The following is a 72,089-nucleotide window of genomic DNA, read 5'->3' on the forward strand; positions in this document are numbered from 1 at the left end:
AAAAGGTTCGGGAAATTCATAGCATGGATAGTCCTCTCTTTCCCTTATGAATTGTCCGTTGTGAGTAAGAGGGTATTGGTCCATTGGGATTGCTTTCTTTTGGGTGCGAGCGTTCCTACGTGCCTTAGACCTTTCTTGGGCTCGCTTAAGATCTTCCCAAGTCGGTTCAAAACCAAGTCCGAAAGTATCTAACTTAGGGAGGCAAGGTAATTCCATTTGTTTTGGTATCTCCTTTTTCTTTCCTAGAGTCATTCCAGGAATGTGTCCTTGTCTTTTGAGAGTAGCATTTACCGTCATATTGGAGAGGGGGTCATGATAAAGAAAGGTCCTTTCGTCCTCCTCGATTAAAAAGACCTCTTAATTAAAGCCCCATAAGTCTTCATCATCCTCATCGTGCTCCACATTGATGATCGGATTTTTAACAAATTTAATTCTCATTGGTGAAGCATCGATTGTGATGGGGATTCCTCCAACTATGGATTTTACCTGTTGGTGAAGGGACTAAGGGACGGCCTTGAGGTCATGAAGCCAAGGGCGTCCCAACAGTAAGTTGAAGGAAGCCGTAATATCTACCACTTGGAAGGTAGTGTCATGAACTATCGCTCCCGCCGTTACATTCATGGTGATTTTTCCAAGAGCTTGGCGACCAGTATTGTCATAGGCTCTTATTCCTTGTGTTGACAGGATTAAGTCTTCATCTCTTATGCCTAACATCCTCGCAGTTCTGAGTGGACAGACATTAATTGCCGATCTGTTGTCTACAAGAGTCATTAGGACGTTCATCCTCTTGCAGACTACTGTGAGGTTTAGTGCCTTGTAATGCTTGTCACCTTCAAGAGGTAAATCGTTGTCAGAAAAGGTGATCAAGTTGATAGGACTAGGGAAATCACTCGTAAGGAAGTTAGCCAACCCCTCAGGAGTGGTGTCAGAATCTATCCCTATCTTATCCAAGGCATTCATTACCGCCAACCTATGTTCCCGAGATGTACCTAGAAGTTTCCATACGTTCATTTTGACCTTGGTCTTCTTGAATTGTTTTATAATATCATTGTCCTCTATAATAGGTATGGGAACTTGTTGCACGGTAGGAATATGTTGTGTAAAGAAGGGAGGTTGCATTCTCCTAGATCTTGTGAGGACGTCTATTGGGGAATCTTCTTCATCCCAAAAATCATTTATTGAATATGACATTGAAAGTGGAGGTTCTTCCATGTCCTTAAGATAGACGTCTTCATCATCGTTATCCCAAAGCCCATTAATGCTTATATCTTGTTCTTGTGGGATTTGAACTAGCTTCTTATCATCAATCATCTTCTAGATTAAATCTTTGAATTTAAAACAATTTTCAATGGTATGTCCCCCTGATTGATGGTATAGACAGTAGAACCAATTTGTCCTCTTTAGTGATTGAAATCGTCTTAGTTCGAGAGGTTTGACCTTACCACTCTCAGAGAGAATTATTAACATTTTAGCATAGGAAGTCCCAATTAGAGTATAGAGTTTATTACTCTTCTTGGGTGTGTCAATTACTTAGAGAGGGGATGATTTCTTCTTCATAGGTGGAACTTTAGCATACTTGCTTTGAAGCTCCTTTCCTTGTTTCTTAACTAATTCAATAGCTTCACGTAACAAGACTATTCCCTCCCACATTGACCATATAAGAATCCGTACTTCTTCCTTGGTTGCAAGTTCTTGTTCAAAAGGGAAATCATCCATGGCGTCGAAAAAGGTTTCCTCCTCTTCTTCGATAGCATGAATTTCTTTAGCAGGTTTGACGAGAGATGAGGGGTCAACATGGTTTTCCTCATCAGATATAGCCAAGGAATCGGAGAGAGGTGCATTGTTAATACTTGGCTTCTTATTTGCAGGGGGAATGGTAGTTTATTGTTATCAATCAAATCTTGGATAGCTTCCTTAAGCTTCCAACAATTCTCAGTGAGATGACCCCTACCTTGGTGATATTTGCAGTGTGCATTGGGGTTCCAGTTAGCTTTCCTCTTTTTAACTGGTGGGTCCCCAAATGGTCTAATAGGAGTTATAAGACCTTTTTCATTCATTCGATCGAATGCGGTGTCATAACTCATACCAATAAGAATAAAGTTCCTCCTAAATGGTTTCTTTTATCCTTAGTTGTTCATAGCAAGGACTTCACTCAAATTAAAGGTGCTAACATTATTTGAGTGGGTGGTTTTGGAAGAAGAAGGATTGTCGTTCTTCTTGCCTTTCCATCCACTGTTGGAGTTATTATTAGCAGCTTTTTGTTTAGCAAGGTCATCTTCAATGTTAATCCCAATATCATAGACAGCCTTGAAGGTAAGAAGGTTGTTTTTATACTTAAGATGCTTGGAGTACTTTTCTTGGAGGTTCTACATAAACAACCTCACAGATTCTTTTTCACTCGATACTTCAATCATCCAAGCAGAGGTTTCTCTCCATTTATTGAAGAAAGAAGTGAAACCTTCATTCTCTTTTTGCTTAAGTATTTCAAGTTCCCTATGATCAGTTTCCACTTGAATATTGCATTTATACCTATCAGTGAAAGCGTTTACAATTGATTCCCAAGTAGAAGTTTTCTCTTTGTTAAGGGAGAAGAACCACTGTTGGCAAACGGTTTCAAGAAATTAGGAAAATAAAGAATGAAATACTTTTCTATCAATACCCTTAATATTCATTATTGTTTTAAAAGCTCTTAAATGAAAGTAAGGGTTATCAGCTTCCTTGAATTTTGGATGTCGTTGGCATTGAACTTCTGCGGAAAAAGCTCCTTGTCCACCGAGACCCCTTGTGAACTAATGCCCTAGAACCTGTAATCATTGGATATCTTGCTCAAGCTTTCTTGCGTAAGCTCCATTTGTTGTTGCTTCACAAGGTCATTAATTTGGAGGGTTAAGATCTTTAGCAGTTCAGTAACACCATCCATTTGCTTCTTGAGCTCATTAACTTCTTATTGACTTGCCATTATCTTCTTGTAGGGAATATATTTCAAGCATTACGCAAAACATGAACCCCACTGTGATCATACACTAAATCATGGTGGCGTCCAAAGGGAAGGAAGCTAGAGCAAAAGAGTCGCCAACAAGTTTTAGGAACTTGTAAACCGTTCACAGGGTGAATGTTACACCCCTTAACACTAGTAGAAAAATAGCAAAGGGCACCGGTTCAAACCCGGCTTAAGGCACCGGTTTGAACCCATGCCTATGTGGGGGGTGCCAATTACCCCCCTTTTTGGCACCGGTTCAAAACCAGTGCCATAAACCGGTTTTGGCACCGGTTAACCGGTGCCTTAAATAGTTTTGCGAAATATTATTTTTTAGTGGAAGCTCTTTTAGGCACCGGTTAACCGGTGCCTTTTGGGTGTTTTTTTTTCTTGCAATAATAATAAAAATAATATACAAACAAACATCAGAAATACGAACCAAACAAAAATAAATGGTAAGATACGGAGTCTTGAAATTGTTATATTCAACATCAAAACAATGGTAAATCACATTATATTCAAGTAAATTGTTATTGTACAATACAAAAAAAAACAATTAAAAAATTACAATGAATTATAATGAAATTCAACTTAGAAATTGAAATTGTAAAACAATAATAAAAAAAAAAATTACAACATCAAAACAATATTCCAAAAAAAAAAGTCTTGAATCCTTGTTGCATGAATTAACACCTGCATCAATTAAAACCCAGAAATTATTAAAACTAAAAAAAAAAATACGAGAAACAATAACCCAGAAAACTCATGCATGAAAGAGAAAGAGAAAATCAATCCAGAAAACCCAGGTAACCACACAAACAATGAATTATAATGACAAAATCAATTAACCCAGAATCAAACCCAACAATCAATTAAACCAAGCAAACCCAGAAAATCAATTAACCCCAAAACTTTCGAAAATCAGTTAAACCCAGAAATTTCAAAAAATCAATTAAGTGCAAAAAATGACAAAATCAATTAACCCAAATAATTCCAAGATCAATTACACCAATCAATTTTGAACAATATTACAACAATTAAACCCAAAAAAATTAAGGCATATAACATAAATAATTAAACCCAGAAACCCTTACCCCGAATAATTAAACCCAGAAACATGCACTAACCTCAAATTTGACATAAAAATAAGTGGACTTGGTGGCGGCGGTGGTTAGTGGTGTCGGTGGTGGTGGGAAGAAGACAGAAGAGAGGTCGGAGACCGAGACAGAAGAGGACGGAGAGGACAGAGAGCGGAGAGAGGACAAAGAAGAAAGGTCGGAGAGAGAAGGAGGGGAGGAGAGGAATGCCGGCGCTGATCAAGATCAGAGGAGAGAGAAGGAGAAGCAGATCGAGCTCAGAGGAGAGAGAATAAGGAGAGAGAAGGAGGTAGGTTAGCTTATATTAGGGTTTATATTTAAAGGAAATGCCGGTTTTTTTTTTTTTTTTTTGGAGCACCGGTTCAAACCGGTGGCCTTTTTATTTTTGGCACCGGTTTGAGCTAAACCGGTGCTATTGTTCTTGGTCTAAATCCCCGCCCAATTGTAGGCTGGTTTTTGGCACCGGTTTGGCCAAAACTGGTGCAAATTGGGGGTTGGCTTTTTGTATTTTTCTACTAGTGTAACGATCCAAGAGATTGTTAACTCCAATAGGTCTTGAACCATGACAGGAAATTCGGGGATGAAGGTACAAATTCAACCTAAAAGAGATTGAACCTGCCCTAATAATAGGCCTCTACTTTATTCTTTTCGTATTCATGTGCGCTTTCTGACTAACATGCAATCAATAGGTTAACCCTAAACCTGTTTAATCTATGTTGGTTGAATATTAAAGTACAAATAAATTTATTATTAGCATCACTTGAATTATAATCAAATTAACCCTAAAAAAGATTATTAATTATCTTATTAAGCGTGATTACAAGTACAAATTCCTTTTAAACATGCATAAAAGGCATGATCAAGCAATAACAATAAATATAAACAAGAAACATAATAATAATCATCATAATAATAATCATCATAATAATAATCATCATAAATCATAAAAATAATCAAAATCATGTTAAACCATAATAATAGCAAGATCCTAGGCATGATACTAACAAGATCAATAACAAACCCTAGCATGTCACTAAACATCAAAGATCAAATATTTAGCCCTAACATGATACTAACATGAATATTAGGAAAGAAAATAAAAGACATCATAGAAATCATAATTGACATTATATTCTTTACCCTACACATGATACTAGGAACTTATTGTTGTCACCCTACATCATACTAAGAAAAGCATCCCAACATTATACTAGGAATCAAAATGACAACCTATACATGAATTCTATATCATAATATCAATAAAACAATTAAAGCACTTACTTTGATGCCTCGTATCTCTTTCTAATAACAAAATACACGCATTAGTAACTTCAAGGAAAATATGGAATCAAAGAATTAAATTAAATACTTGAAATAGAGAATCTAAAGAAAGTTTAGAGTAGAGATTTGGGACCAAACCCTCAGAAATCAAACCTTTCACGTCTAGGGCGAAGGCAACTTTCAATTATGTTAGGTGTGTCTAGATCTTGTGAATGAGGAATTTTGTATTTGAGAAAAGGCTAGTTTAGAAAAGAGAGAGAGAAAGAATATCAAGAATTTCTTGATGAGAGTTGGCGATTGAAAACGGAGGTTTTAGGAGGCTATTTATAACGAAAATCAGCCGGATTATGATAAAAAAGAATTAGAGTTTCGAAAAGAATAAAACACGATGTTGTCGCCAAACACGCCCCTGTCACCAAACGATATAGCCTGTCGCCAAGCGACAGACGTGTCGCCGCGACGCCAGGCCTTTCTCCAGGCGACAGCCTGTAGTGCGGCGCTGCAATTAGTTTTTTCCACGCGTTTTTCATATTTTTATAAAATTTAAGCATACGAGGGGTAAAACTGTATTTTTCTGAAAAAACACTTTTTTTATTCAAAATTAAACTCTTAAAACTCAATTATCATTGCTAATCACATTAGGATTCAAAAGAACCTTCTAGAAGATTCTAGAGGACTAAAATCAATCCTAATTTCATCAGGAATGACAAATCATAATAGGCCCTCCTCTAGATCATTGGGCCGCATATAAAAATCAAACCGGGCCGAGTTTAGTAATTTGGCCATAACTTCCTCATTATTCATCGGAATTGGGCTTATAATATATCATTGGAAAGCTCTTTTCAAACCTGATCCAACTACACCATTATTGGACCCTTTCCATGGACCAAACTAAACTGGATTGGCTATTTTCATAAAATACGTTTTCAAAAACAGAGAGAAAGAAGAGAATCAAAAACCAACCGCAACACCAGGCTTTCCACACTTTTACTTCATTCGATTATGATTCAACGTGAAAGGTATTCATCACCGGGTTTGGTTTTGGGGAGACACAAATGGGTGTCTAGAGAAGCCCCCACTTTGACTGATTTTGGAGAAACTCAAGTTTTGAAAACAAAAGTCAAAGTATCGATAAGGACGGAGAATGATTCCAAACGTTCTGCGATCCTAAATCACTCTTGTAACGCCAATACCTACAAACAAGCGTTAGTTAAACAGATAAGAGAGTTAAGAAACGTGTATCTTGCACCGTCGAGCACACGTCTCTAAAGTAATTGTTTTGTGTTGCATTTGCTGTTATGACAACCTTCCACAAGCTAGGGAACGCTGTCTTGCTGTTTTGATGTTGATATGTACATGCGTCTTTGAACAAAGAATTTTGACGATCTTCCTCAAGCTAGGGGATACCGCCTGAAGACTGTTACGCCTGTAACCGCCTCCAATTCGTCGATGATAGTCTTTTGCAAGCTAGAGAACCCTATCAAAGATTGCTTCGCCTGAAACGACCTTTAGGCGCTTTATGACCATTTTCTGTAAGCCAGGGAATATGATCGAAGATTGCTTTGCCTGAAGTTATCCTCATTTATTGCGGTAATACTCTGAAGAGTATCACCGAATACCAACGCCTGTCGATCCTTTAAGTTCGCTTGAACTTTGCTTTTGCTATGCCAGTGCGGTCAGCGCTTTTGCTGGTTGTGAACCAGTAAGTCGGTGCTTTTGATTTGTGAACTAGTATGTCGGTGCTTCTATTGTTAATGAACCATTATGTCGATGCCTTTGCACTGAGTCAATGTTTAGGCACTTTAAGCTAAGTGAGACGATCATTTATCAGGTCGATCACTTATTACGATTGTAACCGAGCCGATTACTAAATCATGTCAAATTGCTTATAGGGGCTAACTGGCATACCAAGGAACCCAAAATTGTTGTACGAGATCGAAATAACCATTCTGAGAGGCTTCGAGCTCTGTCGCCGCTGTAACGTCTCTGGCGCCGCGTTTTGCCCTGTCGATAGACGCTGCACTCTGTCGCTCGACGATAAAGCTGTCGTGCGACACTGCAGTCAGGATTTTCGTATAAATCCCCTTTCTTCCTCGTGTTGCTGTTACTGCTTCATTTTTTGAGTTCGTCGCGAAAAAACTTCGAATTGTTCATTCTCGCTCGTTTCTCAACCAAATTCGCTCAAATTTGTTGCAAATTAAAGCTTTGTTCATCTAGTTTGCTGATCTATGTATGTTTTTTCCCAACTCACTCAAATTTTGATGAATTTCGTTCATGTTTGTTCACGAATTTCTTGAAAATTCAAAACTTATATTGCTCAATTTGCTCTGATTGTCAAATTTTATTGCCATGAAATTGCTTGATTATGTTTATATATTGCCTTGGGAGTATTTTGAGTCTTGATTGACTCAATTTGATGAAGAGACGAATGATTCACCATTGTTGAACCTCTTAAGGTCGGGAAAACAATGTGGCTCATTCTTGATGTTTTTGCTAGCAATTCTTGTTCAATTTGTCACAATAATTTTCATAATATTGCAAGAAATTGTTTGGTTGCTTGAAAAATTCCATATATGCTTGAATTTAAATTGTGCTCTGTTTTAGTACTATGTACTCTGTTTTTTTTTTTTTTTGCGAACATAGTAACATGCGGCTAAGCAAACCTTATATACTATAGAATCTTATTTTTTTTCAATTCTACACAATGTAGTATGGCTAGACAACGAGATTTCAATTCCTGGTCCCGAGACACACGACGGGAGCTTGAGCCTGTTCAGGAGGACTCTGACCCGTCCACTGCTCTTAGTCCCTTCCCCGAGTGGGACGAGCGGACATTGTTCTTTGCCCCTGACTACCAAATTTTAGAGAGAGTGCGCCACGGGATCACTGGCGGTAAGACGCGCTGCCACGGTTCGGGCAGTAACACCCTGGGCAAACTGTACGACAAGTATTTGAGCGGCAATGAGGGGCTGCGCCTTCTTTGGGAGTCTTGTGGGTTGACAACCCTATTTTGGGCCATGCAGGCCATGTACTCTTCTGACGCGAGCCACCACGTGGTTCGCGCTTTGGTGGAGTTCTTCTGTTACACCACCATCACTTTTCACTTTCCTTGGGGTGAGATGACTGTCACCCCAGCCGACTTCAGTATTATCTCGAAACTTGAGTTTAGTTCGATCACGCTGCCGTTCGATAGTTCCATCAGCGTTTTCTCTCCTGAGGTCAACAAGTTGTTGGGTCCGATTGCTATTCGGGCCCGTGCTGAGGTTGAGCCATCCCGATTTAGCTCCAGGTGAAAGGAATGGTGACCTTCGAACAAGTGTATTATTCTGATAGCGGGTTCAGAATTATTAGAAAGCTAATATATTCAGTAAGGTCAAGTGATCGAAATGCCTTGGTGGAGGCCGCTTCCGATTAGTAATATTAATATAATTAATATTACAGCTTAATCTTGACTAAACCCTTCGGGTCACACCCAAGCAAAATATACGAACCGACTCAACGAATTAATTCGGAAGAAATTAATTCATCGCCCGAGTGTTAAATATTTAGACGTCGGTAAGTCGAGCTTGGAGCGTCGAAACCGATCGTCGAAAGTCGAGTAAAAAATAATAAAAAGACGAGACGCGCAAAATAATAATAAATCGACGATATTCCCAAAATACCCCTAGCATCGGAGTGCCCCGAGCATCCGAATGCTAGGGGCAAAAATGTCCAAGCATAGGTGGCTAGCAAGCGCACCAAGCCGAGCCTAGCATGGCTGGCTAGGTGCGTGCTAGGGCACCGTGCTAGCAGCCACGCACAACAGCAGCTAGTAGCCGCGTGCACGTGGTGCGTGCAGCAGCTAGCTGCCGCAAGCTAGGCGTGCGAGCAGCGCACGCACTAGCAGCCACGCTCAGCAGCAAGCTCGCACCAAGTGCGTGGCTTGCGCGCATAGCAGCAGCCCGCGTCTTGGTGCAGGGCTGAGCTCGGGCTGGGCTCGTGGCTGGGCTCGTGGCTGGGCCATAGGGCCAGTCACTATGGGGAAGCTTGAGGAATATGGGAGCAAGTGGGTAAGGACATGTGGCACAAGGAGAGTATTTAGTGGGGAGCAAGTATGGTCCCCTACTCTCCATGTGGTCCTCACCAACCCATTTCACATGGTAATGTCACTTGTAGATTTATTATTAGTTTGCAATTTTAATTTAATTTAGCTTTAAATTAATTTGTGGAATTTCATGATCCCACATTGATGGGATAGAAATTCCCACTCATACTTTCCTCTATAAATACCAACCTTGGGATTTGGAGTAAAGTGCTTGAGTGGGAGTTAGAAAGAGCATTCCATATTTTGGAAAAACTCTTAAACTCCATTAACACTTGGGTTTTGGTCAGACCTTGCTAACTCCAAGGTAGAGGACCTAAAAAGTCGTGTTCGTCCTTTGTGGGTGGATACTGTTGGAGGCACGGCATTTGCGGTGCTCAAGGCTTTCAAGTAAGAGCCCGTTTTGAGAGGGCGAAGCTCGCTTCAAAGGTATGATTCGTTCTTCCTTTTCTTGTGCTTATTTATTTATGCTTTATGGTTTTATTAATTACGAGTGGTTCCTTGGGTCGGGGTTGTTTCTGCGGTGAGTCGGACTCACCAAACCCCAACAGCGGTATCGGAGCCCCGCTCATTTATTTTTATAATCATGTTTTTCAAGGTTTATTTTGGCTTTTTAGTCTGGTTTAAGTTGCTAATTAGATTAGTAGCTCGGTTTTATTTATTTTAATCCCGTTTTTAATGTCGAATTTGGCCCAGATTCCAGATTTTCGCCCAAAAATAGTGAATTTTGGGTGGAAAAGGTGTTCTGGAAAGGTTTTTATCCCAATGGACCTGTGATTTTAGCCAAATTCTGACCAGAAATGCCTTTTTCGAGGGATTTTTCGTTTTTGACGAAAAGTTTTAAGTCTTTTCTAACCTTGAAATTAATGGCATAACTTGTGGATTATGTGGTTGATTATTTGCATTATTTTCTGCATTTTTAAGTCCCCTTAAAGCACACTTACTTGGTAGTATTTGATGCTTAAAGGTTGATTTATTTTCACATAATTGCAAACTAATTGCTTTTTAGTGTGAAAATTTTTGTTTTGAGGCTTCCTAAGTGTTAAAGATTCAATCTTTATTTGTGATAAGTGATTGAAACTTTAAAAACCACTAAAATTCCATGTTATTTTGTGTTAAACTTTGTTGTTTTAATCATTTTGAGTTGATTGGAAACATAAAGTTTCAATTTTTGTGATAGAAATTTGGTTATCTTCATGTTGGAAGATATAATTTTCAAGGATTCACAAAATTTAGATGTTGGAATTTTCATTTGAACATTAAATTTCATATTTTTCCAACTTCCCCTTACTTAGTCAAATTCTCAAGTTTAATTTAAATTGATTAAATTAAAAGTGAGAAATTGCCTCAACTTTGTTATTGCACCAAGCTAAACCAATTTAATTAATAATGGTTCTTGAAATTATTTTGGTTATTTGCACTTTGAAATTTTATTAAGTTGGACTTGTTTAAAATTTTTATTTTTTGCTCATTAAGTTAGTTCTAAAATTAATTTAGAATTAATTAATTATGTCTCGCGAAATGGGATCAAATCCCGAGGCCATGGCACGCAAAACGAGGCAAAGAACCACCCTTGGCTAGCCGCCCTGCTAGCAACCCGCTTGTGGCTGCCAAGGTGGCTGCCCCGCCTTGCGTGCGGCCACACGCGCGGCAGCAGCACACGGCCGCAACAGCCACACACCAGCAGCTATGGTTGTGCGTGCGCGTGCGTGTGGCAGTGGCAACAACCATGGCTGCTTGCCGCGGGCCGTGTGTGCGGAGTTTTTTTTGTGTGTGCATATGCTTGGTGCGGTGAGGTGAATAGCCGTAGTATGCTTGGTTTGCATGAGCCGCGATTATTCGAGTTTCCTTGGCAAAACGCTTAAAGCGAAAGCCACTTGAAATGCGGTTGGCTTAATATTGCTTATTTTGCCGTTTTATTTATTTAAATTAATTTTGTTTATTTTAATTAAAATTTTGGGAGGCTAGGCCTCGGTTTTGAGCGGCATTGGCAAAATTTTATTTTGACAAGTTTGGGTGCTACCGACTTAATTAATTGGATTAATTAAGGGAAATGCGGAATTTAGTGGGATCTTCAATTAATTAATGACGTCAAATTACATAATCGGTTAAACAACTTTGACTAGTTTTAATTAGGCGTGTTAATCGAATTAACCACCTAGATTAGTTACTAGTGCGCGCGTTGTTTAAATGCATTTTACTTGTTTGATATTGTAAATTGCATGGGCCATTCAAAAATGGTGAATGGATGAATGGAATATATATTCTCTCTCACAGGTTTTATGAAATGGCAACTAGTGGGACCCGATTAGGATAGAAAATACGGACTACGTGCCGTTATGTATTTTTGTAAATCTAAATACGGTCTACGCACCGTTAAGTATTTTTGTACCTTAATATTTAGATTATTCCTAGTCGTAGACACTAGTATTTGCATAGTTTGGTTAAGTCTTGAAGACGGCGTAACTTGGAAGACAAAGCCTTGAATTGCAAATGAAGACCTTTTGAAGATTTGAAGAATTCAAGGGGTCATGCTAGTTGCCAATATGCATCTATAATTTCGCTTTATATTTTATGCTTATATATACATGTGAATTATTCGTTAGATGCATGTTTAGGTTTTCTTTTATGTTGCGATGATTAGTTAAGTTCACTTAAATCAACCAACATAGAAATCCTAGGTCCCTAATAATATTGAGTCAAACTTGCCTTTCCAAAACAACACTTACCAACCGAACGAGGGTGATGGTAGGCTACGCCAAAGCGAGGTGCCATCACTTCCCCAAGGCTCATAAGGCACACCGGGTGTGCATGTTGGTTTTGGTTTAACTCATCGGTATGAGTGAGGAGTCCTCACATACCGTGGCAAAAGAGATACATCGTCGAAGATGCATTAGATGCGACGATTGTCTAACCAAGAGTGGCTTAGAGCCATTACCAAGGCAATACTTACCCTAGAAGATTGAGTGTTAAGACAAGCCAAAGCATGCTTAACCACTCTTTGTTTCTTCGGATCTTGGAATCGCCTTATTTTCACAAAATAGGGACAATTTTACGTATAAATAAGACGCTAAATAAGTATTGAAAATCTGCATGAATAAAATTCAATCTTATTTAAGTAATTTTGAATGGTTTTTCATTAAAATTCTTTCAATTGTAGAATCATGTCTTCAACTAATGACAACGACCTTATGTACCCGGAACTTCCCGAAAAGTTACCATTTTTGCTTAATTTAGTGAACTTTAAGGAATGGGAAGATAAACTCTAAAAGACACTCAGAAATTGCTACCTAGAGCATATCTTGGACACTCCGATCCCCAGTTTCTACTCGAAAGGGATCATGAGTGATGAAGCTCATGAAGAATGGAGCATGGATTGCAAGAGAGTTTCGAAACTCATGGCAAACTCCATCCCGGTTCAATGGAAAGAGATTTTCTCCGGCTATTTTCCGGACATGATGCTCAAAGCTCTTGAGGATGTAGTCAATTTGAGGGTCACCAAAAGTGCTAGGGGCAATTATGATGGTCACGTGGAGGATGTGACTAGGTCACTCTCCAAAATGAGGATCAAGCCACCGCAAGATGGTTGTCTCTCGAAAGAAAGACAAGAGGTGTGGGGAAAAGTCTATAATGCGAGACTTAGGCCCGGAATGCCACTTCAAGCTCATGTAATTAACATGACAAGGCTATTCAACCATCTGAAGCTAATTGGCAAACCAGTGGAAGACAAGCAAGCGGCTCACATGCTTCTTAGCTCTCTTCACTCGGGATATGTGGGGCTTAAAATGCGTCTCACTGCCAATAGGGATACACTGTCCTTAAGGGAAGTCATCCAAGAGTGAAAGACCTATTCTTGCAAGAAGGCTAACTTTGCCCTTAGACCAAGGAAGAAGGAGTTCAAAGACAAGAGGAAGATGCGCTGCTTCTATTGTGGTAACCCCGGACACTACAAAAGAGAATGCAGCAAGTAACTGGATGATGAGGCAAAAGGAAAAGTAACCTCAACCTTAGGTATCATCTTAAAAACTTGAATATAAGCAATTTTAAAAGGTATTAGATACCGGAAAATTGACTCACAATACACTCCTTTTTCAGGAACCAAGTGAGCGGTGCTTTTTCATGTGGAAATGAGTACACAAGTAGAATAAAGGTGATCTATCCAAGAAAACTTGTAATCTTATGTTTTGTCTAAATAAGTAGAACTTATTTAGTTTTATGCACCATACTTTTGATGTATTTCCGACGTTGGACGTCGTTTTCATCAACCAAGACTTTTATTTTGATGTCTTGAATATATTAATGGAATGACACTTTCACGTGTTTTTAGACAAAATGTTTGATACCAATGCAAAGAAAGCTAAGACTACACCGTCTAGTCAAACTTACTTGTGGCATTGTCGTCTTGGCTACATTAACATCAAACGCATCAAGAAGCTTCTTCAAGAAGGTATTCTTGACTCGTTTGATTTAGAATCCTTTGAGAATTGCGAAGGATGTTTATTAGGAAAGATGATAAAGCAACCATTCTCCAAGTTGGGAGAAAGGGCCGGTGACTTGTTGGGACTAATACACACCGATGTATGTGGGCCAATGAGTACACCCGCAAGGAGTGGTTATCGGTATTTCATAACCTTCACGGACGACTATAGTAGATATGGTTATGTCTATCTAATGTCGCACAAATCTGAATCGTTTGATAAATTCAAGGAATTTCAGAACGAAGTTGAAAACCAACTCGGCAAGAAAATCAAAGCGCTTCGATCGGATCGAGGTGGCGAATATTTGAGCCAAGAATTCGATGACCATCTGAAAGAACATGGAATACTTTCAGAGTTGACACCTCCGGGAACTCCTCAATGGAATGAAGTATCTGAAAGGAGGAATCGAACCCTGTTAGACATGGTCCGATCGACTATGGGTCTTAGTGAACTTCCAATCTCTTTATGGGGACATGCACTTTTAACTGCGGCACTTACACTGAATCGTGCTCCGTCAAAGGCAGTGGAAAAGACTCCATATGAATTATGGACAAATAAACCTCCAAGTTTGTCTTTTCTCAAGATTTGGGGATGCAGAGCATATGTCAAGAAACTCATTTCTGACAAACTTCATCCGAAATCTAACAAGGTTTAATTTGTGGGTTATCCAAAAGAAACCAAAGGGTATTACTTCTACAACAAATCCGAGAACAAAGTGTTTGTTGCTCGTGATGGTGTCTTTTTGGAGATGGAGCATCTCTCCAAAATGACAAGTGGGAGGAAAATCGAACTCGACAAAGTTCGAGAGGACGAGCAACAAGGACAAGTTGACAATCAAAGTGCTCACGAAGCATCTGTTGACATTGGTCAAATTCAAAATATGCAAAGTCAAACCGACAATGCAAATGCTCAGTCCATTACCCTACGTAGGTCAACTCGGCCAAGATCTCAACCTGACATATATCTTGGTGTTGTATTAACCGAAGATCAGGACATCCTAGTAGTGGATGGATGAGCCGGCAACCTACAAGCAAGCTACGACGAGCCCCGACTCTGCAAAATGGCAAGAGGCTATGAAATCCGAAATGGACTCCATGTTTGAAAATCAAGTATGGGACTTGGTTGATTTACCCGTAGGTTACACACCTATCGGATGTAAATGGATTTTCAAGATGAAAACCGACAAAGATGGAAATGTATTCATTTACAAATCAAGGTTGGTAGCAAAAGGTTACAGGCAAATTCACGGCGTTGATTATGATGACATTGGTCAAATTCAAAATATGCAAAGTCAAACCGACAATGCAAATGCTCTGTCCATTACCCTACGTAGGTCAACTCGGCCAAGATCTCAACCTGACATATATCTTGGTGTTGTATTAATCGAAGATCAGGACATCCTAGTAGTGGATGGATGAGCCGGCAACCTACAAGCAAGCTACGACGAGCCCCGACTCTGCAAAATGGCAAGAGGCTATGAAATCCGAAATGGACTCCATGTTTGAAAATCAAGTATGGGACTTGGTTGATTTACCCGTAGGTTACACACCTATCGGATGTAAATGGATTTTCAAGATGAAAACCGACAAAGATGGAAATGTATTCATTTACAAATCAAGGTTGGTAGCAAAAGGTTACAGGCAAATTCACGGCGTTGATTATGATGAAACCTTTTCTCCAGTATCTATTCTTAAGTCCGTTCAAATTCTTCTACCGATTGCTGCATATTACAATTATGAAATATGGCAGATGGACGTCAAAACCGCCTTCCTCAATGGAATTTTGGAAGAAACTGTGTACATGACACAGCCTGAAGGTTTTGTCGACCAGAACAATCCTAAGAAGGTATGCAAGCTTAAGAAGTCCATTTATGGATTAAAGCAAGCAAGCAGAAGTTGGAATCTGCGATTTGATGAAGCCATCAGTAAGTTTGGTTTTATCAAGAATCCAGATGAGTCTTGTGTTTACAAGAAGTTCAGTGGGAGTGACATCGCCTTCCTAGTCTTATATGTCGATGAGATTTTGCTCATTGGAAATAGCATTCCGTTGTTAGAGTCTGTAAAGGCTTGGCTCGGGAAATGTTTTTCAATGAAAGACTTGGGAGAGGCTCAGTACATACTAGGCATCAAGATCTATAGGGATAGATCAAAGAGGATGATAGGAATGAGTCAAAGTACTTACATCAATCAGGTACTAGCTCGATTCCAAATGGAAGGAGCCAAGAGAGGGCACCTACCCATGTCACATGGCATAACCTTAAGCAAGAAGCAGTGTCCAAAGACACCTGACGAGCGAGAAAGGATGATTCGTATTCCATATGCTTCGCTTATTGGATCGATCATGTATGCCATGTACTAGGCCGGATGTATCGTATGCCTTGAGTGCTACGAGCCGATACCAATCAGACCCGGGAGAGGCGCATTGGACTGCGTCCAAGAATATTCTGAAGTACCTGAAAAGGAACAAGGATAAATTCCTGGTCTATGGCGGTAAAGATGAATTGGTTGTTGAGGGATATACCGACGCAAGCTTCCAGACAGACAGAGACGACTCCAAGTCACAATCCGGATACATATTCTGTCTCAATGGAGGAGCGTTTAGTTGGAAGAGTGCAAAGCAAAGCACAACTGCTGATTCTACAACTGAAGCCGAGTACTTGGCAGCGTTTGAGGCAGCCAAGGAGGCAGTTTGGATTCGCAAGTTCATTGATGAACTTGGTGTTGTACCCTCCATCAAGGGTCCAATAGACCTCCATTGTGACAACAATGGAGCTATTGCTCAGGCTAGAGAGCCACGAGAACATCAAAAGGTCAAACATGTCAAGAGGCGATTTCACATGATTCAAGAATGGAAGACAGAGGGTGAAATCAGAATTTGCAAAGGGGGAACGGATGACAATGTAGCCAATCCACTTACTAAACCCTTGTCTCAAGTGAACCACAACAAACACATTGAGGCAATGGGAATCAAGCATGTCGCGAACTGGCTTTGATTTCCATATTATAGTGTTTTAATTAAATTTTGGACAATGTTAATGTAAAGCACTATGATGAACCATTCAGTTTTTGGAGTAATTAAAATTTTTCATGCAATTTAATTCACTCCGTCTCTATTTAATTATGGTTTAGAATTAAATAATGAGTCCATTCGATTTTAATAAATATTCAAAATAGGGTATCAAGTCAATGGCTTGGATAAAGAAACACCTATTACATTGAATATTTTAATAGAAAATTATCCCTAATCAAGGTCATATTTTTCTGGACGATTAATGACCATTAGAAATTAGTGTGTAGTATGATTTATAGCACCGTTTCTTGTGCTATGAGGATATAAATCGTTTGCACCGGTATTGGTTTAGAACTATACTGGATCGACCTATGAGAATACTTTAAGAGATTTAAAAATCGTCATAAGTATTTTTCTCATTATTACTATCGGAACTCTTTTCCTTGACCATGAGTAGTGGGAGGTCTCTTGTTTGAGTACTAGTCCGGTTTGGTATCCGCCAAACGTCTGCCGTAACTAGGGATTATAACAACAGATATCGGGCGGCTAGGTCCTCTTAGTAAGAGAAGCTACATTACAAGACTGGAAATGTCCCCCCTACTAACAATAGGGAACATGTCTTGTTGTTTACAAGGCCTCTCGAAGAGAGAGACTGTGAAAATGCATGGCCATGCTCAGATGGATTTTAGAAATCATATGCTTATTGACAGTCAAACTCGGATTTCGAGAAACACTTCTGGACGTAACAGAGAAGACGAGTAATCTTACTCTGTATTTCATGAAGAGACATGAAGAGACATAGGAAAGGGGCTATACACTAAATGCACACTTGTCCGGAAGGACAAGTGGGAGATTGAAAGGAATGGTGACCTTCGAACAAATGTATTATTCTGATAGCGGGTTCAGAATTATTAGAAAGCTAATATATTCAGTAAGGTCAAGTGATCGGAATGCCTGGGTGGAGGCCGCTTCCGATCAGTAATATTAATATAATTAATATTACAACTTAATCTTGGCTGAACCCTTCAGGTCACACCCAAGCAAAATATACGAACCGACTCGACGAATTAATTTGGAAGAAATTAATTCGTCTCCCGAGTGTTAAATATTTAGACGTCGGTAATTCGAGCTTGGAGCATCAAAACCGATCGTCGAAAGTCGAGTAAAAAATAATAAAAAGACGAGACGCGCAAAATAATAATAAATTGACCATATTCCAAAAATACCCCTAGCATCGGAGTGCCCCGAGCATCCGAATGCTAGAGGCAAAAATGTCCAAGCATAGGTGGCTAGCAAGCGCACCAAGCCGAGCCTAGCATGGCTGGATAGGTGCGTGCTGGCGCACCGTGCTAGCAGCCACGCACAGCAGCAGCTAGCAGCCGCGTGCACGTGGTGCGTGCAGCAGCTAGCTGCCACAAGCTAGGCGTGCTAGCAGCGCACGCACTAGCAGGCACGCTCAGCAGCAAGCCCGCACCAAGTGCGTGGCTTGCGCACACAACAGAAGCTCGCATCTTGGTGCAGGGCTGGGCTCGTGGCTGGTCCATAGGGCCGGTCACTGTGGGGAAGCTTCAGGAATATGGGAGCAAGTGGGTAAGGACATGTGGCACAAGGAGAGTATTGAGTGGGGAGCAAGTATGGTCCCCTACTCTCCATGTGGTCCTCACCAACCCATTTCACATGGTAATGCCACTTGTAGATTTATTATTAGTTTGCAATTTTAATTTAATTTAGCTTTAAATTAATTTGTGGAATTTCATGATCCCACATTGATGGGATAGAAATTCCCACTCATACTTTCCTCTATAAAAACCAACCTTGGGTTTTGGAGTAAAGTGCTTGAGTGGGAGTTAGAAAGAGCATTCCATATTTTGGAAAAACTCTTAAATTTCATTAACACTTGGGTTTTGGTCAGACCTTGCTAACTCCAAGGTAGCGGACCTAAAAAGTCGTGTTCGTCCTTTGTGGGTGGATACCGTTGGAGGCACGACATTTGCGGTGCTCAAGGCTTTCAAGTAAGAGCCCGTTTTGAGAGGACGAAGCTCGCTTCAAGGGTATGATTTGTTCTTCCTTTTCTTGTGCTTATTTATTTATGCTTTATGGTTTTATTAATAACGAGTGGTTCCTTGGGTCGGGTTTGTTTTCGCGGTGAGTCGGACTCACCAAACCCCAACACCAGGTGAATTCGCCAGTCGACTCTGGCGATTGCTTTCGAGGACGATGCGACCACCCGAGAGCAGCGGGTGCGCATCTTTGCTCTTATTTGCTGTCAGGGACGTTTTCCCCTGACAAGGTGTAGACACCCATTTGTGTCTCCCCAAAACCGAACCTAGTGATGAGTACCTTTAACGTCAAAACATAATCGAATGAAGTGAAAGTGTGGAAAGTCTAGTGTTGCGATTAGTTTTTTATTCTTTTCTTTCTCTCTGTTTTTGAAAACCTATTTTAAGAAAACAGCCAATCCAGTTTAGTTTGGTCCATGGCAAGGGACCAATAATGGTGTAGTTGGGTCGGGTTCGGAAAGAGCTTTCCAACAATATATTATAAGCCCAATTCTAATGAATAATGAGGAGGTTATAGCCAAATTACTAAACTGGGCCCGGTTTGATCTTTATATGCGGCCCAATGATCTAGAGGAGGGCCTATTATTGATTTATCATTCCTAATGCAATAAGGATTGATTATAGTCTTCTAGAGTCTTCTAGAAGGTTCTTTTGAATCCTAATTTGATTAGAATTGATAAATTGACTTTTAAGAGTTTTAATTATAATAAAAGAAGTGTTTTAAGGAAAATACAGTTTTACCCTCTCGTACGCTTAAATTTTATCAAAATAAGAAAACGCGTGGAAAATTGATTGCAGCGCCATACGACATGTCTGTCGCCTGGCAACAGACCTGGCTTCTGGCGACAGGCGTGTTTGGCGAAAGCGTCGTGTTTTATTCTTTTCGAAACTTTGATTTGTTTATTATCATATCAGGCTGATTTTCTCTATAAATAGCCTCCTAAAACCTCTGTTTTCAATATCCAACCCTCATCAAGAGAATCTTGATTCTCTATCTCTTTCTCTCTTTTCTAAATTAGCCTTTGTTCATACAAAATTACGAATTCACAAGATCTAGACACAATTAGCCAAATTCAAAGTAGGCTTTGCCCTAGATGTGAAAGGTTTAATTTCTGAGGGTTTGGTCCCAAATCTCTATTTCAATTATTTAATTTAATTGTTTATTATTTTCCTTGAAGTTACTAACGTCTGTATTTGGTTATTAGAAAAAGGTACGAGGCATCCAAGTAAGTACTTTAATTGTTTGCATTTATATTATGATATAGAAATCATGTCTAGGTTCCTATTATGATTCCTAGTATCATGTTAGGATGCTTGATGTTTTGAATGACAACAATGATTCCTAGTATTATGTTTAGGGAAAAGGTTATTGTTAGTTGAGACGATTAATACAAGAGGGGGGTGAATTGTATTGAGTTCCTAATGACTACTTTTGCGGAATAATTAAAGAATGCATATAGGAACTTGCAAGGACACACAGATTTTACGAGGAAACCTTCCAGGGCCCAACTGGAAGTAAAACCTCGACCCTACCTTAAGGATTTCAAACACAAACCACTTCACTTTAATAGGGCAAACACCAAGTTACAACCTATTAAACACATACCTTTATTCACAAGTTCCACACTTGCTACTCGATAGGACCCTATCCTACCCAATCTAAGCACCACACTTAGATTCACTCGTACTGCCAAAGTACAAAACTCTCAGCTTCACACTAGAAGCTTACACAATCTATATGCGATGTAAAAGTAACAAACTCATCCAAATAACCCAACCAATACAAATGTATGACAGTACACCTAGTATATGATAGGCAGTCTATGCATGAAATCCGAAACTAATATGACAAGTTCGAAGCTTGGTAAACTTACTCTATTAATGCTCAGTGATTTCTCCACGCATAAACTCACTAAAAACCTTAAACCATTTCAATCTTTACTATTTATACAAGTATGACTTGTATAGCAAGTAGGTTTTCTAAAAAGATAAATAAGTTAACTTAACTTATCTTTAAAACACAGTTTTATGTAAATCATATTTGAATAAAATCTTTTTAGAAAAATAAAATAGAAAGATATTGTTAAAAAGAATCATATCTTTTAACAAATAGATTTTAAGAAATAAAACATTTTAGAAAATATTTTCTAAAATCTATCTTTTATATTTTCCTTAGGAAAAATGTAAACTAATAATCCCACCTTTAGTCGGTCTTCCACAAACAATCCCACCTTTTGAAATTCCAGAAATAATCCCACCTTTTGCCCCTATCTTCAATTAACAATCCTTTACCGGTTGGATTGTTTTGATAACCTGTGTTCATAGGTTATAAGACACGTGTCAGGTTTTAATAGGTTTAACCTAATTTTTTTTAAAAAAAAAAACAAACTAATAAAAATAATAATAATAAAAAAAAAAAACCAAAACCAAAACCCCCAGCCCAGCCACCGTATCCCTTCCCCATCCCGCCACCGCATCCCCTCCACATCCCCGCCCTTGCTTTCCCCGGCAACCCAACCTACCCCTCCAAGGCGCCGGAACCCCACCCCTGAAGCCCGAAATCAGCAGCTGCAGCCGCCTAGCTTCCCCAAAAACCCAACCCAATCCGCCGCCCAGAACCCCTCTTTCTCCTTCTCCTGCTCTTTCTCTCTTCTCTTTGGTATGTTTCCCTCTCCTCTAAATTCATCAATTTATTCCCTTTCAATTCGATTTTTAGATGATTGAAATAATAATTTGTGTTTAATTTCAAACCAAAAATCGAATTGGAGACGATGGGTGACGTTTTTCGGGGCTGGGGTGGAGTATTTCGTGGCTGGGGATTGAGTTTCAGCTTTTCAGGGGGCTGGGTGGGGTTTTTCGTGGCAGTGGGTGGAGTTTTCGTGGTGGGGGTTGGGTTTCGGTGGTGGTTATTAGATTTTCCGGCGTAGTCGGTGAGTTTCGTGGTGGCTTGGTGGGTGGGGGTGGCGGTAAGGAGTGAGTGTTGGGTGGTGGTTGGACTGGTGGCTTGAGAAGGAGTATAGTTTTAAAAAATAAAAAAAAAATACCTGCTTAACAAGTTGTAGGTCAATGGGATCGTTAGTGGAAGATGAGGGTCAAAAGTGGGATTGTTTCTGGAATTTCAAAAGATGGGATTGTTTATGGAAGACCGACTAAAGGTGGGATTATTAGATTACATTTTTCCTATCAATTTCCTTATTAATTTATTTACCAAGAAAACTTGCCACGCTTCTAATAAATCTCGTGCATTAACCTACTTAACATATTAACAATAACCTAGAAGATAAAAACCTCAGCTAAATTAAATTGTTGCGCCGCGCTTCTAAACAGGTAGGTTACTTGGGCTCCACGCAGACTAAGTTCCTTCAGGGACCTTAGCTTGCTGACTTCAAGTTCCTATTAGGGAACGTTCCTATTAAGGAACTTAGTTCTTGTTAGAGAACTTAGTTCTTGTTAGATATAGACTAGAAAGGGTTAGAAAGAGGACATAATGAGCTAGGTCTCATGAAACTCCAAAATTTTCTTGTAGTCCTCCTTTGTTTGTTGTGCAGAAGCCTCCAGGTTGTCTTCAAGACTCTTGAGTTTCTGTTGGAACTCCTCCTTTTGTTCCTTTAGAGCCTTGTCCTGTTCTTTCAGAAACTTCTTTTGCTCTTGAAATTCCTTGTCCTGATTCTGCACTAGCTTCTTGAGCTCTTTTAATTCCTTTCCCTGCTCTTGCACAATCTTTTCCAGGGTTAACATTTGAAGTCTTCCAGCAAAATCCTTCATTTGTTTCTCAACCCTTTCCATCCTATCCACCAGTTCAGCAACTTGCCCATCGAGGATACCTTCCTTAACATCCAACTCTAGAGGTTGTTCCATGCTTGTCTGAGGAACATAACTAGCAGATATCCTCCTATTTTTCCTTACAGGCTGCTCAGACACTTCTTTCTCTTTCCTTTTCCCTGTCATTTTTTCTTTCTTTTTCTCTCCCTTCTCCATTCTTTGAATTTTTCCTTTTACTACCTCCAAACTCAGTCCAGCCAGTGTTTCCTCATTTAGTACATTCTCCGGCTTCTCATCCAGAGCACCATACCTACCCTTCAGAATTACTCCAGCACTTTCAAACACAGTTGACAAAATAGCTCCATAGCCCACTTTTGTCCTACTTGGAACACAATGTGCTAAGTGCTGATACATCAATGCAGGAAAATTTACTTTAATTTTCTTAGACAAATAGAATATTATAGCCATATCCATCAAGCATGCTTCCCCCTTCTTTGCACTTCTAGGCAAGATGGTTTTCTTAAATAAATTGAACAACAGCTTGTTCAACGAGCTTAAATCATTGTGACTCATTATCTTCTTCCCCCTTTTACCACCAAGAGCTTCAACAATGTCACCAGTCAAGTATTTTCCTACTTTAACACTAGCTTTACCCTTAATGTAAGTTTCATACCCCTCCGTTGGAGTTTTCATAATTTTACCTAGGGTTTCAACATTCAATTCAATTTTGACACCATCGACTTCACTAGAAATTACCCCCAATTTTGCTTGAAAATTTTGACAGAACTCAGTCATAGCAATTGGATACAAATAGTTGGCAGAAACTTTTGATAACAAATATTCCCAGCCTTGGAACTTAATAAAATCAATAAACTCTAAGAACCTAGCTTTCCTACACCAATCTAGATCAATACGATGACCTAAAACATACCTCCCTGCTTGTGATTCAAGTTCAGCTAGCTTGATCAGTCACATCCTCTTCTTCATCTTCCTTTTCTGATTCTTCTTTTTCTGAATTGTTGTGATCTTCTTTGTCTTCCTCTCCCTCATTCATCTCTCCTCCTTCTTCGTCATCCTCTTTAGTTTCTTCTGATTATTTCCCTTGAGCAAACTCGTCAACCTCTTCTATTTGCTCCTCAAGTGACTTCTCTTTTTGTTTCTTCTCTTTCCACTCTTTCAATCTTTGAAGAACACTTGAAACGGATGACTCTTCTTGGTCATTCTTACTTTCCACTTCTTTAGGTTTAGATGATGAGGTTATAGGAATTTCAGGGGTTTTGGTTGAAGTTGAAGAAGGTTTGTAGTTCACCATGGCTAATGGAGATGTTTCTTCTTGAATGGTGTTTTCGGATCTTTGAGAGTTTTCTGATGAGACGATTTCAGCAATGATGACCATGGTTATCTAGAAAAGGTTTTAAGCTTAGAAGGGTAATTACTGAAAAGGGGTTAAATTGATTTGACATTGAGGTGAAAGAGGTGGGTGAAATTTTGCTTTTATAATTAATGAAGCGGTGTAAGGGATTTTAAGAGATTTCACTATTCAGTCATTAATTGAACAAATTCAATTAATTTTTCAAATTTTAAATTAACAGGATGAATTTGCCAAAATCATGTTCTTTCTAAATTAATTTAATTTCAAAAAAAAAAAAAAACTTTCTGAAAATAAAACCACACAATTGGAACACACTTTCTACACATGTGCAATGTACATAATTAATAACTTACACAGTTAAGCGTTTTAATGAACTTATCTATAGCAATTTACAACGGTGACACTTCAGCTATGTTTAGCACACCAAGATTGTGCTAAATGCTCTTTTAGCTCTATTTACATTATTTTGACTTTGCCATATCTTGGAACTTCAGAAGCAATCAATTCAGCTTGATCATCCCAAGTTCTAATCTTAATTTCTCAAATCTTTCTCTGCTCAAGGGCTTGGTTAGAATATCTGCAATTTGATTTTCAGTATGACAAAATTCTAACTTAATATTCCCTTGCTCCACATTATCTTTTTAAAAGTGATGCCTAATGTGGATATGTTTTACCTTTGAGTGTTGAACTGGATCCTTAGAAATACATATAGCACAGGCATTATCACAGTAAATAGGCACACATTAAAAAACAATACCAAAATCTCTAACATGTTGCTTTATCCAAAGTACTTCTGAACAACATGCTACTACTGCCACGTACTCATCCTCAGCTGTAGACATTGCAACTGTGTTTGCTTCTTGGAACCCCAAGAAACTAAACAAGGTCCTAAAAACTATACCATACCTGAAGTGCTTTTTCTATATACCAAATCACCTGCATAGTCAGCATCAGTAAAGCCTTTTAAATCAAAGAAGTCAGTTCTAGGATATAAGAGACTCAAATCATCAGTTCCTTTCAGGTATCTAAGGATTCTCTTTACTGCTTTCAAGTGAGACTCCTTTGGGTTTGCTTGGAACCTGGCACACAAACCTACACTAAAAGATATGTCAGGTCTACTAGCTGTTAGATAAAGTAAAGAACCTATCATACCTCTATACATAGATTGATCAACACAAGTTCCAGTTGGATCTTCATCCAATCTGGTTGCTATACCCATTGGAGTGTTATTAGTCTTAGCATTATCTAGCTTGTACTTCTTGATCTGTTCATTGATATATTTTTGTTGATGGATCATGATTCCTTCTTCAGTTTTCTTGATTTGCAATCCAAGGGAGAAGTTTAATTCGCACATCATGCTCATTTAAAATTCTCCACTCAGAAGGTCAGCAAAAATACTTGCACAAAGATTCATTAGTTGCACAAAAAAAAAATATCATCAACATAAATTTGTACAACTAATATGTAAGTTCCATTTGATTTTAAAAACAAAGTTTTATCTATTTTACCACGTTTAAAACCATTTTGCAATAGGAACTTAGACAATCTTTCATACCATGCTCTAAGAGCTTGCTTCATCCCATAAAGAGCTTTGTCAAGCTTGTAGACATGGTTTGGGAACTCTGGATTTTCAAATCCAGGAGGTTGTTCCACATAGACTTCTTCATTTAAAAATCCATTTAGAAATGCACATTTAACATCCATCTGGAACAATGTGAATCCCATATAAGCAGCAAAAGCAATAAGTAAACGAATAGCCTCTAACCTGGCCACTGGTGCAAATGTTTCTTCATAGTCTATTCCTTCTTGTTGATTGAAACCTTGAACAACAAGTCTTGCTTTATTCCTGACAATAATACCATGCTCATCTAGCGTGTTCCTAAACACCCACTTTGGACCTATAGTCTTCTTATCCTTGGATCTAGGTTCACTAGTAGAAAATATCAAAAAGGCACCCCCTAATTGGCACCGGTTCAGTCCAAACCGGTGCCAAAAATGGCCTACAAAATTGGTGGGAAACTGAACCAGAGTAAAAGGCACCGGTTCACTTCAAACCGGTGCCAAAAACAAATAGGCCACCGGTTTGAACCGGTGCCTTTTGAACCGGAGCCATTAAAAAAAAAAAAAAAAACAAAACAAAAATAAAACACGGTTCTTTTAAACCCACCCCAACCCTAAAATCTTTCTCTCTCCTATCATCCTCTTTCTCTTTCTCTCTCCTCTCATCTCCTCCTCCTCAAACTGATCTCCTTCTCGATCCTCAAACTGATTTTTCTCTTTATTTTTTCGATCTTCTTCTTCTCCTTCTAATTCTCTTTAATTTTTCGATCTTCTTCTCCCTCACAATCACGAATAACACATGCAACATCTCGATTTTCTGGGTTTTTGAAGACCACATGCAACATCTCAATTTTTTGGGTTTTTGAAGACCACATGCAACACCGATTTGTGAGGGAATTTATGGGTTTTATTTTAATTTTCTGGGTTTTTGTTTTAATTTATTTTTTAATCGGTTTTTTTAAAATTTTAATCGATTAAAATTCTTTTTTTTTTTTCTGGGTTGTTGTTAGATCAATTTCAATCAAATTTCTGGGTTATTGTTTTGATTTTAATCGAATTTTTGGGTTTTTTTTTTTAAATTTTAAATCGGATTTTTTTCGATTTCAATTATTTTTTGTTTCTGGGTTTTTCGAACACCAATTTTAATTTTTTTCGAATTCTAATTTTTTTGCATTGGTTTTTTCTGGGTTTATTCATTGATTTTTTTCTGGGTTTATTCATTGATTTTTTCTGGGTTTATTCATTGATTTTTTCTGGGTTTATTCATTAATTTTTTTCTGGATTTTTTCTGGGTTTGTTCATTGATTTTTTCTGGGTTTATTCATTGGTCGTTTCTGGGTTTATTCATTGGTTTTTTTTTTTTTTCTGGGTTTTTGCATTAGTTTTTTCTGGGTTTATTCTAATTTTAATTTTTGCATTGCTTTTTTTTTATTTTAATTTTTTTTTCTGGGTAACACCGATTTCAATTTTTTTTTCGTTTTCTGGGTTTCTGGGTTTGAATTTTTTTTCAATTTTTGGGATTAAATTTCTGGGCTTTTTCTTTCGAAGTTTAATTATATTAATCGATTTTTGTTTTAATTGGTGCAGGTATGTTATTTAGATCTGAAATCGAAGAAGCAAGATACAAGCAAGAATGAATGAGTTTTTTTTTTTTTTTTTGAATTTATATTGTAATTTTTTTTAAAATTTATATTGTAATTTATTTTAATATGCTGTAATCAAAGTTTTTTTTTGTTGTAATTTTTTTTTTTATCATATATTGCAAATTTTTGATTCTTGTTGATATGTTGCAATTTTCGATTCTTGTTGATATATTCCAAATTTTCGATTCTTGTTCATATTTCGCAAATTGGCTGGAAAAAACAAAAAAAAAAATATATATATATATTTTTGGGCATTTTTGGCACCGGTTAACCGGTGCCAAAAACAACAAAATAATTTTTGTTGGCCATTTTTTGGCACCGGTTAACCGGTGCCATTTCCAATTTTTGGCACCGGTTTGAACCGGTGCCTTATTAAACCACTTTTGGCACCCCTCACATAGGCAGCGGTTCAAACCGGTGCCTTAGACCGGGTTTGAACCGCTGCCAAATGCCTTTTTTCACCTAGTGGTTCCAGATGCCAAACTTTATTTCTTTCAAACTCATTTAATTCAGCTTGCATAGCATTAATCCATTCTGCATCAGTTAAAGCTTCAACATAGTTCTTAGGTTCCATAGAAGAGAGGAATGCATAGAATGCATAGAATTATCTAAGATGAGATCTAGTCTGAGTTCCTTTTGTAATATCACTCTTGATTGCATCCATAGGATGTGATTTCTGATATTTCCATCGCTTTGGTATAAAGTCCTTGACTGGATACAACCTTTCCTGATTATTGTTGACTGGTTCTTCTATAGGAACTTAGTCTTGAGTCTCATTTGGAACTTCAAAAGGATATTCCTCAATCTGATCTTGATTTTGTTCTTGAGGTGGAGTTCCTGGTGTATTCTCCATTTCAGGTTTTATATTTGATTCTGGATTCGTTTCTTCTACATTTTCAACTTGCTGCTTCTACAATGATGTTGATTCCTCATCTGGATCTGGCTTGCGCACAAGTCCAATTTCAAAATCATCATCACAATCATGTACATCATTTAACTGTTCAGTTTCATCAAATATGATATGTACAGATTCCTCAACATACATTGTTCTCTTATTATAGACTCTATAGGCTTTACTATTTGAGGCATATCCTAAGAATACTGCCTTATCACTACGTTCATCAAACTTTCCCAAGTTCCTTTTACCATTGTTATGAACAAAGTATCTACATCCAAAAGATCTAAAATAAGAAATATTTGGCTTTCTCCCTTTGATTGGATCATAAGGAGTCTTGTTGGTGATGGCTCTAACAGATACTCTGTTAAGAATATAGCATGTTGTATTCACTACTTCTGCCTGGAAGTTCCTAGGCAGTCCACTTGAGATCAACATTGTTCTGGCCATGTCTTCAAGGCTTCTATTCTTGCGTTCTACAACTTCATTCTGTTGTGGAGTCCTTGGTGCAGAGAAGTTGTGATCCATTCCATGCTAAGCGCAAAACTCATCAAATTTTGAGTTTTCAAATTCAGTTCCATGATCTGATCAAAGGTGAATCAATGGATTGCCTTTCCTTCTCTGTTCTTTCTTTACAAAAGCTACAAATTCATCAAATGTTTCATCTTTTCTAACAAAAAAGAAAACCCAAGTAAATCTTGAAAAATAATCAACAATAACATTACATATCTCTTACCACTTCTGCTTTGGATTCTCATAGGACCACATAGATCCATATGAACAAGTTCCAAAGGTCTTTTGGTGCTTACCATTTTCTTGGATTTGAAAGAAATTCGAGTATGTTTTCCTCTAACATAAGCATCACACACTTTTTCATACAAGAACTTAATGCAGGGAAGTCCTTCCACTAGTTCCTTAGATCTAAGTTTATCAAGTAAAGTAAAGCTTGCATGGCCAAATCTCTTGTGCCATAATAGAGTATCATCCTCAATAACACTGAGACATGTTAAATTGTTGTTAGGAACCTCATTAAGATCAACAACATATGTGTTCCTTTTACGAGTTCCTTCTAAAATAATGTTCCTAGTGTCATTGTGAATGATTCTGCATTTATTGGAAGTAAAGCTTACAGAGTTACCTTTGTCACAGAATTGTGAAATACTTAACAAGTTGTGTTTGAGACCCTCGACCAAAAATACAGTATCAATAGCATGGGAACTTGACCTTCCTACCTTTCTAATAGCAATTATATCTCCTTTCATGTTATCACCAAAGGTCACAGTTCCCCCATAGTAGGCATCCAGTGAGAGAAATCTAGATTTGTCTCCAGTCATGTGCTTAGAACAACCACTGTCGAGGTACCAGGTGTTGTGCCCCCTCACTGGAACCTGCAAGAGAAATCATACGTCAGTGTTAGGAACCTAAGTTTCCTTGAGTTCCTGTGTAACAGCAGCAAGTTCATTCTTCTTGATCCAGATCTGTTCTACATGTTTTTCATTTTTCTGTGTACTATTTTCTTTCTTAGGACACTTAACCTGTTTATGTCCTGTATTTCCACTGAAATAATAAACAATACTACTAGGCAGGTCAACATACTTCTTTTCCTTTTGGAGCTTCTTTTTGAAACCCAAACCTTCTGTACTTTTGGTTTGAGCTTTGGTGATCCAATCTGGAACTCTGTACTCTATAGGTTGTTTGCCTTTCCTAGCTTTCTCAAGTTACCCCTCAAGTCGTGCCTTATCCGATCTAAGATCTTCCAAATCAGATTATAGCTTTTCAAAAATTGGATATTGAGCAAGTGGAGGAACTTCAGAATTAGGAGCATCAAGACAGAGTTTCATCAAGGACAGTTCCACATTTAACATTATATTATCATGTTTCAACCTATCTACAATTTCTTTCAAATAATTATTGTCATCAAACAGACTAAAGAACCTGTATTGAATATCAAATTTCATATTGTCAACCCACTCACTATTTTCTTTAAAATTTACGAAAGCTTCATCACTTTGCTATTTGGCTCTATATAATTCTTTCAAGTCTTCTTGTATTTCCAAAACGACATATATCAAGTTTTCTTTAGAGAAATGTCTAAGGTCTTTTTGAGAAAACCATCCTCAAATTCTAACTCCTTCAGTTTTTCTTTTTAATCTGTTTTTGCCATCAAACACAAATGGGCAGTTTCCTCTAATGGTTGGTCCTCTTCTTCCTCTAAATCTAAATCTCCCCAGGCAGCTAGCATAGCTTTCTTCACATTGTCTTTGGTGAAGTAAGGTTTATAGACTCTTGACTCCTTGGATTGCTCTTGCCTTTTGTCTTTCCTTTATCACCATTCGGTACTGAACAGTCCTTAATGAAATGATATTTAGACCCACACTTGAAACAAGTTGTGTTCCTGGAACTTGTGTACTTCTTGTTCCTATCGAACTTCTTATTGTTCATCATCCTTTTAAACCTTCTTACTAGCATTGCCATCTCTTCCTCATCAACTTCTAATTCCTCTGAGTCTTGAGCCTTAAGGGCAAGACTCTTGTTTTTGGAACTATCAGTGTTGGAACTCAGGTGAAGTTCATTAGTCATGAATGATCTAGCTAGCTATTCCATGTTGAACTTGGTGAAGTCTTTAGCTTCCTGCATGGCAGTAACCTTAGATCTCCAGCGTTCATCTTAAGATCTTCCTTGCCTGTTCATCAATAGGAATGTGTCTACCAAGGGAATTCAATTCATTAATAATATCATTGAACCTAGTAAACATTTCCTCTATAAATTCCTTAGATTGTATTTCAAACCTTTCATATCTAGACATCAATAAGACAATCTTATAACGTTTTACCTCATTAGTACCTTCATGAGTTACCTCTAGTAGATCCCAAATTTGTTTAGCAGACTTGCATCCCATGATACGATTATGTTCATGAGGTCCAAGTTCACAATGTAAATACTTTATAGCTAAAGAATTTAATTCAAGTTTCTGATAATCTTCTTTATCATAATCAGAAATAAGTTTAGGAGCTACCTCGTTCTTTTCATTGGTTGAGGTTATTTCAAAATCACCAGATTTAATAACACGCCAAACCTGGTAATTTTCAGCCTTGATGAAGATCTCCATCCTGTTCTTCCAGTAGGTGTAAAACTTACCGTTGAACATGGGTGGACGTTGGGTGGAATACCCTTCTTCAAGTTTCTCCTTGTAATTCACGTGAGAACCTTGCTCTGATAACAATTGTTATTTGAGACGATTAATACAAGAGGGGGGGTGAATTGTATTGAGTTCCTAATGACTACTTTTGCGGAATAATAAAACAATGCATATAGGAACTTGCAAGGACACACAGATTCTACGAAGAAACCTTCCAGGGACCAACTGGAAATAAAACCTCGACACTGCCTTAGGGATTTTAAACACAAACAACTTCAGTATAATAGGGCAAACACCAAGTTACACAACCTATTAAACACAGACCTTTATTCACAAGTTCCACACTTGCTACTCGATAGGACCCTATCCTACCCAATCTAAGAATCACACTTAGATTCACTTGTACTGCCAAAGTACAAAACTCCCAGCTTCACACTAGAAGCTTACACAATCTATATGAGATGTAAAATAACAAACTCACCTAAATAACCAAACCAATACAAATTTATGACACCTAGTATATGATAGGCCGGCTATGCACGAAATCCGAAACTAATATGACAAGTTCGAAGCTTGGTAAACTTACTCTATTAATGCTCAGTGATTTATCCACGCATAAACTCACCGAAAACCTTAAACCATTTCAATCCCTACTATTTATACAAGTATGACTTGTATAGCAAGTAGGTTTTCTAAAAAGATAAATAAGTTAACTTCACTTATCTTTAAAACACGCTTTTATGTAAATCATATTTGAAGAAAATCTTTTCCGAAAAATAAGATAGAAAGATATTGTTAAAAAGAAACATATCTTTTAACAAACCAATTTTAAGAAATAAAACATTTTAGAAAATCTTTTCTAAAATCTATCTTTTATATTTTCCTTATTAATTTATTTACCAAGCAAACTTGCCACGCTTCTAATAAATCTCGTTCATTAACCTACTTAACATATTAACAATAACCTAGAAGATAAAAACCTTAGCTAAATTAAATTGTTGCGCCGCACTTCTGTACAGGTAGGTTACATTGGCTCCACGCAGACTAAGTTCCTTTAGGGACCTTAGCTTGATGACTTCAAGTTCCTGTTAGGGAACGTTCCTGTTAAAGAACTCAGTTTTGTTAGAGAACTTAGTTCTTGTTAGAGAACTCTTCTTCTTTTCTGTTTAACTTTTTGTATAAAAATCTCCTCATGTCTTCTTAGTTCCAGTTACTTCTTCCATCACCACGATCAACTTCACCTAAACTAATCAAACACTTGAAAACCTTTATTAGATGAGTTTGATTTAGTTTAAGTTCCTCATCATCAAATCCTTTAAGCTTCAACAGTTATAATATCAAATATGCTTATTATGATTCCTGTGATGCTTCCTATTCTCTTTCTTAATATTCATGTTAGTATCATGTTAGGGCTATATATTTGATCTTTGATGTTTAGTGACATGCTAGGGTTTGTTATTAATCTTGTTAGTATCATGCTTAGGATCTTACTATTATGCTTTAACATGATTATGATTATTTTTATGATTTATGATTATAATTGTTATTATTATGTTGCTTGATTATTATTGTTATTGTTTGATCACGTCTTTTATGCATGTTTAAAGGGAATTGGTACTTGTAATCACACTTAATAAGATAATTAATAATCTTGTTTAGGGTTAATTTGATTATAATTCAAGTGATCGCCAATAATAGTTTTATTTGTGCATTAATGTTCAACCAACATCGATTAAATAGGTTTAGGGTAAACCTAATGATTGCATGTTAGTCAGAAAGCGCACATGAATACGAGAAGAATAAAGTAGAGGCCTGTTATTAGGGAAGGATCTTTCTCTTTTAGATTGGATTTGTACCTTTATCCCTGAACTTCCAGTCATGGTTCCAGACCTATTGGAGTTGACGATCTCCTGGATCGTTAAAGGGTGTAACCTTCACCTCATGAACGGTTTACAAGTTCCTAAAACTTGTTGGCGACTCTTTTGCTCTAGCTTTCTTCCCTTTGGACGCCACCATGCTTAAGTGTATGATCATAGTGGGGTTCAAGTTTAGGGTAATTCTTGAAATATTCCATACAGTTTTTGGCGACTCCGCTGGGGAGGATTTCTATTTCAATTCCTAAAATCTATTATGGCAATTATTTAGAATGAGTGGATGAGATTCGAAAAGTTCTAAGTATTTTATGTGCGTAATTTTGATTAACATTATTGTCATATGCATAAAAAATTTCTCATTGGACAGACCATCTGTAATGAATTAAAACATAGGATTTTTACACGTAGGAAATTTAAGGAATATCTTTCACAACTATGATCGAAATAATGCTTCGAAAAACTGGAAAATTTTATCGAACACAGAAAGTTACTGAGGCATGTAGGAACTGGCGTCCAGAAAACATGGTCTGTCGCCGATGATATGACTCTTTCGCCAGGCGACAGCCTCTGTTCGCTGCCGCCAAGTTCTTCCAATACCAAGCCTGAAATATGCGTTCTAATTTTGATCAGTTTTTAGCACTGTTTGCTCGATCCTACTTCCTGATTGAGTTTGTCTTACTTTTCTGAAACACATATGTGTTCTACATATAGACATAACCCTCTGGGAATCCATGCTCCGTCTACCTGATTGAACGATATGTGCAACAGAGGGTACATCCAAGAATGTTGAATTCACCAAACCATGGAAGCGAGTTTTTAACTCGCGGGGTCCCATCCACTCGCGCCAACCCTTCCAAAGGTAAGGCTTCCGTGCGGTGCATTCGGACTCATAACCATGGACCCTCTTTGACTAACCCATATCCCGAACTTTAGAGAACTAGATCCATGGTTAGGTTGCAAACTCATTGCATCATATTGTGCCTACTTGCCTAATTGAGCATTATTTGTTGTGCATACTCTATGTGTTTTTCCTAACCGTTTGTTGACTTGTGTTTAAAACTAAAATAAACTGAATAATGACTAAAAGGACTTTGTCTAATTAATTAATTAATTTAAGTAATTAAAGTCTAATAATTTAATCGGAATTGACTTAGTACGACATTAGGCATGTCCCGTAAAGTAAAAATACTGAAAGCAGTCCTAGATTAATGCTCCAATACTGGCGCCACGATTTGGGCTGCAGCGTCACACTATGTTGTGCAATGCATGCCGACATCTATGTCTCTTGGCGCTGCACTGCAGAGTGCGGCGACAGCCCTGTTGCTTTGGTGACAGTCATGTTGCTTTGGCGACAGTCCTGTTGCTTTGGCGACAGTTCAGCATTTTACTCGAGTCATCACGACGAGTCTAATTAAACAATTTGCTAATTAATTCGATTATTTTATTAATAATAGTACCTTTGTTAATCCTTAATTGAGTCTAGACACTAAGTCCCATGGTCTTCACAAGAGTCAAAGCATGTCATTTGCACTCACAAATAAAGCACACACTAATATGTATATACACTTTGACCATCTCTAAGGGAGTCTTGTATGCACGTGTTTTCCGTCATTTTTTTTAGGGGGGTAAGTCGGTTATTAATCCTCCAATTAAACCACTTGTTTAAACCCTATACTTGATTCCAAAAATATGCACCCTATTTTTTCTTTTTTCTTTTTCTTTATAAACCCGTAAAGTCAAAGTCAATTTGAGTCAAATCATTAAAACAAAAATGGTTTAATTTACAGTGCGTGGTCGAGAAAGGAATGGCGTTTGATCAAAGACAACCTTCTCGTTCAAGTACAACTTTTTGACAAACCAATCTCTCAAAAAAGAAAATCCAAGAAGATAATGGCGAGTCAAGAAGAAGTTAATGAGCTCAAGAAGCAAATTGCTGGTGTTACTGAACTACTAAAGACTTTAACCCTCCAAATTAATGACCCTATGAAGCAACAACATATGGATCTTATGCAAGAAAGTTTGAGCAAGTTATCTATTGACTACAAGTTTTAGGGAATTAGTTCACAAGGGGTCTCGGTGGACAAGGAGCTTCTTCCGCAGAAGTTCAATGCCAAAGACATCCCAAAATTCAAGGCAACTAACAACCCTTATTTTCATTTAAGAGCTTTTGAAACAATAATGAGTATTAAGGGTATTGATAAAAAAAGTATTTTCTTCTTTATATACCTTATCTCTTGAAACCGTTTGCCAAAAATGGTTCTTTTCCCTTGACAAAGAGAAAACCTCTACTTGGGAATCGATAGTAAACGCTTTCATTGATAGGTATAAGTGCAATATCCAAGTTAAAACTGATCATAGGGAACTTGAAATACTTAAACAGAAAGAGAATGAAGGTTTCACTTCTTTCTTCAATAAATGGAGAGAAACCTGTGCTAGGATGATTAAAGTACCAAGCAAAAAAGAATCTGTGAGGTTGTTCATTAAGAACCTTCAAGAAAAGTACTCCAAGCATCTCAAGTATCAAAACAATCTACACACCTTCAAGGCCGTCTATGACATTGGAATTAACATTGAAGACGACCTTGCTAAACTAAAAGCTGCTAATAATAACTCCAACAGTGGCTGGAAAGGCAAGAAGAACGATAATCCTTCTTCTTCCAAAACCACCCACTCAAACAATGTTAGCACCTTTAATTTGAGTGACGTTCTTGCTATGAACAACCAAGGAAAAAAGAAACCATTTAGGCCTATTGGTATGAGTTATGACACCGCATTCGACCGACTAAATGCAAAAGGTCTTATAACTCCTATTGGACCATTTGGGGGCCCACCAGTTGAAAAGAGGATAGCTAATTGGAACCCTAATGCACACTGCAAATATCACCAAGGTAGGGGCCATCTCACTAAAAATTGTTGGAAGCTTAAGGAAGCTATCCAAGAATTAATTGATAACAACAAACTACCATTGCCCCCTGCCAGTAAGAAGCCAAGCATCGACAATGCACCTCTCTCCCATTCCTTGGTCCTCTCTGATGAGGAAAACGATGTTGATCCCTCATCTCTCATCAAACCTATTGAAGAAATTCATGCTATCGAAGAAGAGGAGGAAATCTTTTTCGATGTCATGGATGATTTTCCAGAACCGGCAACCAAGGAAGATGTGCGAATGCTTATATGGTCCATGTGGGAGGGAATAGACTTACTACGTGAGGCTATTGAATTTGCAAAGAAACAAGGGGAAGAGCTTTAGAAAAAGTACGATAAAGTCCCACCTATGAAGAAAAAAACATTCCCTTTACAAGTAATTGAAACACCCAAGAGGAGTAATAAACTCTATACTCCAATTGGGACTTCATATGCTAAAATGTTCCAAATGCTCTCCGAGAATGGTAAGGTCAAGCCTCTCAAACCGAGACCATTTGAATCTTTAAAGAGGACAGATAGGTTTTATTGTCCATACCATCAATTAGGGGGACATACTATTGAAAACTGTTTTAAATTTAAAGATTTAATTCATAAAATGATTGATGATAAGAAGCTAGTTCAAATCCCACAAGAAGAAGACATAAACATCAATGGGATTTGGGACAGCGATGAAGAAGACGTCTACCTAAAATACATGGAAAAACCTCCACTTTCAGTGTCGTATTCAGTAGGTGATTTTGGGACGAAGAGGATTCACCTATAGACGTCCTCACAAGATTTGGGAGAATGCAACCTCCCATCTCTACACAACCTATTCCAATTGTGCAGCAAGTTCCCATACCTATCATAGAAGACAATGAAATTGTCAAGCAATTCAAAAAGACCAAGGTCGAGATGAATGTATGGAAACTTCTAGCTACGTCTCGAGAACATAGGTTGGCAGTAATGATCGCCTTGGATAAGATAAGGATAGACTCCGACACCACTCCTGAGGGGTTGGCTAACTTCCTTACGAGTGATCTCCCTAGTCCTATCAACTTGATCACCTTTACTGAGAAAGATTTACCTCCAGAAGGTGACAAACATTACAAGGCACTAAACCTCACAGTAATCTGCAAGAGAATGAACGTCCCAATGACTCTTGTAGACAATGGATCGACAATTAATGTCTGTCCACTCAGAACTGCGAGGATGTTAGGCATAAGGGATGAAGACTTAACCCCGTCAACACAAGGAATAAGATCTTATGACAATACTCTTCGCCAAGCTCTTGGTAAAATTACTATGAATGTAACGGCGGGAGCAATAGAACATGCCACTACCTTCCAAGTGGTAGATATTAAAGCTTCATTTAACTTATTGTTGGGACGTCCTTGGCTTCACGACCTCAAGGTCATCCCATCATCTCTTCACCAACAGGTAAAAGCCATAGTTGGAGGAATCCCCATCACAATTGATGGTTCACCCATAAGGATTAAAGCTGGGGAAAATCCGATCATTAATGTGGAACACGATGAAGATGATGAAGACTTGTGGGGCTTTAATGAAGAAGTCTCCTTAATCGAGGAAGATGAAAGGACCCCCCTCTGTCACGACCCCCACTGCAATATGACAGTAAATGCTATTCTCAAGAGACAAGGGCACTTTATTGGAATGACTCTAGGAAAGAAGAAGGAGATAGCAAAATTGCTGAAATTACCTGGCCTCCTTAAGTTAGATACATTCGGACTTGATTTCGAACCGACTCGGGAAGATCTTAAGCAAGCCCAGGAAAGGTCTCAGATGCGTAGGAAAGCTCGCATCCAAAAGAAAGCAATCCCAATGGATCAGTATCCTCTTACTCTCAATGGACAGTTCGCAAGAGAAGGAGAAGACTATCCATGCTATGAATTTCCCGAAACCTTTGTTGTAAATGGCATAAGGCAACCGGGGTTCAAAATCTTTTTGGATTGCTACTTTTTAGATGAGATCCCCACTCCTATTCACAAGGAGAAAGCACCGCCATGCTTTGACTTTAATATCATGGGATTACTATTTGGCAAGAAAAAGATGAGCCGAAATATATAGAGGATAACTCCCCGCTCATCCAAACGATCCTACAAAGCGAGGACTTTGACCCTTAAAAGCTCATCACTCCAGCTGAAGGATTAGTACAATGGTGGCGCAAGACGGTCAAGGTGACTACTCAAAGTGGAAGAAAAATCTCCATAACAACAGGGCAAGGATCGATGTTTGAAGAGTCGTCAGAGTCAGAGTCTTTTCCTGTAGAGTCGTCCAAGTATTTAGTTGTAGCACCCCCTCCTTCTTCTATTTCTACTCCTAGGATAGTTAGTAATCAAGTCCCTGAGGACATTTCCCTTTTTAATGTAATGATTTCAGAGTTCAAGAATATGTCTTCTTCTGCTTACTCCTCGTGTTTTTCATTAACCCAAGATGACGAGCATTGCTTAACTAACAATGAAAGCGACAAAGAAATTATTAAATTAATGGAAACACTTGAAAAGAAAACACTGATAATTGAAGAAACTGAGACGGTTGATATCTCAAATGATTCAACCATTAAAAGAGAAAATAAAATCGGATTACCACTTAATGAACAAGAAAGAACCTATTTAATTAATCTACTTAAAGAATTTATCGATGTATTTGCTTGATCATATGAAGATATGTAAGGAATTAATAGAGAAATAGCTCAACACACTATACCACTAATTCCAGGAATGAAACCTGTAAAACAAAAGTTGCGTCGAATGAAACCCGACGTAGCTCTAAAAATAAAAGAAGAAGTTCAAAAACAAATAACCACAGGTTTCATCAGGGTATCCAAATATCCCGAATGGGTAGCGAACATGGTCCCAGTTCCAAAGAAGGACGGAAGGGTAAGAATGTGTGTCGACTATCGAGATTATAAATAAGGCAAGTCCAAAGGACGACTTCCCTTTACCACACATTGATATTTTAGTAGATAATACAACAAATCATGCACTTCTCTTGTTTGGATGGATACGCGGGATACAATAAAATTCTCATGGCAGAAGAAGACATGGAGAAAACAACATTCATAACACCATGGGGTACTTAGTGTTACACGGTAATGCCATTCAGGTTGAAAAACGCGGGTGCTACTTACCAACGAGCAGCGACTGCCTTACTCCATGACATGATGAAAAACGAGGTTGAAGTATATGTGGACAACATGATTGTGAAGTCAAAAGATCGCCCAGGTCATCAAGTAGCCTTGAGAAAATTCTTCGAAAGGCTAAGAAAATACAACATGAGGTTGAATCCATCCAAGTGTGCTTTTGGAGTCATCTCAGGCAAGCTCTTGGGATATGTCATAAGCTCTAGAGGAATAGAGATAGACCCAACCAAGATCAAGGTAATCATGCCAATGCCACCGCCTAAAACCGAGAAACAAATTCGAGGGTTTATTGGCCGGTTGCAATATATAAGTAGGTTCATATCGAAATTAACAACGATATGCGAACCAATATTCAAGAAGCTCAAAAAGAATGTACCAGTAATATGGGATGATGAGTGTCAAAAAGCCTTTGAAAAGATCAAAGCCTATCACACAAATCCTCCCGTATTAGTACCAGCACTTCCAGGAATACCTCTTAGGTTGTACTTAAAAGTCACCAAAGAAACAATGGGAGCCATGCTTGCACAAGAAGTAGAAGGTAAAGAAAATGCAATCTACTATCTAAGGAAAAAGATGCTCGAGTATGAAGTACGCTATACACCGCTTGAGAAATTGTGCCTCGCATTGGTGTGGGCATTACATACTCGTGCATACAGTCTTTGTAGTTTCCCGAATGGATCCACTTAAGTATCTATTCAAGAATTCTACACTCAATGGGTGCATATCAAGATGGATAGTCAATTTAGCCCAGTTCAATGTGAGATTCATGCCTCAAAAGGCTATCAAAGGATCTATGGTCTCGGATTTCCTAGCGGATTTTCCAATGGAGGATTCAACGCGAATACATGACAATGAATTTCCAGACGAAGACTTGATGGTCACAGAAGATGATACTTGGAATTTATACTTTGATGGAGCCTCAAACCAAAAAGGATGTGGCGTTGGATTATTATTAGTATCACCCAAAGAAGAGCACGTTCCAATCTCCATGAATCAAGATTTCGACGTTACCAGCAACGCTGCTGAATACAAAGCATGCGTGGTAGGCCTTGAAACAGCTTTGGAATTGGGAGTAAAGAAACTACGAATATTCGGTCCAATCTCCATGAAGCTAGATTTCGACGTTACCAATAACACTGCTGAATACGAAGCATGCGTGGTAGGCCTTGAAACATCTTTGGCATTGGGAGTAAAGAAACTACGAATATTCGAGGACTCTTCATGTATCATCAATTAGATTTCTAAATGATGGAAAGTAAGGAGCGAAAGTCTAGCCCCTTACCAAACTTATCTGGAAACTCTCACCAACCAGTTAGACTAGGTAGAATACACTTATCTGCCTAGAGAGGCAAATCAATTTGCTGATGCTTTGGCAAGATTAGCCTTAATGGTTAGGATTCCTACGGAAATCGAGAAAATACCTCTAACTATAGAGAAAATGCACAACCCGGCTTATGTTAAAGCCATAGAAGATGATAAAGTAATCCAAGATGAAGAAGAAGAAGAAGAAGAAGAAGAAGAAGAAGAAGAAGAAGAAGAAGAAGAAGAAGAAGAAGAAGAAGAAGAAGAACCTTGGTATATGGATATACTTAATTATGTCACCAAAGGAGAATACCCTCCTCATGCTGACGAAAGAGAAAAACAAGCATTAAGACTCTTGGCTTCCCAAAACGTACTCATAGACAACAAGTTACATAAAAGGGTACCTAAGGGTAGAGCTCTCTTATGTGTAGGGAAAAAGGATGCCTAAAGAGCTATGAGGATAGTCCACGAAGGCATTTGTGGAACCCATGTTAATGGCAAAATGCTAGTCCAAAAGATAATGCAAGAAGAATACTATTGGACTACTATGAATAGGGATTGTCATCAATATGTAAAAAGATGCCCTAAATGAAAAATTTATGCTAATTTACAACATGTTCCTCCATCTCTAATTTACACCTACACTTCACCATGGTCATTCTCTACATGGGGAATTGATATCATTGGTAAAATTATCCCTCTTGGGAAAGGAGGTCACGAATACATCCTAGTAGCAATTGATTACTTCACAAAGTGGGTTGAAGCACAATCATATGCAAAACTCACTACAAAACATTTAGCACTCTTTATCGAAAGAAATATCGTTTGTCGATACGGAGTCCCACATGAGATGATAAGTGACAATGGAACTCACTTTCAAGCTGAGTGTGAAGAATTGCTACAAAAATATGGCATTCAACACCATCATTCTTCTCCTTATAGACCTCAAGAAAAAGGAGCAGTTGAAGCAGCAAATAAAAATCTAAAGACCATCATCGAGAAACTGACAGAAAATTACAAGGATTGGCATGACAAACTCCATTTCGCACTTTAGGGTTATAGCATGTTAATTCGCACATTAACAGGAAATATGCTATTCTCCTTGGTTTATGGAATGGATGTCGTACAACCTATAGAGCTAGAAATACGATCTCTACGCATTGCACTAGAAAGTAAACTCGATGAAGTCGAATGGACTAGAGCAAGATATGAAGAGCTAATTCTACTTGATGAAAAGTGACTAGAAGCTCTACATCATACCTAATGCTATCAAACTTGTATAGCCAGACATTTTAATAAGAAGGTCAAGACAAGAAACATCAAAGTAGGAGACTTGGTGTTAAAAGCATTAGTGACAAATGTTTTGGATCCAAGAGGTAAATTTAGGCCTAATTGGTCCGTATCCTATCTTGTCAAAACAATCCTATTAGGAGGTGCAACAAAACTATATGACATGGATGGCAATGAGTTCTCAAACATGACAACTCTTGACCAACTTAAAAAGTACTACTCATAATTACTTGAGTAAGATACTCAAGAGAGCTACGTTCGGCCTGATTCCTTAGGAAAGGATACGTATGCAACCCCTTACATGGTGCGACCACTTTACTTTTCGCAAACCTCGCGTCCCAGAAATAAAAAGGAATTTGACAGAAAATCGACGGAACAACAGCATCACAGAAAGAAGCCTGTTGCTGGCAGAAAGACTGCAGCGCAAGGCAACAGCGCCTATCGCCGGACGACAACAGCCAGCGACAGCCGCAAAACGGCGGCGCCACTCTTTCGGGAGTACCTGGGAAAATTTCGGTGTTTTTCGGAAAATTTTCGACTTCCGTACTCGAAAAAAAATTTCTAGAAATAAAATTTTCTGTTTTCATTGCTTTAATAAATTAAATTTAAAGAAGTTGATTTAATTAAAAGGATGAAATTTCATTAATAAAATAAAAATTACATTATTGATGGAATTTAAATAAAAGATTAATAAAACAAATTAACCTTAAATTTAAAACTAAGTCTAATAAATTGGAAGTTAAGCAATGCTTCAATATTTGTTCTCTTTCTTTGCTCTTTTCCAATTTCTTCATCGTCCATGACTTTAGCAAGTAGGCATCCTTTAGAAGACCTACATTCAATTTTAGAGTAAATGGTTTTTCCCTTAGCTAGAAATCCATGTTTCTTTTCTACCCAAACCTTCTTCTCTGGAGTGTCAGCTTTTCTTTTCCCTTTATCTTTTGTAGAGTCTTTCTTTTTAGGCATCATAGGTGTTTTGAATTCAATATTTTCACCCAAACGTTCCTTAACGGGAATCACTTTGTCACCTAGAAGATTGTTCACATTGGTTTTACTCTGATTTTTCTTCATGTCCTTTGAAGGCTTCTTAAGAAGCCATCTCTATACATCATTGGGCAAGGAAGGAGGAACCTTTTAGGTAATCACTTCCCACAAAGGTTTAGCGCTCCAATATGCGTCAAATTTCTCTACTTCTTGTGAAACAGGGAATTCATAGGGACGACGAGGATCCCTAGAAGAAATTTTTTGAAGTAGGTCGTACTGTTTTTTTACCCTGCAGGGATAATAAAAAGTCATCTTGGTTAAGCTTGGAAGACGGAAGAAAGGTTGCTTGTTGACACCAACCATCTTCTCTATTTTCCACCAAAGGATGACCCATTTGATAGCAAAGTTGCAAGAGACAAAGACTTTATTCCATTCATGGCACCCCATCTTAGGGAAGCATTTCTTTCACCTCACCAAGCAATTTGGAGTATATTTTTCAACATTGTTAGGAGCACTAATTAATTCTAGTCTCTCCATTAGCCATATCTGCAAAAAAAATTCAATGCAAATAAATTAATTTTACTATACAAAAATATGTTTTTGATTTCTGTAATTCAAAATATTATTTTCCTAGCTGTAATAAAATTGGAGAGCCCCGAATAGGTGCTTTTGGATTTCTCTTCAATTCATCAAGACTAAGCATAGTCTCTCAAACAATTAATGGCATTGGATTTCTTCCAGATTCAATTTTCTCCAAAACAGTTACTATAATTGCTTTACCCTCATTAGTTCTACCACTAGTGAGAAGATATTGATTAAGCATGCAAAAGAGAAAAGCCCTTCTTCTATAAACATGAAAAGATTCAGAATAGGGTCTATCAAAGTAATGGTGTGCAAATTCTTTTAAATTAACTACATACTATCTACAATATTTTTTAGATCTTTGTCTCTTAAATTAAAGAAGCGCTCGAAATCTTTATAATAATATTCATTTATTCTAGGGATTATCGCAAGATCTAATAAAGGGAAGCCTAAGATGGCACCAAATTCTTCCGGTAAAGTGCTAATTTCATCACACCCAAGTCTAAAACAATGACTATCTGTTTCACAATATTCTAAGGCGGTATGAATGAAATCTATATCAAGATATACCCCCTTAACACCATAAATACCTCCCATGTGAAAAAATTCAAGTTATTTTCTCTCTTTAACAGTTAAAGACCGACACCATTCACGAGTGAAATTGGTAAAATTCTTAGTAACTAAAGACATGATTATTTGTTGAGAAACTAAGATTATGATTAATCTGCTAGAATTATGAAGACATTCAGCAAATTAGGGGGCTATTTATGCACAAAATCGACGCAGTTTTACTCCGGAAAGGTCTCGAAGTCAGCGCACTGCAGCAATGCTTGGCGACAACAGCAATGCTTGGCGACAACGCAAAACGCCTGGAGACACATGGCGCTATAGCGTTTTATCAACGAGCTATACAAACTGCGTTTTTCTGGCTATGATTCGAACTCGTACAATGGCTTTACGATTTTACCCTTTATACAAATACCCTTACATATTAATTTCATATATTTTTTTTCAATTTTTCTTTTTATTCAAACTTTTAGGTTTGTTTTAAGTCCAATTTATTTTTCATTTTTTTTTTCTGGGGGAGAAAGTCGGATACCCTCAATCAATAATAAAAATGACGGAAATTTTTGCGCAAAATTAATCATAGTTTTATCACAATTCTTTGCACACACAAACATGCACATAAAAATGAAAATTAAATGTAGTCATAATAGATAAAAAGTGAGTCAATCAGGTAAAGTCCTATACAAGTCAAAATAAATAAAACACAACTACAACTACGGCGCTGGAGGACGCAGATGATGAAGAATGTTCATCATATCAAAGAACTGCGCAGAACGAGGAGTATGCTCCCCACCAGCTCTAGTCTCTCCATAAGGAGGAAAACTCAGCTCATGACCCATCCATCCAAGGTCATCCTGGGGATGAATCAGCAGAGGCTGAGGCTGCGGAGGCTGCTGCGACGATGAGCCGACCTCGTACGTCCCACCACCTCTCGGAGCCGAGGTCGCATCTCCCTGGCCTACTGGCCCAGCATGTGCACCCTTAGATGAAGAGCCCGAGCCCTCCACCGCCTCGGTCCGGGCAGCGTCAGATCGACCACCCCGATTGCCACAACTAGTGCGGCGACGCCTCGAGCTGAACCTCGCCGCCTCTCTCCGAACCTAAGGTCTCGTCCGGGTATGGGAAGGAATGGGTTGTCCCTGTAAGAAGAAATCAAGTTAGAAGCAATCAAAATGGAAATATAAATAAGGCAAAAATAAAGAGAAAACGCTACCTCCTGAACAGCGTCGTAGCGACGACAAGATGCCACGTTCCTCATCCGCACGAGCTGCCTTTGGAAGGCGTCTATGCACCTCGCCATCGTCGTAACCACCTCGCGCGAGAATTGTCAAAGAAATAAAATCGGTAACAATCCAAGACAGATTTAAATAAATAGCAAGTAAATAACTCACCCGAGTCTGGAGGCGAGGAATGGATCACTCGACAAAGCGCTGATCCTCGGGAGCCGGAGGAATCATCTCCTCGATAGGCCCGTAATGATTCCATGTATTATGTTTAGGGAAAAGGTTATAATATCAAATATGCTTATTATGATTCCTGTGATGCTTCCTATTCTCTTTCTTAATATTCATGTTAGTATCATGTTAGGGCTATATATTTGATCTTTGATGTTTAGTGACATGCTAGGGTTTGTTATTAATCTTGTTAGTATCATGCCTAGGATCTTACTATTATGATTATGATTATTTTAATGATTTATGATTATAATTGTTATTATTGTTATTATTATGTTGCTTGATTATTATTGTTATTGCTTGATCACGCCTTTTATGCATGTTTAAAGGGAATTGGTACTTGTAATCACGCTTAATAAGATAATTAATAATCTTGTTTAGGGTTAATTTGATTATAATTCAAGTGATTGCCAATAATAGTTTTATTTGTGCATTAATGTTCAACCAACATAGATTAAACATGTTTAGGTTAAACCTAATGATTTCATGTTAGTCAGAAAGCGCACATAAATACGAGAAGAATAAAATAGAGGCCTATTATTAGGGCAGGTTCTTTCTCTTTTATATTGGATTTGTACCTTCATCCCCGAACTTCCAGTCATGGTTCCAGACCTATTGGAGTTAACGATCTCCTGGATCGTTAAGGAGTGTAACCTTCACCCTGTGAAGGGTTTACAAGTTCCTAAAACTTGTTGGCGACTCTTTTGCTCTAGCTTCCTTCCCTTTAGACGCCACCATGCTTAAGTGTATGATCACAGTGGGGTTCAAGTTTGGGGTGATGCTTGAAATATTCCCTAAATACACAAGGGTAGTAGGGTGCTGCTTTACTACCTTCCTGCTGTCCGCGATCTTTAGCTGATCGGGACCTATGATTGGGTCAGCTTGGCCTATGCTGACTTTTTGCGAAGATTGCGAGACTCCTGTCGACACCGGTCTTACACAGGAGACATCGCTCTTTCCGGCTTCTGGAGAGTCGTAGAGGTATACTTTATCTCTTAAAAGTTAGCTCTAAACTCTTATTAGCACTTGCTGATATCTTTTATCTTTGTAGATTTGGTTCTACGGGTACTTTCCTTTGCTTGCGCCGACGAGGACATCTCCACACGAGTTCGTCGTTGGCGCCTGTTAAGGAGGTAACTTTTGTAACCAGGCGACTATTGCCCATGTTCGAGAGCTGATCCTCTTGGTATGTTCTTTTGCATAGTTCACATCTTTGTATCAATTTGGGTAGAGATTTATCTTATGAGCATTCTTTGCAGGAGCCTGACGTGCTATACCGGCCATGGGGCGGTTTGGTTATTTCTGCGCTGGTTGCGCAGTACACTGCTGAGCGTCACTACATCCAGGGGACATACGAGGCGGTGGTGTACCTAGGAGAGAGAGTTGATATTCAGCACTCCTCAGAGTTTTAGCCGTCCCTGCTCCTCCGCTACGTCATATGTTCGATGAAGCGTGGATGCTCAACTTATCAGAGAGGTCGCCTACTGGTACCCCTTGGCGATCTTATGCTAGCTCAGGGTGGTGCTACGAGGAGGACCTGCTGCCGTTGTTAGCCTTGGCCCCTATTCTGTCGGAGGAGGCGGCGGTATGATTTTTATCTTTTATGTTTTTGCTGAGTAGCCCCCAAGTGATATTTTATTCACTTTGGTTTGCTTTTTTCCAGACCGAGCCTACTGAGTTCGTTCCCCCTCGTATGTCCATCCACTATCAGGGGACATACGAGCCTATTGAGGAGATGATCCCTCCGGCTCCCGAGGATCACCGCTTTGTTGAGTGATCCATTCCTCGCCACTAGACTCGGGTGAGTTATTTACTTGCTATTTGTCTATATCTGTCTTGCATTGTTACTAATTTTATTTCTTTGACAGTTCTCACGTGAGGTGGTTACGGCGATGGCGAGGTGCAGAGATACCTTTCGGAGCCGGCACGTGTGGATGAGGAACGTGGCTTCTTGTGGTCACGACGACACTGTTCGGGAGGTAGCTTTTTCCTCTTTATTTCTGCATTGTTTATACTTTTATTTTCGTTGCCTCTGACTTGATTTCTTCTTGCAGGGACAACCTATTCCTTCCCGTACTTGGACGAAACTTGAGATTCGGAGAAAGCCGGCTAGGTCTAGTTCGAGGCATCGCCGCACAACTTCTAGTGGTCGGGGTGGCCGATCTAAAGCTGCTCGGACCGAGGTAGTGGAGGGCTCGGGCTCTTCATCTAAGACTGCATAGAGGTGGTGGGACGTACGAGGTCGGCTCGTCGTCGCAGCAGCCTCCGCAACCTCAGCCTCTGCTGATTCATCACCAGGGCGACCTTGGGTGGACGGGTCCTGAGTAGAGTTTCCCTCCTCCTAGAGAGACCGGAGCTGGTGGGAAGCATACTCCTCAATCTGTGCAATTCTTTGACATGATGAACATTCCTCATCATCTGCGTCCTCCAGCGCCGTAGTTGTACCTGTGTTGTTATTTATTTTGACTTTTATAGGACTTTGCCTGACTGACTCATTTATTAGACATATTTTGTATATACATACTATGACTGTATTATTTTTATTACTAATGGAAGGTATCCGACTTTCTCCCCCAAAAAAGAAAAATTGAAAAATGAATCGGGCTTGAAACAAACATAAATTTGATTAATTTTGAATAAATTCAAGAAGAAAATAGAAGGGAAATATATTAAATTAATATATGTGGGATATTTGAACAAAAAGGTAAAATCGTAAATTCGTTGTATGGATTCGAATCATAGCAAGAAAAACGCGGTTTGCATAGCACATTGAGGAAACGCTACAGCGCCACGTGTCACCACGCGTTTTGCACTGTCGCCGAGCGCTGCTGGTGTCACCAGGCGACAGGCTTGTCATTTGGCGCTGCAGTGCGCTGATTCCGGGTCCTTTCCGGAGTTAAACTGCATTGATTTTGTAAATAAATAGCCCCTAATCTGCCGATTTTCTGTATAATTCGAACAGATTAATTATAATCTTAGTTTCTCAACAAATAATCATGTCTTTAGTTACTAAGAGTTTTAGCAATTTCACTCGTGAATGGTGTCGGTCTTTAACTGCTAAAGAGAGAAAAGAACTCTACTTTTTTCACATGGGGGTATTTGTTGTGTTAAGGGGGTAGATCTTGATATATATTTTATTCATACCGCCTTAGAATATTGGGACACAGATACACATTGTTTTAGACTAGGGTGCGATGAAATTAGCCCTTTACCGGAAGAATTTGGTGCCATTTTAGTCTTCCCTTCATTAGATCTTGCGGTAATCCCTAGAATAAATGAATATTATTATAAAGATTTTGAGCGCTTCTTTAATTTAAGAGACAGAGATCTAACAAATATTGTAGATGGTAGCGTAGTTAATTTAAAAGAATTTGCACGCCATTACTTTGATAGACCTTATTGTGAATCTTTTCATGTTTATAGAAGAAGGGCTTTTCTCTTTTGCATGCTTAACCAATATCTTCTCACTAGTGGTAGAACTAATGAAGGTCAAGCAATTATATTAAATGTTTTGGAGCAAATTGAATCTGGAAGAAATCTAATGTCATCGGTTGTTGGAGAGACTATGCTTAGGCTTGATGAATTGAAGAAAAATCCAAAAGCACCTTTTCGGGGCTCTCTAATTTTATTACAGGTAGAAAAATAATATTTTTAATTACAAAAATCAAAAACATATTTTTGTATAGTGATACTAATTTATTTGCATTGAATTTTTGCAGATATGGCTAATGAAGAGATTAGAATTAATTAGTCCTCCTGACAATATTGAAAAATATACTCCAAATTGCTTTGTAAGGCGAAAGAAACGCTTCTCTAAGATGGGGAGCCATGAGTGGAATAAAGTATTTGCCTCTTGCAACTTTGCTATCAAGTGGGTCATCCCTTGGTGGAAAATAGAGAAGATGGTTGGTGTCAACAAGCAACCCTTCTACCGTCTTCCAAGCTTAACCAAGATGACTTTTTATTATACCTGCAGGGTAAAAAGGCAGTACAGTCTACTTCAAACAATTCCTTCTGGGGATCTCCGCCGTCCCTATGAATTTCCCGTTTCACAAAAAGTAGAGAAATTTGACACATATTGGAGTGCTAGACCTTTATGGGAAGTGATTACCCAAAAGGTTCCTCCTTCCTTGCCCAATGAGGTGAAGATATGGCTTCTTATAAGCCTACAAAGGACATGAAGAAAAATCAGAGTAGAACCAATGTGAAGAATCGTCTAGGTGACAAAGTGATTCCTGTTAAGGAGCGCTTGGGTGAAAAGATTGAATTCAAAACACATGTGATGCCTAAGAAGAAAGACTCTACAAAAGGATAAAGGGAAAAGAAAATCTGACACTTTAGAAAAGAAGGTTTGGGTAGAAAAGAAACATGGAGTCCTAGCTAAGGGAGAAACCATTTACCCTAAAATTGAATGTAGGTCATCTAAAGGATGCCTACTAGCTAAAGTCATGGGTGATGAAAAGGATGCAGATAAGAATTGGAAAAGAGCAAAGAAAGAAAAGAAAGATTGAAGCATTGCTTAACTTCCAATTTATTAGACTTAGTTTTAAATTTAAAGTTAATTTGTTTTATTAAGCTTTCATTTAAATTCCATCAATAATGTAATTTTTATTTAATTTTATTAATGAAATTTTAGCTTTTTAATTAAATCAAGTTCTTTAAATTTAATTTATTAAAGCAATGAAAACTGATTAAATTATTTTATTTTCCAGACCTTTTTTCGAGTACGGAAGTCGAAAATTTTCCAAAAAACACCGAAATTTGCCATGATACTCCCAGAAGAACGGCGACACCATTTTGCGACTATCGCCACACGTTTTTGTCTGTCGTCGAGCGACAGGAGCTTTCGCTTTGCATTGCCGTCTGTCGGTTGGCGATAAACTTCTTTTTGTGACGCTGCTATTTTGTCAAATTTTTATTGCTTCTGGGATGCGAGGTTTGTAAAAATTAAAGTGGCCGCACCCTGTAAAAGGTTGCCTACGTATCCTTTCCTAAGGAATCAGGCCAAACGTAGCTCTCTTGAGTGTCCTACTCAAGTAATTATTGGCAGTACTATTTAAGTTGGTCAAGGTTCGTTATATTTGAGAACTCATTGACATCCATGTCAGTTAGTGTAGACACCTAAAAATGTCTCCCCAAAACCAAACCCGATGATGAACAACCTTTCACCGCCACTATTGGTCAGGTTCAGTATTTAATCCCGAGAGTGCTTAAAAAATCGTATTTGATTAAATTCATATTTTTGAACAGTCCATGGATTAGTCTTAATGTTTGGTAAAAGCATAGTTTTAATTTCAGCCCAAACTTATTATTTAATTTTAGCCCAAACATTTTTATTTTATTGTTTTATTATTTATTTTTGGCCCAAACCTTTTATTTATTTTATTTAATTATTTTCTTATTTTAGCCCAAATAATAATAAATCCGAAAATGGCCCGAAATTATCAATCGGCACTTAAAATGCTGAACGAAATTAGGGTTAAAATGTATTTAGACGGAAAAGCAGGCTGGGAATTCCTGCGCCACGGCAGGTACCCACCGTGTCACGGGAATCCTTCCCGTCTGACGGTAGGATTTCTCGTAACACGGGAAATTTGCCGTGACACGGGAATTTCCGTGTCTTTTCCGCGAAAACCCTTAACGCGTTTTCTTCCCCGTTTATTGAAAATTTCCCGCGTCACACCAAAAATGCACTGTGTCACGGGAATGTTTCCCTTCTGACGGTGGGATTTCCCGTGTCACGGTACAGTTTGCCGTGTCGCGGGATACTTTTTATGGGTTTTTATCATTTTAGGGTTCCGTGTGCTCCCTCAGCACATTTTCTCTATAAATACCCCCTCATTTCTGATGTACGGGGCATCAATTAATTCTCGAGTTTATTTTTCTCTCTTCTATGCTTTAGCCTAAACACTAGCCTACCCTTCTTATTTCAAAATTCCTTCTTCAAGTGCTCAAAGGAGTCCATACTTTACTCGTGGTTCTATCCTTAAGCCAAGGCGTGAAAGGTAGAACTGTTTGAGGGTTTGGCCCCAAATCAACTCTACTTTATTTAATTTAATTTAATTATTGTTTTATTATTATTTCCTTGAAGTTACTAACTCATTTATTATTTTGTAGTTGCAAACAAACAGAATCAAAGTAAGAATCATGTTGCTTTTATCTCTATTATTTTTCTAACGATTTTATATTGTTGGAATTATGATTAAATTGCTTCCAATATTAATATTTATTCTATTATTATTTATTGATCACTATATTACATGTTTAAAGGGAATATGTAATTGAAAATCACACCTAATAAGATAATTTGGACAACCGGTTTATGTTCCTTTTTAATCTTATTGTTTAATCAAGTGGTCACGATATTTTAGAATTATGTGTGCATTAATATTCAACCAATTTAGCTTAATAATAGTTTGGAGCGAATTGAATATTTTGTTTGTATGCCTTTGAGATCACAGGAATGCTTTTCAATATAAGAATCGAGTAGAGGCCAATACGGGCGAATGTGACTCCATGACTCACTTCGTACCATCATCCCCAATCCTCCTTTCGTGGTTCCGAACCATATGGAGTTAGTAATCTCATGGATTATGAATGGGGTGTAACCTTCACGGGTCAATCGTTGTTGCCTTCGTTGTCCCTTTATCGTGGTTGCCTTTTATGATCCGTGAACGGTTTACAAGTTCCTTAAAAACTTGTTGGCGGCTCCCTACTTTATTTGTCCCTAATCGTTGTCCCTAATCGTAATGTCAATTCCCACTTCCTATGAGTGTCAAGCATATTCACAACATGCTTTAACGTAGGTGCACTTCGAGCGACGCCTACAGTTAGTTTTGATGCACCTCCTAATAGGATGGTTTTAACAATATAGGGTCCGGACCAATTAGGCCTAAATTTGCCTCTTGGATCCAAAACATTTTTCCTTAGTGCTTTTAACACCAAATCTCCTACTTTCATGTTTCTTGTCTTGACCTTCTTATTAAAATTCCTAGCCATATGGGTTTGATAGCATTGGGTATAATGTAGAGCTTCTAGTCGCTTTTCATCAAGTAGAACTAGCTCTTCATACCTTGCTCTAGTCCATTCGACTTCATCGAGTTTACTTTCTAGTGCAATGCGTAGAGACGGTATCTCTAGCTCTACAGGTTGTCGGCATCCATTCCATAAACCAAGGAGAATGGTGTATTTCCTGTTGATGTGCGAATTGACGTGCGATAACCCCAAAGTGCGAAATGGAGTTTGTCAGGCCAATCCTTCTAATTTTTTGTCATTTTCTCGATAATAGTCTTTATATTTTATTAGCTGTCTCAACTACTCCATTTTCTTAAGGTCTATAAGGGGAAGAATGATGGTGTTGAATGCCATATTTTTGTAACAATTCTTCACATTCAGCTTGAAAGTGAGTTCCATTGTGACTTATCATCTCATGTGGGACTCCGTATCGACAAATAATATTCCTTTCGATAAAGAGTGCTACATGTTTTGCAGTGAGTTTAGCATATGATTGTGCTTCAATCCACTTTGTGAAGTAATCAATTGCTACTAAGATGTATTCGTGACCTCCTGTCCCGGGAGGGGTAATTTTACCCATAATATCAATTCCCCATGTAGAGAATGGCCATGGTGGAGTGTAGGTATAAAGTAGAGATGGAGGAACATGTTGTAAATTTGCATAAATTTGGCACTTAGTGCATCTTTTTACATATTGATGACAATCCCTATTCATGGTAGTCCAATAGTACCATTCTCGCATTATCTTTTGGACTAGTATTTTGCCATTAACATGGGCTCCACAAATGCCTTCGTGGACTATTATCATAGTTGTTTGGGCATCCTTTTTCCCTACACATAATAGAGCTCGACCCTTAGGTAACCTTTTATGTAACTCGTTGTCTATGAGTACGTATTGGGAAGTCAAGAGTCTTAATGCTCGTTTTTCTCTTTTGTCAGCATGAGGAGGGTATTCTCCTTTGGTGACGTAATTAAGTATATCTGTATACCACGGTTCTTCTTCCTGGATCACTTCATCATCTTATATGGCTTGAATATAAGCCGGTTAATGCCTTTTCTCTATGGTTAGAGGCATTTGTTCGATTTCTGTAGGAATCCTAACCATTGAGGCTAGTCTTGTTAAGGCATCAGCAAATTGGTTTTCCTCTCTAGGTAGATAGGTGTATTTTACTTTTTCCAGCTGATTGGTGAGAGTTTCCAAATAAGTTTGGTAAGGGGCTAGACTTTCACTCCTTACTTTCCATCTTTTAGAAATCTAGTTGATGATCAATGAAGAGTCTCCGAATATTCGCAATTTCTTTACTCCCAATGCCAAAGCTGTTTTAAGGCCTACCACGCATGCTTCATATTCAGCAGCGTTGTTGGTAACGTCAAAATCTATCTTTATAGAGATTGGAACGTGCTCTTCTCTAGGTGATACTAATAATACTCCAACGCTACATCCCTTTTGGTTTGAGGCTCCATCGAAGTATAAAGTCCAAGTATCATCTTCTATGACCATCAAATCTTTGTCTGGAAATTCATTGTCATGTACCGGCATCGAATCTTCTATTGGAAAATCCGCTAGGAAATCCGAAACCACATGTCCTTTGATAGCCTTTTTAGGCATGAATCTTACATCGAACTGGGCTAAATTGACTATCCACCTTGATATGCGCCCATTGAGTGTAGACTTTTCAAATAGGTACTTAAGTGGATCCATTCGAGAAACTACAAAGCCTGTATGCATGAGCATGTAATGTCTTAGATTAATTATGGCCCACACCAATGTGAGGCACAATTTCTCAAGCAGTGTGTAGCGTACTTCATACTCGAGCATCTTTTTGCTTAGATAGTAGATTGCATTTTCTTTACCTTTTACTTCTTTTGCAAGCATAGCTCTTATTGTCTCCTTGGTGACTGTTAAGTACAACCTAAGAGGGATCCCTGGGAATGCTGGTGCTAATATAGGAGGATTTGCGAGATAGGCTTTGATCTTCTCAAAGGCTTTTTGACACTCATTGTCCCATATTACTGGCACATTCTTTTTAAGTTTCTTGAATATTGGTTCGCATATCGTTGTTAATTTTGATATGAACTTACTTATATATTGCAACCGGCCAATAAACCATCGAATTTGTTTCTCGATTTTAGGCAGTGGCATTGACATGATCGCCTTGATCTTGGTTGGGTCTATCACTATTCCTCTAGAGCTTATGACATATCCCAAGAGCTTGCCTGAGTTGACTCCAAAAGCACACTTTGATGGATTCAACCTCATGTTGTATTTTCTTAGCCTTTCGAAGAATTTTCTTAAGGTTACTTGATGTCCTGGGCGATCTTTTGATTTCACAATCATGTCGTCTACATACACTTCAACCTCTTTGTGCATCATATCATGGAGTAGGGCAGTTCACTACAAGAATTAGGTCGAATTCCGACGGAAAGGTTCCGTCGGACCTAAAATTCTGTCGGAAAAACCAAAAATTACGACGGAATTATATTCCGTCGTATATTTCCGACGAATTAAAAAATTCCGTCGAAAATCCGTCGGAATTTTCCGACGGAAAATTATTCCGTCGCAAAATATGCACTTTCCGACGGATTATTTACGACGGAATTTCCGTCGGAAGTCCTATTTTTAAAAAAAAATTTAGCATTTCAAAAATAAAACCCTAAAGGCGCCCCTTTTCCCCTTTTCATCTCTCCGCCTCTTTTTTCACTTTCCCCTTTTCCTTCTCATTCTCTTTCTCTCTCCTCTCCTCTTCTCATTTCTCTTTTCCCACTGTGGCTCTTCCCCTCCCCTCTTTCAATCTCTTTCGCCTCTCCTCTTCCATTTCCTCTTCTCTCCTCTTCCCTTTCCTTTCCTCTTATCTTCCTCTTGTGTATATCCGCAACATCAACCACCGACGTCGACCTAAAAATCCAAGGAATACCGACATCAACCATCTTCTCCATCAACCACCACCAAACCACCACCAACATCGACCGCAACAACATCAACAACGCTACAACGCAACAGCAACAACAACGACACAACAATATTATAACAAAGCCGACTGTTTTCAAAGTTTTTGTTTTGTAGATCTAGTTTTAATTTAGGTTAGATTGTAGATCTAGTTAATTTCTTTGTAATTGTTATGTTAATTTATGAATTTTATTGGCTAATTGTATATTTTTTGTTGGACTTAATGATTTTGATGATGACACAACCTCACTTACTTACAAACTAATAAGTGCTTGATTGTTTAAGTGTGTACTCAGTTATAAAGACCAGGAGAATTAAGTGTCTTGTAAAAATACCATGAGGAACAAGAAGGCCAGAAGCAGAGCTAGCCATATAGAAGAGTTCCCTCATAGGAACTGGCGCTTCAGAAATGAAGACTGGAGAAGAGAAGGTTCCCTCAGGGAACAGAAGCTTCAGAGAAGAAGCCTCATCAGAGAAGAGAAGTTCCTCCCAAGGAACAGAAGCCTCGGAGTAGAAGCTTCATCAGAGAACATGAAGACTAAATATATTTTTATATTTTAGGATTTATGTAAGTGTAAGATATTAAATGGCACTCGAAAAATCTGTGTGGAATTGGTCTAAAGAGATAAAATTGTGCATGCTAGTTTTTAGGTAAGTGGTTAAGTCTTTTAACGATTATCTTTTTCTTAACCAAAAAGATTTTATTTCTGATTTTCTAAAAATATCTTTTGCAAATAAAATCTCCCACGTTTTCTAAAAACTTGCGGCCTACTCCTCCATGATTTTCTTCAAGTCATGGTCGTGCACATTAAGGAGTTCATGTTTCCTTAATTTTAGGAACATGATCTTCTTAGTGGGTTGGAGTAGTGGCGTTGTGGATTTGCTGCACAAAGAAGTTTTTCTTAAACGAATTTTGGTCTATAAATAGCTGTTGATTTCAGATGGAAAAACTTACCCTTGCTCACATAAGTTTTCAAGCTTTAAACGAGTTAAGAGTCAAATTCCACACAAGTTCATTAGAGTGTTCTTAATGTTCTTATACTAGAGTTTGTTTTTCTTTCGAGTTGTAATTGGGGAATGGGGAAGTTCGAGTGAACATTTGTGTATGAGAAAGAGAAGAGAGAGAGAGAAGAGAAAGAGAAGAGAGAACAGAGAAGTGAGAAGAGAGAAAGAGAAGAGAAGAGTAACAAGTTGGGTGACTTGTTCCTCAGGGTCTCAAGTTCGTTGAGGAACTTGAGTTTGAGTCTTTAGCTTGTAATAGGATCATTTGCCCTATTATAGTGAAGATTCTTTTCCCAAAATCCCAAGTGGTCGTGGTTTTTCTCCTTGTTAGGGCCAAGGAGTTTTCCACGTAAAATCTCTCTTGCATTCTTTAGTTCCTTTAGATAATCTTTTAGTTCCTTTAGCTAACTTAATTTTAATTCCGCAAAAAGTTTGGCTAAATTCTCATACTACAATTCAACCCCCCCTTCTTGTAGTATTCATTAAAACAACATTTTTGTAATTGTTGTGTTAATTTATGAATTTTATTAGATAATTGTGTGGATTTTTTCGATTTCGTTGTGGTTGGTTTTTGTTTCGTTGGGTTTAATTTTCGTTTTTTGGTGTTTAATTTTCGTTTTTTGGGTGTTTTCGGGATTTATTTTAATTTTTTGGGGTTCAATAATGGTGTGGTAGTGTCGGTGGTGGTGGGATAAGAACGATCTGGAGGTTCTGGGGTGGGGTCTGGTGGTTCTGGTGGTTCTGGGGTGGGGGCTGGTGGTTTTGGGTGGGTGCAGTTTTTTTTGTTTTTTTAATTAAATTTTCCGACGGAATTTCCGTCGTTATTTTCCGGCGGAATAATATCCGTCGAAAATTTCCGACGGACTTTCCTAGGCCCGAAAACCTCTTCAGACGGACTGGTTTCCGTCGGAAAACGCTTTTCCGACGGAATTTCCGTCGGAAAACGCTTTTCCGACGGAATTTTCGTCGGAAAAGTGCGTTTTTCCGACAAAGTATATCGCGACAACCAGTTACGACGGATTTCCGTCGGAAACTGGTTTTCCGACGGAAAACGAGGTGTTTACGACGGAAAATTTCCGTCGTAATTTGGCTGTTTTCTAGTAGTGGTTGCTGCTCGTTGGTAAGTAGCACCCGCGTTTTTCAACCCGAATGGCATTACCGTGTAACAGTAAGTACCCCATGGTGTTATTTATGTTGTTTTCTCCATGTCTTCTTCTGCCATGAGAATTTGATTGTATCCCGTGTATCCATCCATAAATGAGAGAAGCGCATGATTTGCTGTATTATCTACTAAAATATCAATGTGTGGTAGAGGGAAGTCGTCCTTTGGACTTGCCTTATTTAAATCTCGATAGTCGACACACATTCTTACCCTTCCATCCTTTTTTGGAACTGGGACCACATTTTCCACCCATTCGGGGTATTTGGATACCCTGATAAACCTGCAGTTATTTGTTTTGAACTTCTTCTTTTATTTTAAGAGCTACGTCGGGTTTCATTCGACGTAGCTTTTGTTTTACAGGTTTCATTCCTGGAATTAGTGGTATAGTGTGTTGAGCTATTTTTCTATTAATGCCTGGCATATCTTCATATGACCAAGCAAATACATCAATAAATTCTTTGAGTAGATTAATTAAATCGGTTCATTCTTGTTTATTAAGCGTTAATCCTATTTTGACTTCTCTTTTAATGGTCGAATCATTTGAGATATCAACCGTCTCAGTATCCGCAATTATCGGTGTTTTCTTTTCAAGTGTTTCCATTGCTTTAATAATTTCTTTGTCATTTTCATTGTTAGTTAAGCAATGCTCGACATCTTGGGTTAATGAAAAACACGAGGAGTAAGAGGAAGAAGACATATTATTGAATTCTGAAATCACTACATCGAAAAGGGAAATGTCCTCAGGGACTTGATTACTAACTATCCTAGGAGTAGAAATAGAAGAAATAGGAATAGAGGATGCTATCGCTAAAGACTTGGAAGACTCTACAGGAAAAGACTCATACGACTCTTCAAACATCGGTCCTTTCCCTGTTGTTATGGAGATTTTTCTTCCACTCGGAGTAGTCACCTTGACCGTCTTGCGCCATCCTTGCACTAATCCTTCCGCTGGAGTGATGAGCTTCGAAGGGTCAAAGTTCTCGCTTTGTAAGACCGTTTGGATGAGCGAGGAATTATCCTCTACATATTTTGGCTCATCTTTTTCACGCCCAAAGAGTAGTCCCATGACATTAAAGTCAAAGCATGGGGGTGCTTTCTCCTTGTGAATAGGAGTTAGGATCTCATCTAGAAAGTAGCAATCCAGAAAGATTTCGAACCCATGTTGCCTTGTGCCATTTACAACAAAAGGTTCAAAAATTCATAACATAGATAGTCCTCTCCTTATCTTATGAATTGTCCATTAAGAATAAAAGGATACTGATCCATTAGGATTGCTTTCTTTTGGGTGCGAGCGTTCCTACGCGCCTTAGACCTTTCCAGGGCTCGCTTAAGATCTTCCCGAGTTGGTTCGAAACCAAGTCTAAAAGTATCTAATTTAGGGAGGCTAGGTAATTCCATTTGTTTTGTTATCTCCTTTTCTTTCCTAGAGTCATTCTAGGAAAGTGCCCCTATCTCTTGAGAATAGCATTTATTGTCATATTGGAGTGGGGGTCGAGACAAAGAGGGGTCCTTTCATCCTCCTCGATTAAGGAGACCTCTTCATTAAAGCCCTACAAGTCTTCATTATCCTCGTCGTGCTCCACATTAATGATCGGATTTTCAATAGCTTTAATCCTCATAAGTGAAGCATCGATTGTGATAGGGATTCATCTAACTATGGCTTTTACCTGTTGGTGAAGAGATGAAGGGACGGCCTTGAGGTCATGAAGCTAAGGGCGTCCCAACAATAACTTGAAGGAAGCCTTGATATCTGCAACTTGGAAAGTAGTGGCATGTTCTATTGCTACCGCCGTTACACTCATAGTGATTTTTCCAAGAGCTTGGCGAAGAGTATTGTCGTAGGCTTTTATTCCTTGTGTTGACGGGGTTAAGTCTTCATCCCTTATGCCTAACATCCTCGCAGTTCTGAGTGGACAGCCATTAATTGCCGATCCATTGTCTACAAGAGTAATTGGGATGTTCATCCTCTTGCAAACTATTATGAGGTTTAGAGCCTTGTAATGTTGTTCACCTTCTGGAGGTAAGTCTTTGTCATAAAAGGTGATCAAGTTGATAGAACTAGGGAGATCACTCGTAATGAAGTTAGCTAACCCCTCAGGAGTGGTATCGGAATCTATCCCTATCTTATCCAAGGCATTTATTATCGCCAACCTATGTTCTCGAGACGTAGCTAGAAGTTTCCATACGTTCATTTCGACCTTGGTCTTTTTGAACTGCTTGACAATGTCATTGTCTTCTATAATAGGTATGGGAACTTGTTGCACGGTTGGAATGGGTTGTGTAGAGATGGGAGGTTGCATTCTCTCGGATCTTGTGAGGACGTCTATGGTTGAATGCTCTTCATCCCAAAAATCTCGTATTGAATATGACATTGAAATTGGAGGTTCTTCCATGTCTTTTAGGTAGACGTCTTCATCATCACTGTCCCAAACCCCATTAATGCTTATATCTTGTTCTTGTGGGATTTGAACTAGCTTCTTATCATCAATCATCTTCTGAATTAAATCTTTGAATTTAAAACAGTTTTCAATGGTATGTCCTCCTGATTGATGGTATGGACAGTAGAACCTGTCTGTCCTCTTTAGAGATTCAAGTGGTCTCGATTCGAGAGGTTTGACCTTACCATTCTCGGAGAGCATTTTGAACATTTTAGCATAGGAAGTCCCAATTGGAGTATAGAGTTTATTACTCTTCTTCGGTGTGTTAATTACTTGGAGAGGGAATGCTTTCTTCTTCATGGGTGGAACTTTAGCATACTTGCTCTGAAGTTCCTCTCCTTGTTTCTTTGCTAATTCAATAGCTTCACGTAGTAAGTCTATTCCCTCCCACATTGACCATATAAGAATTCGCACTTCTTCCTTGGTTGCTAGTTCTGGTTCGGAAGAAAAGTCATCCATGGCATCAAAAAAGGTTTCCTTCTCTTCTTCGATAGCATGACTTTCTTCAACAGGTTTGATGAGGGATGAGGGATCAACATGGTTTTCCTCATCAAATATGGCCAAGGAATCAGAGAGAGGTGCATTGTTGATGCTTGGCATCTTACTTGCAGGGGGCGATGGTAGTTTGTTGTTATCAATCAAATCTTGGATAGCTTCCTTGAGCTTCCAACAATTCTCAGTGAGATGGCCCCTACCTTGGTGATATTTGCAGTGTGCATTGGGGTTCTAATTAGCCGTCCTCTTTTCAACTGGTGGGTCCCCAAATGGTCAAATAGGAGTTATAAGACCTTTTGCATTCAGTCGATCGAATGAGGTGTCATAACTCATACCAATAGGAGTAAAATTCCTCCTAAATGGTTTATTTTGTCCTTGGTTGTTCATAGCAAGCACTTCACTCAAATTAAAGGTGCTAACATCATTTGAGTGGGTGGTTTTGGAAGAAGAAGGATTGTCGTTCTTCTTGCCTTTCCAGCCACTGTTGGAGTTATTGTTAGCAGCATTCTGTTTAGCAAGGTCGTCTTCAATGTTAATCCCAATATCATAGACGACCTTGAAGGTGTGTAGATTGTTTTATATTTTAGATGCTTGGAGTACTTTTCTTGGAGGTTCTTGATGAACAACCTCACATATTCCTTTTCACTTGGTACTTCAATCATCCTAGCAGAGGTTTATCTCCATTTATTAAAGAAAGAAGTGAAACCTTCATTCTCTTTCTTTTTAAGTATTTCAAGTTCCATTTGATCATATCAACTTGAATATTTGTTAGTTGAGACGATTAATACAAGAGGGGGGGTGAACTGTATCGAGTTCCTAAAGTCTACTTTTGCGGGATAATAAAACAATGCATATAGGAACTTGCAAGAACACACAGATTTTACAAGGAAACCTTCCAGGGCCCAACTGGAAGTAAAACCTCAACCTTACCTTAGGGATTTCAAACACAAACCACTTCACTATAATAGGGCAAACACCAAGTTACAACCTATTAACACAGACCTTTAATCACAAGTTCCACATTGCTACTTGATAGGACCCTATCCTACCCAATCTAAGTACCACACTTAGATTCACTCGTACTGCCAAAGTACAAAACTCTCAGCTTCACACTAGAAGCTTACACAACCTGTATGTGATGTAAAAAGATAACTAACTCACACAAATAACCCAACCAATACAAATGTATGACACCTAGTATATGATAGGCAAGCTATGCACGAAATCCGAAACTAATATGACAAGTTAGAAGCTTGGTAAACTTATTCTATTAATGCTCAGTGATTTCTCCACGCATAAACTCGCAAAAACCTTAAACCATTTCGATCTCTACTATTTATACAAGTAGGACTTGTATAGCAAGTAGGTTTTCTAAAAGATAAATAAGTTAACTTAACTTATCTTTAAAACACGGTTTTATGAAAATCATATTTGAAGAAAATCTTTTCCGGAAAAATAAGATAGAAAGATATTGTTAAAAAGAATCATATCTTTTAACAAACCGATTTTAAGAAATAAAACCTTTTAGAAAATCGTTTCTAAAATCTATCTTTTATATTTTCCTTATTAATTTATTTACCAAGAAAACTTGCCACGCTTCTAATAAATATCGTGCATTAACCTACTTAGCATATTAATAATAATCTAGAAGATAAAAACCTTAGCTAAATTAAATTGTTGTGCCGCACTTCTGTACAGGTAGGTTACTTGGGCTCCACGCAGAATAAGTTCCTTCAGGGACCTTAGTTTGCTGATTTCAAGTTCTTGTTAGGGAACGCTCCTGTTAGGGAACTCAGTTCTTGTTAGAGAACTTATTTCTTGTTAGAGAACTCTTCTTCTTTTCTGTTTAACTTTTTGAATAAAGATCTCCTCATGTCTTCTTAGTTCCAGTTACTTCTTCCATCACCACGATTAACTTCACCTAAACTAATCAAACACTTGAAAACCTTTATTAGCTGAGTTTGGTTTAGTTTAAGTTCCTCATCATCAAAACTTTTAAGCTTCAACAATATTGCATTTATACCTATCAATGAAAGTGTTTACAATTGATTCCCAAGTAGAGGTTTTCTCTTTGTCAAGGGAGAAGAACCATTGCTGGAAAACGGTTTCAAGAGATAAGGAAAATAAAGAATGAAGTACTTTTCTATCAATACCCTTAATATTCATTATTGTTTCAAAAGCTCTTAAATGAAAATAAAGGTTATCAGTTGCCTTGAATTTTGGGATGTCGTTGCCATTGAAATTCTGCGGAAGAAGCTCCTTGTCCACCAAGACCCCTTGTTAACTAATGCCCTAGAACTTGTAATCATTAGATATCTTGCTCAAGCTTTCTTGCATGAGCTCCATTTGTTGTTGCTTCACATGGTCATTAATTTGGAGGGTTAAGGTTTTTAGAAGTCCAGTAACACCAGCCATTTGCTTCTTGAGCTCATTAACTTATTCTTGACTCGCCATTATCTTCTTGGCTTTCCTTTTTCGAGCGATTGGTTTGTCAAAAAGCTATACTTGAACAAAAAGGTTGTCTCTAATCAAACGCCCTTCCTTTCTTAACCACGCGCTATAAATTAAACCATTTTTATTTTAGTGACTTGACTCAAATTGACTTTGACTTTACAGGTTTATAAAAAAGAAGAAAAAAAAGCAAAAATAGGGTGTATATTTTTGGGAATCAAGTATATGGGTTCAAACAAATGGTTTAATTAGAGAATTAATATCCGACTTACCCCCCTAGAAACAATGACAGAAAACACGCGCATACAAGACTCCCTAAACATGGTCAGAGTGTACATACATATTAGTGTGTGCTTTATTTGTGAGTGCAAGTGACATGCTTTGACTCTTGTGTAAGACCATGGGAATTAGTGCCTAGACTCAATTAGGTACTAAACAAAGGCATTGTTATTAACAAAATATTCAAACTGATTAGCAAACTATTTAATTAGACTCGTTATGATGACTCGAGAAAAATGCTAAACTGTCGCCAAAGCAACAGGATTGTCGCCGCACACTACAGTGCAGCGCTAATTGACAGAATTGTCGCTCGGCATTGCATAGCAGCGTGTGGCGCTGCAGCCCAAATTTTTGCGTCATTACTGGAGCATTAATTTGGGACTACTTTCAGTAATTTTACTCTACGGGACAGGCCTAAAGTCGTACTAAGTCAATTCTGATCAAATTATTAGACTTTGATTACTCAAATTAATTAATTAATTAATTAATTGGGCAAAGTCCTTTTAGTCATTAATTAGTTTATTTAAGGCTTAAACACAAGTCAAACAAACGGTTAGGAAAACACATAGAGTATGCACATCAAATAATGCACAAATAGTCAAGTAGGCACAATATGATGCAATGAGTATGCAACCTAACCATGGCTCTAGTTCTCTAAAGTTCGAGATATGGGTTAGTAAAAGAGGGTCCATGGTTATGAGTTCGAAATTAAAACTCATATTTCTGGCTCGGTATTGGAAGAACGCAATGCAAGCCAACAGAGACCGTCGCCGCAATATAGCCCTGTCGCCTGGCGACAGAATTGTCGCTCGGGGACAAAGCCATATCGTCGGCGACGGGCTCTATTTTCTAGACGTCGGTTCCTACATGCCTCATCAGCTTTCTATGTTCAATAAAATTTTCCAGTTTTTCGCAGCATTATTTCGCTTCTAGTTGTGAAAGATACCCCTCAAATTTCCTACGTGTAAAAAATCCAATGTTTTTAACTCATTACGAATGGTCTTTCCAATGAGATCTTTTTTATGCATATGACAATAATGTTAATCAAAATTATGCACATGAAATACTTAGAACTTTTCGAGTCACATCCACTCATTCTAAACCATTGCCGAAATAAATTTCAGGAATTAAAATAGACATCCTCCCCAGTTGAGTCGCCAAAAAACTATAGGGAATATTTCAAGCATTACCCCAAACTTGAACCCCACTATGATCATACACTAAAGCATGGTGGCGTCCAAAGGGAAGGAAGCTAGAGCAAAAGAGTCGCCAACAAGTTTTAGGAACTTGTAAACAGTTCAAAGGGTAAAGGTTACACCCCTTAACGATCTAAGAGATCGTTAACTCCAATAGGTCTGGAACCATGACTGGAAGTTCGGGGATGAGAGACAAATCCAGCCTAAAAGAGATTGAACCTGCCCTAATAATAGGCCTCTACTTTATTCTTCTCGTATTCATGTGCGCTTTCTGACTAACATGCAATCAATAGGTTAACCCTAAACCTGTTTAATCTATGTTGGTTGAATATTAATGTACAAATAAATCTATTATTCGCGATCACTTGAATTATAATCAAATTAACCCTAAACAAGATTATTAATTATCTTATTAAGCGTGATTACAAGTACAAATTCCCTTTAAACATGCATAAAATGCGTGATCAAGCAATAACAATAAATATAAACAAGCAACATAATAATAATAATAATAATAATAATAATAATAATAATAATAATAATAATAATAATAATAATAATAATAATAATAATAATAATAATAATAATAATAATAATAATAATAATAATAATAATAATAATAATAATAATAATAATAATAATAATAATAATAATAATAATAATAATCATATTCATAATAATAATCATCATAAATCATAAAAATAATCAAAATCATGTTAAAGCATAATAATTGCAAGATCCTAGGCATGATACTAACAAGATTAATAACAAACTCTAGCTTGTCCCTAAACATCAAAGATAACATATTTAGCCCTAACATGATACTAACATGAATATTAGGAAAGAAAATAAAAGGCATCATAGAAATCATAATTGACATTATATTCTTTACCCTAAACATGATACTAAGAACTTATTGTTGTCACCCTAAACATCATACTAAGAAGAGCATCCTAACATGATAGTTGGAATCAAAATAACAACCTAGACATGATTTCTATATCATAATATCAATAAAGCAATTAATGCACTTACTTGGATGCGTCGTATCTCTTTCTAAACACAAATTACACGCATTAGTAATTTCAAGGAAAATATGAAATCAAAGAATTAAATTAAATACTTGAAATAGAGAATCTAAAGAAAGTTTAGACTAGAGATTTGGGACCAAACCCTCAGAAATCAAACCTTTCACGTCTAGGGCGAAGGCAACTTCGAATTATGCTAGGTGTGTTTAGATCTTGTGAATGCGGAATTTTGTATTTGACAAAAGGCTAGTTTAGAAAAGAGAGAGAGAAAGAGTATCAAGAATTTCTTGATAAGAGTTGGTGATTTAATACGGAGGTTTTAGGAGGCTATTTATAACGAAAATCAGCCGAATTATTATTAAAAAAAAATAAAAAAATAAAATCAGAGTTTTGAAAAAAATAAAACACGACGTTGTCGCCTAACACGCCCATGTCGCCAAACGACAGAGCCTATCGCCAAGCGATAGACGTGTCGCCGCGACGCCAGGCCTGTCGCCAGGCAACAGCCTGTAATTTCCACGTGTTTTCATATTTTGATAAAATTTAAGCGTACAAGGGGTAAAAATGTAATTTCCTTATAAAAACACTTATTTTATTCTAAATAAAACTCTTAAAACTCAATTATCAATGCTAGTCACATTAGGATTCAAAAGAATCTTCTAGAATATTCTAGAAGACTAAAATCAATCTTAATTGCATTAGGAATGATAAATCATAATAGGCCCTCCTCTGGATCATTGGGTTGCATATAAAAATCAAACCGGGCCCAGTTTAGTAATTTTGCCATAACTTCCTCATTATTCATCGGAATTGGGCTTATAATATGTCATTAGAAAGCTCTTTTCGAACCCGATCCAACTACACCATTATTGGACCCTTGATATGGACCAAACTAAACTGGATTGGCTATTTTCATAAAATAGGTTTTCAAAAACTCATTTTTGTTTGATAAATACGATTTGATGTTAGCTACAATCTTGAATTAAAACTTTCCTCTTGTATATTTGTTGTGTTGATAGGATTTTTCAAGAACTACACCGTACACCGAGGAGGAGATAAATGAGATCCGAGATATTTGGGCAGAGTATTTTATATGTAATGTTGAACTTTAGATTTATCAGATCACTTAGCGCATGTTTGACTCTTGTTTTGGATTATAGGCTTGAAATGAAGTAATTTGGTTAATTGGTGTTGGGATGATGAGTATAATGTGTATGATATTGAGATGTAAATTATTGGACAGGTTGTTAATATAATGCCGTCATTCCCAATTTTATGGGTAGGCCAAATTACAAAGGAGACTCTGCCGAAATTTACATTTGCATTATAATATTGCATTTTAATTTCAATTATATTAGCGTTAGCATATTACTTTATACCTAGGAAAACAGGTACTACAAACATATATATACAAGGCAATTATTTATATTATAATTTAAAAAAAAAAAAATTCACCTCATTTGCGTCACTCCTATATAAACAAGTGACGCAAATAACAAAAAAATCCATTTATTGGAAGAGTCATTTGCGTCGCTTGTTTATTAAGGAGCGACGCAAATAACAAAAAAAATTTATCAAAAGAGTCATTTGCGTCGCTTGTTTATGAAGGGGCGACGCAAATGACTTAAAATATGTTTATCAAAAAAGTCATTTGCGTCGCTCTTTTATAAAGGAGTGACGCAAATAACTTTTCTGATAAACTTATTTTAAGTCATTTGCGTCGCCCCTTCATAAACAAGCGACGCAAATGACAAAAAGTAAGTTTATATAAAAAGTCATTTGCGTCGCTTGTTTATAAAGGAGCGACGCAAATGACAAAAAATAAGTTTATAAAAAAAGTCATTTGCGTCGCTTGTTTATAAAGGAGCGACGCAAATGACTCTTATTTGCGTCGCCCCTAGGAGCGACGCAAATGACTTAAAAGTCATTTGCGTCGCGAGCAGTTGCGTCGCTCATAGAAGCGACGCAAATACATTATAAATGAGCGACGCAAATAAGCCTTTTTCTACTAGTGAGAGAAAGAACAGAATCAAAAACCAACCACAACACCAAACTTTCCACACTTTCACTTCATTCGATTATGATTCGACGTGAAAGTTATTCATCACCGGGTTTAATTTTGGGGAGACACAAATGGGTTTCTACACTTCTTAGCTAACCTTTTCCGGCCGATTGGTTTGTCAAAAAGTTGTACTTGAACGAAAAGGTTGTCTCTGATCAAACACCCTTCCTTTCTTGACCCCGTGCTGTAAATTAAACCATTTTTTTATTTTAATGACTTGACTCAAATTAACTTAGACTTTACGGGTTTATAAAGAAAAAGAAAAAAAAACAAAAATAGGGTGTATATTTTTAGGAATCAGGTATATGGGTTCAAACAAGTGGTTTAATTGGAGGATTAATATCCGACTTACCCCCTTAAATAAATGACGGAAAACACGCGCATATAAGACTCTCTAGACATGGTCAAGGTGTATATATATATTAGTGTGTGCTTTATTTGTGAGAGCAAGTGACATGCTTTGACTCTTGTGTAAGACCATGAGACTTAGTGCCTAGCCTCAATTAAAGACTAAACAAGGGTACTGTCATTAAAAAAATAATCGAACTGTTTAAGTAGACTCGTCGTGATGACTCGAGCAAAATCCCGAACTGTCACCAAATCAACAGGATTGTCGCCGCACACTGCAGTGTAGCGCCAAACGACAGCGTTGTCACTCGGCGTTGCAACCAAAATTTTTGCGCCATTACTGGAGCATTAATCTAGGACTGCTTTCAGTATTTTTACTCTACGGGACAAGCCTAAAGTCGTACTAAGTCAATTCTGATCAAATTATTAGACTTTGATTACTCAAATTAATTAATTAATTAATTAATTAATTGGGAAAAGTCCTTTTAGCCATTAATTAGTTTATTTAGGGCTTAAACACAAGTCAAACAAACGGTTAGGAAAACACATAGAGTATGCACATCAAATAATGCACAAATAGTCAAGTAGGCACAATATGATGCAATGAGTTTGCAACCTAACCATGGCTCTAGTTCTCTAAAGTTCAGGATATGGGTTAGTCAAAGAGGGTCCATGGTTATGAGTCCGGATGCACCGTGCGGAAGCCTTACCTTTGGAAGGGTTGGTGCGAGTGGATGGGACCCCGCAAGTTAAACTCGCTTCCATGGTTTGGTGATTTCAACATTCTCGGATGTACCCTTTGTTGATCAGAGCGTTCAATCAGGTAGATGGAGCATGAATTCCCAGAGGGTTATGTCCATATGTAGAACACATAATGGTTTCAGAAAAAAGAGAAAAACTCAATCGGGAAGTAGAATCGAGCCAACGGTGCTAGAATTGGTCGAAATTAGAACTCATATTTCTGCGAGCGCCAGCCAACAGAGATTGTCGCTACGATATAGCCCTGTCGCCTGGCGATAGAGTTGTCGCTTGCCAACAGAGACATATCCTCGGCGACAGGCTCTGTTTGCTAGATGCCAGTTCCTACATGCCTCAGTAGCTTTCTGTGTTCGTAAAATTTTCTAGTTTTTCGCAGCATTATTTCAGTTCTAGTTGTGAAAGATATTTCTCAAATTTCCTACGTGTAAAAATCCTATGTTTATGACTCATTACGGATGGTCTTTCCAATATGCATATGACAATAATGTTAATTAAAATTACGCACATGAAATACTTAGAACTTTTCGAGTCTCATCCACTCATTCTAAATCATTGCTGAAATAAATTTCAGGAATTAAAATAGAAATCCTCCCCAGTGGAGTCGCCAAAAATAGTAGGGAATATATAAAGCATTACCCCAAACTTGAACCTCACTGTGATCATACACTTAAGCATGATGGCGTCCAAAGGGAAGGAAGCTAGAGCAAAAGAGTCTCCAACAAGTTTTAGGAACTTGTAAACCGTTCACAGGGTGAAGGTTACACCCCTTAACGATCCAGGTGATTGTTAACTCCAATAGGTCTGGATCCAAGACTGGAAGTTCGGGGATGCACCTAAAAGAGCTTGAACCTGCCCTAATAATAGGCCTCTACTTTATTATTCTCATATTCATGTGCGCTTTCTGACTAACATGCAATCAATAGGTTTACCCTAAACCTGTTTATCTATGTTGGTTAAATATTAATGCACAAACAAATCTATTATTGGCGATCACTTGAATTATAATCACCCCTTCATGAATGTTAGGAAAGAAAATAGGAAGCATCATAGGAATCATAATTGATATAAGAAAGTTATTCTTTACCCTAAACATCATACTAAGAAAAGCATCCTAAGAAACTTATTCTTTACCCTAAACATCAAACTAAGAAAAGCATCCTAACATGATACTAGGAATTAAATAACAACCTAAACATGATTTCTATATCATAATATCAATAAAACAATTAAAGCACTTATTTGGATGCCTCGTACCTCTTTCTTATAACAAAATACACACGTTAGTAACTTCAAGAAAAATAATAAAACAAAGAATTAAATTAAATAATTGAAAGAAAGAATTTAGAAAGTTTAGACTAGATTTGGGACCAAACCCTCAGAAATCAAACCTTTCACGTCTAAGGAGAAGGCAACTTCAAATTATGCTAGGTGTGTCTAGTGCTAATGTATGAGGAATTGTGTTTGTAAAAGGCTAGGCTAGAAAGAGGAGAGAGAATTAAGAAATTCTTGATGAGAGTTGGTGATTCAAAACGGAGGTTTTAGGAGGCTATTTATAACGAAAATCAGCCGGAATATGATAAAAAAGAATCAGAGTTTCGAAAAGAATAAAACACGACGTTGTCGCCACACACGCCTCTGTCGCCGAGCTACAGAGCTTGTCGTCGAACGACAGACGTGTCGCCGCAGCGACAGGCCTGTCGCTAGGCAACAACCTGCACTACTAGAAAACAACAAAATAACGACGGAAATTTTCAGTCGAAAAACCCGTTTCCGTCGGAATTGGTTGTCGGAAAACCTTTTGTCGAAAAATGGGCCTTTTCCGACGGAATTTCCGTCGGAACCACTATTCCGACGAATTCAGTCCGCCGGAAGATATTTTAAGTCCCGAAATAATCCGTCGGAAATGTACAACGGACTGCATTCCGCCGGAAATTTCCGATGGAAAAATACTTTTTAAAAAAAAAAAAGGCCTACCCCCACCAGCAGCCACCACCCCACGGCACCAGCCACCACCCCAGCCCACCTAACCCGTACCTTCACCCACTACCTAACACACCAAAACCTCCACCAGAACCCACCTAAAAAAACCAGACCCCCCTAACCCTACCCCCACAGCACCAGCCACCACCCAACCCGTACCACCACCCATACCAAACTAGAACCCACAAACCAAACTACACCCCCCTAACCCTACCCACACAGCACCAGCCACCACCCGCCACCCAACCCTCCTAACCCGTACCACCACCCATACCAAACCAGAACCCACAAACCAGACCCCCTAACCCTAAACAACCAGACCCACCACCTAACCTTAGCTTAGATCTACAACCTTAACACTCACATATTCGGCCGAACCCCCCAACCTAAGCAAACCACCACCACCGTGGCCGCCGAATACCACAATCACCACCAAAAATTAACAAAAAAAAAATTAAAGAAAGAAAATTGAAATAAAATAAGATACATACCTTAATACGACCACACATGACCTCGAAATTAGGTTTTCGGGTCAAATTCGACCATGAAAACTCTAGATCTAGAGTTTTCATGGTCGAATTTGACCCGAAAACCTTTGTTTTCAACTTGAGAAGAGAGAAAAAGGGCCAAAACAGAAGAAATTGTGGGCGAAAACAGAAGAAATTTTTGTCGATAACAGAAAAAGGGCGAAAACTCGGTACGGTGATGGTGATGCTGTTCATGTCGGTGGTGATGTCGATGGTGATAAGCGTTGTCGGTGGTGGTGGGGGATACGAGGAAAGTAGAGGAGGGAAAGAGGAGAGAGGAGAAGAGAACGACAGAGTGGAGAGAGGAGAATGAAGAGGAAAGAGGATAAGGAGAGAGAAGAGGAAAAGAGGCGTAAAGCATTGTAGGGTTTTTAGAATTTGATTTTTTTTAAAAAAACAAAATATATATATTCCGACGGAAAATTCCGTCGAAAATTTTCGACGGACTATAAATCTGTCGGAAAATGTCTTTTCCGATGGAATTTTCCGTCGGAAATGCACATATATTTCGACGGATTTTTATCCCATCGGGAATTTCCGATGGATTTGCGATGGAATTGTTGAATTCGTCGGAAATTTCTGACGGATTAAAAATCCGTCGAAAATTTTGACTTTTCCGACAAAATAATGTGTCCGTCGAAACCAGTCCGTCGCTATTTGCCTATTTTCTAGTAGTGATGTGGTGCGGCGCTGCAGACAGTTTTTTCACACGTTTTCATATTTTGATAAAATTTAAGCGTACGAGGGGTAAAACTTTAATTTCCTTTAAAACGCTTCTTTTATTCTAAATAAAACTCTTAAAACTCAAATATTAATGCTAATCACATTAGGATTCAAAAGAACCCTCTAGAAGATTCTAAAAGACCATAATCAATCCTAATTACATTAGGAATGATAAATCATAATTGGCCTTCCTCTAGATCATTG

The 72,089-nt window shown here is 38.1% G+C and overlaps 1 long non-coding RNA gene across 1 annotated transcript; it reads left to right on the plus strand.

Annotated features, from left to right (window-relative positions):
• The first annotated feature begins 26,371 nt into the window (after positions 1-26,371).
• LOC145555848 (uncharacterized) lies at positions 26,372-27,460 on the plus strand. Its single transcript, XR_014091589.1, has 2 exons — positions 26,372-27,170; positions 27,265-27,460. It is a non-coding gene; the product is annotated as an uncharacterized LOC145555848 (long non-coding RNA).
• Positions 27,461-72,089: the final 44,629 nt, after the last annotated feature.

This window comes from Chenopodium album, chromosome 8, assembly GCF_948465745.1.
Source record: "Chenopodium album chromosome 8, dcCheAlbu1.1, whole genome shotgun sequence".
Classification (NCBI taxonomy): Eukaryota; Viridiplantae; Streptophyta; class Magnoliopsida; order Caryophyllales; family Amaranthaceae; genus Chenopodium; species Chenopodium album.